This window comes from Ambystoma mexicanum, chromosome 6p (assembly GCF_040938575.1).
Source record: "Ambystoma mexicanum isolate Mex_15411 chromosome 6p, UKY_AmexF1_1, whole genome shotgun sequence".
Classification (NCBI taxonomy): domain Eukaryota; kingdom Metazoa; phylum Chordata; class Amphibia; order Caudata; family Ambystomatidae; genus Ambystoma; species Ambystoma mexicanum.
The window spans coordinates 285,684,639-285,756,727 of NC_090935.1; positions in this window are offsets into that span (position 1 = coordinate 285,684,639).

Genomic DNA, 72,089 nt, shown 5'->3' on the forward strand with positions numbered 1-72,089 from the left:
CAAACTACAATGGGAATGAGAAAAAATAAGCTGCATGTCCGTATTAAAAAAAAAAACTGCATATCAGAATCCAAAAAAATGTCGTCCAAAGTCAAATGTAAAAAAATCTCTATGCAATAAAGAACTATGTAAAAAACTACCAAGGGTCCATGAGCCCAACTGAACAAAGGAAACCTACTAAAAAACCTAACTAAAAATCAACTATATACAAAAAGTGGAGCAGTGTCCGTCGACTCTAAATCATAATAAGAAACAAAGGAAACCTAAAACTAAAGAACTATATACAAAGGCGGCGGGCAAGTCCAGCGGCTCACTCCGTGGTGTCCCGGGCCAGGGCATCATCGAACTCCTGTTCGATGTCCCGGAGGCGGTCCAGTTCAATGGCCCCGAGTGTCCGCAGGGACGACGCCGTGTCCTCCTCCAACCCCCTGCGGATTGCCTCGAGGCACTCGGCCCGCCTCAGGGCCCTCCGCATGGAGTTCTCCGCCCTGACCATTGTGAGCCGCGCCCCTTCCGCCCGCCGCCGCTCCGCACCTATGGCGTGGCCCAACCGCTGCCACACGGAAGACACTCTCTGTCCTGGGTCCCCCTGCCCTCCGGCCGATGCCTGTCCCTCCGATGTCGAAAGCCCCGAGCCTTCATGTCTCCCACCATGTTGCTGCTGCTGCTCTGCCTCTGCCCGTGCACTGCCTCCTGCTGCCTGCACATCCTCCGCCGGCTGGGGTGCAGTTGTTGATGTGGCCACCCCTGCTGGACCTCCGACTCCCGACTGTGGCAGGGATGCCTCCTCCACCAGCCTGGCCGCACCGTCAGAGGCAGCTCCACAGGGCACCCAGGTGACTGATGGGTGGGAAGATGGCACAGAGGACGACTGGTGCGTAGGGGGTCCAGTTGAGGAGGGGGTCGGAGCAAGCCCCATCAGACAGAGGAATCCGGCCTGAGTGACCTGTCCCAGCAGGCTGACGTGGTCAACGAGCCATTCGAGATGACGTGCAGTCTCTCCATGAAAAGACTGCAGGTCACCTCGCATGGCCCGTTGACGCAACGTCACACCAGCCAGGACAGGCTCAACTCGGACCTGGATGGCCACGTCCGCAGGCAGAGGAAGGCCAGTTGACGTCAGCTCATCCCCTGCCTGAAAACGGGTCTGGACATAGGCATCCCTGCTGGTGCAAGATGATGCAGGGACAGGATTGCACACAGGCACCTCCGCGGTGACCTGTGCTGCCTCCTGTCCCTGGTCCTGCACTGCACCACTAGCACCAGTGGGATCCCCTCCTCCAGACCCCGTCTCTGGTGCTTGCACGGCCTCCGCCTCCACCAAACCCCCCACCGACCTGGATGACTCCGTGCCATCTTCCCCTGTTGGGCCCTGTGGGGTCCCAGCTGCCCCTTCTGCTGCCGAGGAGTCCAACTGCAACCTCCGCCTCTTGGACCTCCCCCCGGCAGCTGCGGCCTGGGACGTGGCACCGGACTCCTCACTCCCCGACGAGATGACAACACGGGAGGGGAGCCGGGCCTTGCGTCTCCGGCTGGCGGTCGGATCCCTGCCGCTGTGCTCCACAGCACCTTCTCCGCCCTCTTCATCAGTTGACGCTGCAGACAGGGAGAAACAAAACACAGGCATCAGGGCACTGTACAATGGACACATACACACATGACAGTTGCACATGAGTGGCATTGGCAAACCTCAGACATGTCATCACAATCCCCAACACACATGTCATTGCAACTCGCACACATGAGCCATACCACAGCCATATCGCAACTGCCAGCACCATCCCTACACATACAACAGCATGAGCAGCCAAAGGGGAGCCAGACATCACATGCAACACAGGAAGTGCACCACACATGTACACACACCACCACACTTGCATGCATGTGTACACCTCTGCCAAGTGTCGCACTGTTCAGACGGGCATCCGTGTCACATCTGCCAATCAGGCTTCCACATACCGCTGTCACATGCATCCATGTTGCATCACTGTTGCACCCTTGTCAAATACACACACATGCACATGTACACAGTGCTCATACATGCAGCCGAAAACAACATACATGCGTGACATCACGGACATGTCTACTTACATACACATTCATCCAAACATGTGTGCACGCACAACTGCATTTGCCATGCAAGCCTACACACACAAGCACCATCCATGTCTCACACATTACAGCCCTCGCATTTGTCAGCCCCACGGCCCTGTACACCCCCACCCATACTCGACCCCATACAAACAGATGTGCAACCTGCACAATACCGAATAATCACCACACGCACTGCTCACAATCAGGATGCATGTACACTCACCGCTCGACTCCAGACGGGTCTGCTTCTCTAGGACCTGGACGTGGAGCGCTGGGGATATGCGTTCCAGGACCCCCATCTGTTCTTCCGACAAGTGGCCCCGGCGCCCCTTGGCATCCGCTGCCTTCAAGAGGCGCCGGGCCTTGTTCAGGGTCCAGGACCTGAAGTCCTCCCAGCGCTTCCTGACATGTTGTAAGTCCCGGACTGCCACTCCCTCCGCGTTGATGGCAGTCACGATGTCAGTCCAGATCTGAGTCCGTCCTTCCTTGTCGGCGCGGGAACTTCCGAAGAGGGCATCATACTGCCCCAGGACTTGCTCCACCAGGACACCAATTTCGGTGGCACTGAAGCTGGTGCCCCTCTGCCTCTCTGGCCGGGGGTTGTCAGTGGTCACAGATGGTGTTTGCCCCGACATGACAACCCCAGAGGCAGGAGTGGGTGGGCAACTGGGTCCTGGGGCTGGGCTGTGGAGCGATGGAATTCCAGTCGGGAGTCTTCGGTTCCAGCAGGGGTGGTCACAGCAACAGCACCCCTGGCTGATGTGCAGGCAGCAAATGGCAGTGCACGTGGGCAGCAGGCAGTCAGGCAGCAGCAGATGGCAGGTGGGAGTGTGCTCGGGGCTCTGGGGGGCAGTAGTTTGGCCTTCTGGGCAGGAGCGTGGTCTTCCGTGTGCTTACGCGTGGCCAGCTTGGTACGGAGTGATTTGGCACGTGAAAATCCTGCACGTCAGCGTGAAAATCGAGGAAAGGCCCTTAGCGCGTAAGCGCGTCAGCACGCATACGCGATTCTATTGGACCAAAGGCCCTCAGCGCGTAAGCGCGTCTGTGACGTGACCCGCACGGGTGTTTCCCACACAGCACGTGATGACAGAGCACACGTGGAAAGACTGCACGTCAGAGTGTCATCGTGTAATTGGACAGCACGTCAGAGTCTCATCGCGTGTGATTGGTGGAAATGGCCCTACACGCAGAAGTGACAAAGATGGCCCTAGCGAGTTCACGCCGCGTAAGTGACGCTGGACGTGTGGGCCTGTATAAAAGGTACGTGTAGAACACCATTTCCTTGTACGTGCTTTTCGTGGAGAGCGAGTGGGTGAATTCTGTACTTCTTGTCGTTTCACACGCGATTTACTTCACGGCGTTTCAAGTTCGTATTCCCTGTTACCTCTGACAGCTTTTTCTCTTTTTTCTCTTTTACTGGTTTACCTGGGCCTGTTCCCTCAAACAGTGTTCCCTTCTACTGTTGTCCTGTCTCCTCAGACAGCGTACAAATCTTCTTTTGGTGGGGGTGTTGCCAACCAAACGCGCTCCTTTTTCACGCTCTTTTACCTGGCAGACGGTGAGTCACGCACGTATCTAACATCTGTGCTTGCCCTGTGTGTAGCCTACCCCTTCAGAGGTCATTCTAGGCTGCGTGTGACACGCATACGTTCATTCTTGTGTTACTGGGTGCCACAGCGTAGTGCAGCTTTTTCTTTCTGCACACGTGGTCTAGGAGGGGTTGCGTGCACGTCATCTCCCTTTTTTGGGGCTCCTGTGCGTAGCGTGACCCATCATCTTTCCCCAGGGGTACAATCAGCCTTGCAAGAGCACTAGGGTACAATTACCATCTGGTACCCAACCCCTTTGACCCCCAATTGCCCAGGACAATAGTTTACAGCCACTCCCATACGCACATTTACATCAGTGCCATGGCTGGGAGGCGAGGATTCCGTAAGGGTGGCAAAGGTGGAAGAGCCACAAGTGGTGGCCGTGGTGGATCCGGTAGGGGACGTGGTCGTTACTTGCAGGTTGAGCCTGTCCCCCCATGTGTGGAGGACCAGGCAAGGGCACCCATAATCCCCCCCCCCTCCTGTTGAGGCTGATGTGGCTGACACCATCCATGCTCAGCCCTTGTTGGACCAGCCCATTGTGGCACCAGACCTGGCTGACTCCATGGCTGACTTCCAGGTCAGCAGGCCTATGACACGTGCGCTGGTGCACGTTGATGTCACCATGCCGCGTGCATCTGGGGCAGCAAGGTCATCTGCTGCCCCAAGTAGGCAGGGCGGAGAGGCTGCAGGGGCAGCTGCGGCTCCATCCACCCCAGCCCTCACACACCCAGCCAGGACAGTGTCGGTCCTAGTCCATGCTGCTGACATTCCCCCTGACACCATCACACTAGAGCCAATGCCTGCACCAACTCCCATGCTGAGTGTGCAATCCCACACTCCTGATACAGAGTCCACCAGGGCTCCTGCCCCTAGTGTCCAAAGCGGCGCAGGACACTCAGGATCACCACCACCTTCCAAGCGGAAGAGGAAGAGTGCTCGCCCGGCACAGGCTGATGCCCCAGACACGGCTACACCGACGGGCCCGTCCAGGAAGCCCAGCTTCACGGATGACGAACTGAATGCACTTGTCGAGTATGTGTCCGCACATGACAACGAGATGGTCATTGTTGCAGGATCCAAGACCACACCTGCACAACGCCAGGCACACTGGCAGACCGTTGCGGACATCGTAAGTGCCCTTGGAATCGTGAGGCGCACAGCCAATGATTGCTATAAGCGCTGGAATGACCTAAAGCGCAGGGCAAAGAGTAAACTGGCCTCAAGTCATGCCGCAACTCTAGTGACTGGAGGTTGGTCTCCAGTAGTAGACATGGAACTCACTCCACATGAGTCAGTCGCTGGGACCTACGTCACGGAGGAACAGATCCAAGGCGTGGGAGATCTGGCTGATTACGAGGCATTGTCCGGTGAGTGCACATGCATGTGTGTGTCATCCATGTGCATGGTGTGTGTGTGAGGGCTTCTGTTTGTGTGCCAGGTGAGAGTGTGTGCGCCTGAGTCGTATGGGTCAGCCATGTGCTTCATGCAATACTTCCTGCGCAGCTGCATTTGGCCATAGCAGTATCCCTTCTGCCAACAGTAGACATCTAGCCCAACTGCACACCAGTTGCCCTTGAAGTGTCACCTTGCCACAACATTGTTGCTTATTTTTCACTGTTCATTCAGTCAGATTGTTTGCATTCCACCACCTTTACTAGGCATGTCGCAGTCCACTAGTCACATGTCTGACATGGCTATGGTAAAGTGGAGTGACTTTGTTACCTGGATGTCATTTGTTCACACATGTCCCTGTGCAATTGGACCATTTCAGACTGGCAGCTCCAGGTGAAAAATCTGACCTGTTAGAATTAGAAAAGCTATTACATGCGGGAACTGGACTGAATGAATAGGTGCTGCCCTCCTCTCCATCTTCACTCAATAGCAATGGTACATGCCATCTGTGTGATGGCATGTGTGTTTCACCTGGCAATCACAGGCCAATGTGTGATGCCACTGCCAGGCAGCATGCAGAAAATGTGTTCATCTTCCATCTTGGTGTCATCAGTGTGTGCCATTTGCCTGCCCTTCATATGCAGTGAGGGTGCATGCATGGGAGGGTTTTAGTCATGTGGGACATGTGTCAATCAAGTACTGGTTCTCTTGCTTCTCAGCCCTCATTGTATGCCATAGTGCTAATGCCTGTTTCCATTTCTTTGTTTTTATGTCTTTGCAGGGGAAGACGCACCTGATACTGCTGGGGTTGTGGAGATGGTGCAGACCCAGGAGGGGTCCGAGGGCCGACCAACCACCAGTGAGGGACGTGGTGTGGTGGTGGGTGAGAACCCACAAGTGCTGCAGGTCGTGCTCTCATGGGGTGTCTCTGGCTGCACCTCCCCCGAGCTGTACTCAGGTGTTGATTCGGATGAGACCTACGTGCCGTCGCAGGTGAGTGTTCCAGGGAGGGATTCTGTTCTGTCCCACCCACCTGCACCAGGGTCAGAACCCTCAATGGGGATGTCAGTGTTGGCAGCTACGCCTTTGGTGATTACGGATGCAGGGTCACACTCCGCGACATCTGATCCTGTTCCTGGGCCAGCAGATCAGAGGGGGAATGCAGTCCTGCAGCCTCAGGCAGTGCCGGCACAGCAAGGCGCAGTTCTCCTTGCCCCAGACAGGTGTGGTGCCCGCCGACGTGGTGGCCGTACGCCACCTGGCAATACCGCATGGGAGCAATCCATTTACGGTATGGCAACACAACAGGCAGCATCATCCCAGATGATGGCTCAGGCCATGGATAGGGTGGCCACTTCCATTGTCCCCCCTGAAAGGCTGATGGAGCGACTAGAGCAGGCAACCGACTCAATCTGCCAGTCACACAGGGAGGACATGTTGGGGTCCAACAGGGACAGGCGGGCGGCACTGGCGACTCTGCAGGAGGCCATCTCCATAGAGTCCCAGGGCCACAGGGAAGCCCTGAGGCAGGAGCTCCTTCACCTCAGGACGACTCTTGTTGAGCTTGAGGCTTCAACACACCAAAGGACAGAACAGCAGCTGGAGCGTCTCACCCGTACGCTCTCAGCTGAGATGCAGGCAACGAGGGCAGAGGTCCGGGCATCCCGTGAGTTGTTGCATGGGGACCTCCGCCCACTCATCCTCCAGAACCAGACCTACCACACCCGCATGCTTGCAGCCATGGAGGAGCAGACTAGGGCCTTGTGTGGGCTGCCTCCCATAGTGCAACCACCTCCGGATGCAGCTGCACAGGGTGATAATAGCGACAGCAATGATACTCCCACAATAGGGTAGCCGTGTGGGCCATGAGCCCATGGAGGTGTTTTTTTTCCCCAGGACCCACACAGGTGGGTTTTGGTGTGCACCCTGTCCTCGGACCTCCTGGGTGGCCTCCCAAACCCCCCCGGGCCCATCAATGGCCATTTTTGATTTTTATTTTTATTTTTGATTTTTATTTTTGATTTTTATTTTTATTTTTATTTTTTATTTCTAAATAATTTTTCCCAAATTTTTTGGGACAATTTGTTGGCTTCCGTGGTTCCTGTGGGCATACGCAGCATTGTGGCTGGGCACATGCAGGCTTGTCATGTATTTGGTTCAGATGCTTGGTTTGAGTCACACACACCCCTCCTGCTTCCCGTTTCCATGGGCTTGCAAAGGGTGTGCCCAAGTGACATTGACGTACATGGTGACATTGGACTCCCACTACATGTGTGGGTAGTCTAGTCAATACTGTGTATACATTCCTAGTGCATATTGCTGTTGTGTTGTACACTGCATGTTGCATTGATGTGTAACTCATCATCTGTGTCTACCTCCCAATTTGCAGGTCCCTTCCTCATGTCTACACAAGGCCCTCTAGTCTGGAGATGGGGTCCATGTTGGCAGCAGTGCACCTACAACTCTACATGGCGCCAACACTGCACAGTTGGTAGTGGTGGGAGTGCATGCATTTCCAGGTGGTGAGACTACTAATATATAACATTTGTGATGTCATGTTAATGGTAGTACCTGCTCAAGTTTGTTGTTGGTCCTGCATTACTGTGAGCATTTCAGGTGTTGCAAGTTTCAATTAGGGACACTCTACATTGTGACACTAGTGTCATGTTGTGGGGATTACTTTGTTTACCTGCAAATAGCATGACATGGCACGGTGTGTCGTGTGGCGGTGCTGGGGATGGGTTGGCTGACATGGCACTGTCCTCTTGTTGCATTTTGCAAGTGGGTATTCATTTTAGCTGCTTGATAGTGTTACTTCACAAAACTGCATTGGTGGTGTCTGTGTGGGTAGGGATGCACACATTGTGACACTTCCAGGTGAACAATCTCAGGCTGATATGGTTTTCACGGTTCATTCTCCAGACATTCAGGATCAGTGTCAGGTTGAGTCATCATTGATTGTCAGATGGAATGTGCCAGGGCAGTGTGCACTCCACAGGGGTGTGATTCCTATGTGAAGTAATTAGCCACTAGCTGTGTACGGGCTGCCTCCCCCCGTGCCCTTTCCCCTCCCATGCGCAGCGGCTGTGCATGTGGTTGGGGATGTGGGGCCACCACCATGTCCACGGCCAGGCCTCGGCGTGTTGCAACGTTGTGCAGGACACATGCTGCCACTATGATCCTGCACACTACTGGGGGAGCGTACAACAGCTGCCCGCCAGAACGGTCAAGGGAGCGAAAGCGTGACTTCAGCACTCCGAATGTGCGCTCCACTATGCCCCGGGTTGTAATGTGGGCTGTGTTATATCTTACCTGGGGTGGCGTGGTGGGGTTCCGAATTGGCGTCATCATGTGGGGGCTGAGAGGGTAGGCACTGTCCCCTGTGGATTTGGTGATTGGTATCATTGGTGGGGTTGTGACCTTGCTCAGTATCTGACATGCATGCATGTGCAGTGGCATTCATACTCACCAAGCAGCCATGTATCGCCATGTCGCCCAGCTTCTAGGTCCTGGCTTAGGGAAGACATTCGGTAAATGAAGCTGTCGTGGGTTGACCCGGGATAGTTGGCATATACTGAGGTGATGATTCCCTTGGCATTACATACTACCTGCACGTTGATGGAATGCCAGTGCTTGCGGTTCCTATAGATGTGCTCAGATGCCCTGGGGGGACGTAGAGCCACATGGGTGCAGTCGATGGCACCTAGCACTTTGGGGAATCGTGCCACAGCGTAAAAATCCAGGGCGGCAGCATGCCTTTCTGCAGGTGTTCTGGGCAGGTATATGTGCCTGCGGACTGATGGGCGTGCAGTGATGATGTTCAAGACCTGGTGTAGGCAGCGTGACTGGGTGGCCTGTGATACACCACCCACAATGGCACTTGTCCGCTGAAATGATCCAGTGGCTAAGAAGTGCAGTACATTGAGGACCTTCTCCAGGGGGCTGAGTGCTTGGGAGCACAGGGTGGGTGATGTGAGGTCATCCTCCCACTCACTCACCAGGTCCAGTATAATGTGTGGTGGAAACCTGTACCTCCCATGCACCTGGTCATCAGGCATCCCGAAAAGGCTGGTTCTGGGTGTGAATATTCTGGCCCTGACTATCCTCCACCTCCTCCTTTGGTAGGCCACGCCCACTGCTGCTAGGAACGGTATGTTCATCCTGGGTCTGAGCTTGTTATTTTGTTAGCGCGCAAATTAATGCGTTGCGCGTGTTGTAGGCGAGCGTGTGACCCGCGCACCCCTGAAATCCAGTACCCGGTCCAATAGCGTGTGGCAATTCCCGCGCACCCCGGGATACAGGTGCGCTGACGTACTTGCGTGTGTAAGTGTCCGCGCACCCCTGATATACAAGTACATAGGCCAATCGCGTGTACGCGCACTTTTGTCCAATTACACGCGATGAGACTCTGACGTGCTGTCCAATTACACGCAATGACACTCTGACATGCAGTCTTTGCACGTGTGCTCTGTCATCACGTGCTGTGTGGGAAACACCCATGCGGGTCACGTCACAGACGCGCTTACGCGCTGAGGGTCTTTGGTCCAATAGAATCGCGTATGCGTGCTGACGCGCTTACGCGCTAAGGGCCTTTCCTCGATTTTCACGCTGATGTGCAGGATTTTCACGTGCCAAATCACTCCGTACCAAGCTGGCCACGCGTAAGCACACGGAAGACCACGCTCCTGCCCAGAAGGCCGAACTACTGCCCCCCAGAGCCCCGAGCACGCTCCCACCTGCCATCTGCTGCTGCCTGACTGCCTGCTGCCCACATGCACTGCCATTTGCTGCCTGCACATCAGGCAGGGGTGCTGTTGCTGTGACCACCCCTGCTGGAACCGAAGACTCCCGACTGGAATTCCATCGCTCCACAGCCCAGCCCCAGGACCCAGTTGCCCACCAACTCCTGCCTCTGGGGTTGTCATGTCGGGGCAAACACCATCTGTGACCACTGACAACCCCCGGCCAGAGAGGCAGAGGGGCACCAGCTTCAGTGCCACCGAAGTTGGTGTCCTGATGGAGCAAGTCCTGGGGCAGTATGATGCCCTCTTCGGAAGTTCCCGCGCCGACAAGGAAGGACGGACTCGGATCTGGACTGACATCGTGACTGCCATCAACGCGGAGGGGGTGGCAGTCCGGGACTTACAACATGTCAGGAAGCGCTGGGAGGACTGCAGGTCCAGGACCCTGAACAAGGCCCGGCTCCACTTGAAGGCAGCGGATGCCAAGGGGCGCCGGGGCCACTTGTCGGAAGAACAGATGGGGGTCCTGGAACGCATATCCCCAGCGCTCCACGTCCAGGTCCTAGAGAAGCAGACCCGTCTGGAATCGAGCGGTGAGTGTACATGCATACTGATTGTGAGCAGTGCGTGTGGTGATTATTCGGTGTTGTGCAGGTTGCACATCTGTTTGGATGGGTTCGAGTATGGGTGGCGGTGTACAGGGCCGTGGGGCTGACACATGCGAGGGCTGTAATGTGTGAGACATGGATGGTGCTTGTGTGTGTAGGCTTGCATGGCAAATGCAGTTGTGTGTGCACACATGTTTGGATGAATGTGTATGTAAGTAGACATGTCCGTGATGTCACGCATGTATGTTGTTTTCGGCTGCATGTATGAGCACTGTGTACATGTGCATGTGTGTGTATTTGACAAGGGTGCAACAGTGATGCAACATGGATGCATGTGACACCGGTATGTGGAAGCCTGATTGGCAGATGTGACATGGATGCCCGTCTGAACAGTGCGACTCTTGGCAGAGGTGTACACATGCATGCAAGTGTGGTGGTGTGTACATGTGTGGTGCACTTCCTGTGTTGCATGTGATGTCTGGCTCCCCTTTGGCTGCTCATGCTGTTGTATGTGTAGGGATGGTGCTGGCAGTTGCGATATGGCTGTGGTATGGCTCATGTGTGCGAGTTGCAATGACATGTGTGTTGGGGATTGTGATGACATGTCTGAGGTTTGCCAATGCCACTCATGTGCAACTGTCATGTGTGTATGTGTCCATTGTACAGTGCCCTGATGCCTGTGTTTTGTTTCTCCCTGTCTGCAGCGTCAACTGATGAAGAGGGCGGAGAAGGTGCTGTGGAGCACAGCGGCGGGGATCCGACCGCCAGCCGGAGACGCAAGGCCCGGCTCCCCTCCCGTGTTGTCATCTCGTCGGGGAGTGAGGAGTCCGGTGCCGCGTCCCAGGCCGCAGCTGCCGGGGGGAGGTCCAAGAGGCGGAGGTTGCAGTTGGACTCCTCGGCAGCAGAAGGGGCAGCTGGGACCCCACAGGGCCCAACAGGGGAAGATGGCACGGAGTCATCCAGGTTGGTGGGGGGTTTGGTGGAGGAGGAGGCCGTGCAAGCACCAGAGACGGGGTCTGGAGGTGGGGATCCCACTGGTGCTAGTGGTGCAGTGCAGGACCAGGGACAGGAGGCAGCACAGGCCGCCGCGGAGGTGCCTGTGTGCAATCCTGTCCCCGATCCTGTCCCTGCATCATCTTGCACCAGCAGGGATGCCTATGTCCAGACCCGTTTTCAGGCAGGGGATGAGCTGACGTCAACTGGCCTTCCTCTACCTGCGGACGTGGCCATCCAGGTCCGGGTTGAGCCTGTCCTGGCTGGTGTGGCGTTGCGTCAACGGGCCATGCGAGGTGACCTGCAGTCTTTTCATGGAGAGACTGCACGTCATCTTGAATGGCTCGTTGACCACGTCAGCCTGCTGGGACAGGTCACCCAGGCCGGATTCCTCCGTCTGATGGGGCTTGCTCCGACCCCCTCCTCAACTGGACCCCCTACGTGCCAGTCGTCCTCTGTGCCATCTTCCCACCCATCAGTCACCTGGGTGCCCTGTGGAGCTGCCTCTGACGGTGCGGCCAGGCTGGTGGAGGAGGCATCCCTGCCACAGTCGGGAGTCGGAGGTCCAGCAGGGGTGGCCACATCAACAACTGCACCCCAGCCGGCGGTGGATGTGCAGGCAGCAGGAGGCAGTGCACGGGCAGAGGCAGAGCAGCAGCAGCAACATGGTGGGAGACATGACCGCTCGGGGCTTTCGACATCGGAGGGGCAGGCATCGGCCGGAGGGCAGGGGGACCCAGGACAGAGAGTGTCTTCCGTGTGGCAGCGGTTGGGCCACGCCATAGGTGCAGGGCGGCGGCGGGCAGAAGAGGCGCGTCTCACAATGGTCAGGGCGGAGAACTCCATGCGGAGGGCCCTGAGGCGGGCCGAGTGCCTCGAGGCAATCCGCAGGGGGTTGGAGGAGGACACGGCGTCGTCCCTGCGGACCCTCGGGGCCATGGAACTGGACCGCCTCTGGGACATCGAACAGGAGTTCGATGATGCCCTGGCCCGGGACACCACGGAGTGAGCCGCTGGACTTGCCCGCCGCCTTTGTATATAGTTCTTTAGTTTTAGGTTTCCTTTGTTTCTTATTATGATTTGGAGTCGACGGACACTGCTCCACTTTTTGTATATAGTTGATTTTTAGTTAGGTTTTTTAGTAGGTTTCCTTTGTTCAGTTGGGCTCATGGACCCTTGGTAGTTTTTTACATAGTTCTTTATTGCATAGAGATTTTTTTACATTTGACTTTGGACGACATTTTTTTGGATTCTGATTTGCAGTTTTTTTTTTAATACGGACATGCAGCTTATTTTTTCTCATTCCCATTGTAGTTTGTTTCCTTTCTTTAGCATTCTTTATTTTTTTCAATACAATTTTGTTTTCATACTTCACTGTGTGGTATCATCTCATTGGTTTCATGCATGTCATGTTGGGTGTTTTCCCATTCAATTGCAACCATTGTGTGTGACGGACATGGGTTCATTAGCTTCATGAACATTGGGGGTGTAACATGTAATTTCCATTTCCATGTGGGTGAATGGGTTACTTGGTAGGGCTTTTTGGCTGTGGAGGCTGACCATTACGCACATGATTGGGGATTGTGAGGACCTGGTGGAGGGTGCCCCTGGTGGCTGGGGGGTGGGGGTGGTGGGAGACATGAGTGGGGGCCTGGTGGAGGCTGCCCCTGCACTGCTGGGGGGGTGGGGGTGGTGGTAGACATGAGTGGGGGCCTGGTGGAGGGTGCCCCTGGTGGCTGGGGGGTGGGGGGGTGGGAGACATGGGTGGGGGCCTGGTGGAGGCTGCCCATGGTGGCAGGGGGTTGGGGGTGGTGGGAGACATGAGTGGGGGCCTGGTGGAGGGTGCCCCTGCACTGCTGGGGGGTGGGGCCGGTGGGAGACATGGGTGGGGGCCTGGTGGAGGCTGCCCCTGCACTGCTGGGGGGTGGGGGTGGTGGTAGACATGAGTGGGGGCCTGGTGGAGGGTGCCCCTGCACTGCTGGAGGGTGGGGGTGGTGGTAGACATGAGTGGGGGCCTGGTGGAGGGTGCCCCTGCACTGCTGGGGGGTGGGGGTGGTGGGAGACATGGGTGGGGGCCTGGTGGAGGCTGCCCATGGTGGCAGGGGGGTGGGGGTGGTGGGAGACATGAGTGGGGGCCTGGTGGAGGATGCCCCTGGTGGCTGGGGGGTGGGGGTGGTGGGAGACATGGGTGGGGGCCTGGTGGAGGGTGACCCTGGATGCTGGGGGGTGGGGGTGCAGGGGGACATGATTGGGGGCCTGGTGGGGGCTGCCCATGGTGGCAGGGGGGTGGGGGTGGTGGGAGACATGAGTGGGGGCCTGGTGGAAGGTGCCCCTGCACTGCTGGGGGGTGGGGGTGGTGGGAGACATGGGTGGGGGCCTGGTGGAGGCTGCCCCTGCACTGCTGGGGGGTGGGGGTGGTGGGAGACATGAGTGGGGGCCTGGTGGAGGGTGACCCTGGATGCTGGGGGATGGGGGTGCAGGGGGACATGAGTGGGGGCCTGGTGGAGGGTGGCCATGGTGGCTGGGGGGTGGTGGTGGTGGGAGACATGAGTGGGGGCCTGGTGGAGGCTGACCCTGCACTGCTGGGGGGTGGGGGTGGTGGGAGACATGGGTGGGGGCCTGGTGGAGGGTGACCCTGGATGCTGGGGGGTGGGGTGCTGAAATCGCGTGTGGAACTTCACGCGCACTCCTGAAATACACGTACCCTGCTCGCACTGGGCCAATCGCGTGTGGAACTTCCCGCGCACCCCTGCAATACACGTACCCTGATGAAATTGCGTGTGGAACTTCCCGCGCACCCCTGAAATACACATACCCTGCTGAAATCGCGTGTGGAAATTCCCGCGCACCCCTGAAATACACGTATCCTGCTCGCACTGGGCCAATCGCGTGTGGAACTTCCCGCGCACCCCTGAAATACACGTACCCTGATGAAATCGCGTGTGGTACTTCCCGCGCACCCCTGAAATACACGTACCCTGATGAAATCGCGTGTGGAACTTCCCGCGCACCCCTGAAATACACGTACCCTGCTTGCACGGGGCCAATCGCGTGTGGAACTTCCCGCGCACCCCTGAAATACACGTACCCTGCTTGCACGGGGCCATTCGCGTGTGGAACTTCCCGCGCACCCCTGAAATACACGTACCCTGCTCGCACTGGGAAAATCGCGTGTGGAACTTCCCGCGCACCCCTGAAATACACGTACCCTGATGAAATCTCATGTGGAACTTCCCGCGCACCCATGAAATACACATACCCTGCTGAAATCGCGTGTGGAACTTCCCGCGCACACCTGAAATCCACGTACACGGCCAAATCGCGTGTGGAACTTCCCGCGCACCCCTGAAATCCACGTACCCGGCCAAATCGCTTGTGAGACTTCCCGCGCACCCCGGTATACACGCACACGTATTTTTTGTCACCGGGTGTCCGTGTTTGTGGGTACCCCTTTGCACGTCATTTGTCCTGGAGGGCCACAGTATAGGACATTCATCATGGCAGTATATAGGTGCTATTTGTTGGCGCACCTTTTGGCGCACATTTCTTACAGCCGCAGAGACGCTACCGCCTGCTTTCTTGTGGCGGTCGTGTTTGTGCCTGTGCGCTGGTTTGAGCGTGCGCTTTTTTCCCCTATTCTATTCCATGAATACGTGTTGTAGGCGAGCGTGTGGGCGTTAGGGCACTTGTGCCCTGTACTTCCCCCGTGACGCCCACGTTTTGGCAAGTTGTTCCCCATTCCGGGTGTTACGCCCGTGTTCCGCCTACTTTTGTTGCGTGCGCCGCGCTATGTGCGATTTTCGCTGTGGCCTGTGCGATTTTCGCTGTGACCTGGCGCACGCAGTTAGATGGCCTGTGCGCCAACGTGCGCCGCACACATTTTTATCGCACATCCGCTGGTTTTCTCGCGCACGGCCTTCCATGAATCGATGTGCGCTGCTTTTCGTGCGATTTTCGCACTTGCACTGCGATTTTCGCTATTCCACTGCGATTCGCACGTTTTTGCCCACTTGCGCCGCGCTAATTATTCCATGAATCGGCCTGTAAATGTCTTACATTGGAATGATGTACTGATATTCTTTTGATATCATGGAAGGTACTTGCAAATAGGCCCAGAAATGCAGGCTAATGAATGTCCTTTTAGTCCTGTGTCTTTCCGCACTGCACAAATATCCATATTTTGCAGCACTTTCATTTTACTTTTGTCTTTACCTTTTACATATTGATTGAGAAACTGACGTAAAGATTTGAAAGCTTTGTTTGGAATGGAACACATTGATGTGCACGGCCATTTGTATACTGGACGGTGTAGTTCTACTGAATCGAGAGGTAATTCTGAGTTTTCAGGAGATAGTTTTGTAAGCAGTGTTTCTAGTTCCATGATGGTAGTATTGATTTTCTCATACCCTCGTCCACTGCTATGGATGGCAATTGTGTTTGTTTGATTTTGTTTGTATGCTTCTTCGTTAAAATATGGCTCTGTGGTTGTTGTATGATGCCATTCACCACCACAAACATGCAAGAAATTATTTTTGTTCACATTCCGTTTATTGCTGAGTTTCTTTTGTAGTTTGGTACTTAGTTCTGTTAGTGCTTTCATTCTATTTAACACTAATATGAACAACTTCCTTTTGAGAAGGATTGCACTGTCCACGAGAGCTTGTAGGATTAGCTTTCTACGGTAGGTTTTAAGGGGTGAGGATGATTTTGGTCCTCTTCTTAGTAGATTTTGAAGGACTCTGTGACAAAACATTTTTGCTAAAATACTTTTTTTACTATGTGTTCTTCTTACACTATCAGGATTATTAGGAACATTGTTAGCTGTACTGGCAGCCGTTTTTTTTTACAACATTTCTGTGTTTTGTGACACTTTTTGATAGAGGAGATACAGTTTCGGTAGTTGAGACTTCCTTTATTATGTTACCCAACTGCATTAGCTGGTTTGTACCAAGATGCCCCTTTATTTTTGTTTGCTCTAATTCTGCGTTCCTTTCTACGTAGATGCTTTTTGATAGGCATTCTTTGGAGTCTGTTGAGACAAAAAAGGATACTTTGGTCTGTTGTCCAATGTATGTGTGCAGTGTGCATGTGTGCATAAGTCTGATGAGGAAGCTCTTTGTCATGGTGTGTCACCGTACAGTGAACTCTTAATAATCATTTGGTAAGGCTACTTTACTGTTTGTATACTACTACAATGTGCTTCAGATGAGAGTACAAAGTGGCCTACTTGTGACGAGAACCATTATTAATAACCGAAATGCCAAAAACTTGCAACTTTGATGCTTGGAGACATTTTTGTCCAAGGCTTACAACACTATGCTGAGAGTAGGCATGTGGCACACCATTTCGATGTGCGAGGAGTGGAGGTGGTGTGGAGCGCTGACACTGAAGCCAATGCTGCAGCAATTCTGCAAGTTTGCAGAGACATGCGTAGAATGACCACTCCTCATGTGGTAATTTTGCACTACGGCGCTTGCCATTTGGGATACCTGACTTCACGTACTTTGTTGGCAGATTTGGCACAGTTAGTTGGAGCACTCATGACCATCTTCCCAACAACGAAAGTCATTTTTTCTGCTTTACTTCCGAGAGTACAATGGAACAATACTTCTGTTTTCTGTCCAGATCAAAGCATCGGGAGGTGTATCATCAATCACGGCATGCGTGCATTCATGCTACAAGTTCGTATGTTTTTTTGCAGCCATGAAAACATTGATCCAAACAATGCGCATTACTTTGAAGGAGATGGTGTTGCGCTATCTTCTTTGAGAAATGCAATGTTCTTTTGGAACGTGAAGCTTGCTTTAGAGAAGGTTCTGTAATGTTTGCAAGAGAAAAGGAAGGACAAAAAAATACATAAAATACCAGATGTCTGTATGGAATCTGGCCAAAAATAAAAAAAACGGCTCTTTTCAGAGCCTTCCATAAGGGGGAAAAAGGGGAATAGTACTTTAATGTACCATCGTCACGCTCTGATCCTGTACATGTCCATGAACATGGCGGTAGTTAGCAGCCAGCACATATCACCACTGGGGATTCATGGGGGAGCCGCATGTAAATGAGAATGAGCAGCGCTAGGGATTGGTCCATAAAGTTCAGTAGGTGTGTTCTGACTGACGTACTTTAATAAGACCGTCTTCTATCTCACAGGAGACCACACAGCCATGGCTTTCCATGCTCGAAAACAGATTATATGGATTTTGGGAGACTCATGGATACATTGGTTGAAGGTGCATGCAGAAAGCTGCAGTTTATCTACAAATCTCGGATTTCCACATGCAGAAGTGCACTGGCATGGCGTGCATGGCATGAGATGGCTGGACTTGGTACCTCTTTGTGTTACTTTACTGACGGAGCGTCCTCCAGATATAATGATCATTCATTGTGGAGGAAACAGTTTAGGCCATGTATCTGGAATTTCTTTGCAAATTGTCAAATACTTTATTCCCGTATTGCCCAAAGACAAATATGGCTGCATTCTTCTGCGTTTGGTCCGCAAATGGAGAAAGCGAGACGCAATGTGAATAAGGTTGTGTGTGCATTTTTAAGAGATGTTCAACAATGAAAACGCACCCGCGCAAATGAGCGTGGGTGCGGTCACATGATGACGTCCTCAACTCATCCGCGCCAGTACTGAAAGGCTCCTGGACAGCAAATACAGAGAATCAAACGTGTGCATGCGCCCAAGTGTCCTACGGACAGTCTTCGGGTCCTCAAAGTAATTCAAAGGGAGACACAAGTGGGACGGACAGTTAGGAACAGGCGCAATGTTCACTATATGTACATTTGTACTGCGCATGTGCACGGATGCTATGTTCACTGTACGGACAGTTCCAGTGTCCTTAGGACAACTCCATTTTGTTTGCCTACGAACTTGCCAGCCACTGCGCGTGTTCTACAGACGGCACCATTTTGGCTGCGCCCGATACGGACAGCTATACTGTCCTTCACATACTCCCATTTTGCTCATTTACACCCATTCCAGACATCTGGTGTGTTCTACGACCATGTGTATCACATCGTTTTCCAAGCGGTTCTCTGAGGTACAATATATAATTGGTGGCAATTGAAATAGAATATTCATTGCTACATTTGCATAGCAACTTACCCCACTTTCATTTGTAAATTTGAATGGGCCAGCAAGTTCTGTATCTGAGTGCATTTTTTGGTTTTTCTGTTGCTCCTTTGCCGACGTGCCTGGTTTACATTCCCTAATAGGTTCTTCTATGTTTGCGGCAATTGATGAAACTTCAGCTTCTTTTCTTTTCTTTGCGGAATTTGCTGTTGCATTCTGTTGCATTTCTGTTTCATTTACTTTACTTTTACCATGTTTCACTTTATCTGGAACAGGGTATTGTTTCAGATGAGGGGTGTACAGTGAATGCAATCTATTGTATTCTAGAATGCAAGGAATATCAGCTTTGACTTTACTTGAATCAAAGTTTATTAGCAATAGACCGTCAAGTGTACGTAAGCGTGATAATGCTACGTAGCTCATGCCTTCCTTAAACACCTGTCTTCCCTATATCTATCAATGCTTTCTCTAGGTTAAGACCTTGGGATTTATGAATGGTAACTGCATATGCAAGAGTTAGAGAAAATTGCTCTCTACGTACATACATGTCTTTGAAGAGAAGGAATCGAGCAATTGAGCGCCCTATCCTTTTCACTTCTGAAACTTTATCAAAGCGAATATTTATAAACTGATGTTGCTATCACATGGTTATGATTGAAAGCCAACAACTGTGCCCAGTGCTCCATTAACTAGCCCTTGCTCTACGTCAAGGTTACGTTTAAGCATTACTCTACAATTTAATGATAATTTCAATATTTTTTCCAACCCAGCTGCGTTGGAGATTGAATTTTCTAAACTATTTAGTCTTGTTGTGGCTTGCTCACACATGGGTACTGTCATACAATGTACGTCTAGTTTTTCTGTGGCGCTAATTTCTATTATTGCTTGCATTTCTTTCTTTAACATTGTTTCATTGAATTTGAAACAGCTGGCAAGAGTTGGCATTAAGGCCATACAATTGACATTTTTGTGCACTATGTGTTCCATAACATCAGTTGCACATGCATTATTGCCATAAAATGCATGTATATGCTGGTTTTTCAATACAGCTTGTGCTTCTTGCGATAATACACCAACTCTAATACTTTTTAAGATGTTGGCATAAGTGAGATCTGCAGATTGTCGCCTGTTCTCAGTTAATTCTCTTTATTGGAAATGTTGCCAAAGGTTAACATTACCTATGCTACCAACAGTTTCCTGGCAGAGTTTGTGGCCTAAGGTTTTAAAAATCGGTTCACCTTTCACTGGTGTCAATTGTAGAAGATCTCTGAAAACGATAATGTGTTTCCCTGCAAAGAGTTCTTTGTTATTACTTTTAAGTACTTCTTGCAATCTGAGATGAATCAAAGCCAACATTAGGTTGGAGACCATGCTCACTTTTTCATTTGTTTCAATACTCTACGTAATTCCATTGCAGCTTCTGCAGAAAGTTTGTAGTAGTCTCATTTATTTTGATGCTCTACTGGAAGCAGTAGTAATCTGTGTAAAGTCACACCACCTATGTTGTAGGCAGCTAAACCTGTGGGGGCTGTTACAACACTGACAGTTTGTTGTTTGTCAATTGTTGAAGAAACTTGCTGATAATTGCGATTAAGAATGTTTTCCCTGATCCAGCTTCACCACTGACGTACAGCAGTATAGGTTTGTAATTTTGGCAGGTACATTCTTTATTTTCGTGTTGTACGCCATGTACAATTTGTTTTGTTACGTCTTCAAAAATGGTGCGCTGATCGTTGTTAAGTTTTGCTTGTTGTACAGTTAAGTCTTCTGTATCTTCTTTATACTGATACATGTTATTTTCTACTTCTGCCATAGCAACTTCAGCCTCATTTGCTATTAGTGGTTGTCCTAATGGTTCTTGACTTCCTGTTACAGAAGGTTGACTACTGTCGGAAGAGTCTTTATCTAGTTGGGCCTGAATTTCTTCAATGTTACACAATGAGCAGCTGCTCATTGTTTTGTACTGCGTAAAGTTCACATCGGTGATAGTGCTTTCATTTGCTTTGAAAGCATCTTCATAGCACTCATAATTATCTAGTATGTCTTCCTCTTTTCTCCATGGTTTGAAAAGTTGTAACAGAGACATATAATATAGTTCTTTCTGTTGAAGAGTTTTTAATGACAATTTCACATGATTAATTAAGCTTCGTTTTTTAAGTTTCACTAAGCTCCCTTCACAATCAGTCACTCTATATCTACGTTTGCTTTCATCGGGTTTTACATTATTTTTGTATGCAACGTTTTGGGCTATGTGGTATAGACACATGCTTTCCAGAATGGTACTCCTGTTCGGATAGTATGTGTCCAGTAAATTGTTTTTTTAGAATGTCTTGGCTGTTGGGATCATTTCTGGCAATTCTTTCTATGTCCTCATATGACTTTAGCACTCTTTTTCTAGATTTTGCAGGACCAACACTGAGCCATACTATGTTGGTTGATTTCCCATACAAAGCAGTGCCGGTTAAACGATCTGCTGCTCCATAGGCCCCACATTCTCTATGAGAGAGCATTTTTATGCCTAGGCTGTACAATTTCTGTGATAATGTTTTGTCTGATGCAAGGTCATCCCAGAGGTCTTGAAGCTCTGTTTTTTCTGCTTTTTTTAAGTAGGATATAACATATCGTGCAACAGCCTGCAATGTACTGCACATCTATGTTTGCATTCCATAATAGGGCTGTGATTGCATTGTAATCATTGATATATTTTGATTCTTCCCTTCTTTTTATGTAATACATGTTTGTAGGTGATTTACCTTTGACACTATGTTGAACTGAAGACATGAAGTTGTTTACTTCATCTATTTCTGTAATTGGTCTAGGGAAACCAAAGCGGCATTTGGTGTAGTATTTATCTTTGTTTTTGTTTTTGTATTTACGGCGACAATATTTGCCACATTTGTGTCTTTGAAATTGTAAAATCTGCCCATGCAGTTCACTATGTGTCTGTTGTGAAGGGATTTCACATGTGACATCTTTTTGGATCAACTTCAAAACAGTGATATCACTGTCATGCCCAAATTTCGGTGCACCTTTGATCCATAACAGCATGCGAATATGTGGTGCTCCTCTCGCTTGATATTCTTTTCTCCAAAAGAAGTGTTGCACTTCTCCAAGGGGAGGAACAGTTTTATTGCAAATAAAGTGTAGCATTGCTATGAAACAATGATGGAAATATCTTGAGACATTAACCTGATCTAGAGAGCAAAGTTCTCCATGTGTTAATATATCTATGTTGTTTTTGTTGCTGTTTGCTATGCATAGGAACTCATGTAAATCTTCCCATGCATATTCTGCACAACTTAGCATAACAAACCAAGTTGGTGGTCCAAGGTTTCTGATCATGCAACGCACTTCTCCGTGCCGTCTGAACCAGTATTCCTTTGTACCACGCATGTTTGCAAACAAATTTGTTATACTTGATTGTAAAACCTCATCTTTTTCTTGTACTTTTTATATTAACTGCATAGCTGACATATTTTGAAAGTGCGCTCCAGATTTAAGAATGTGTGCAACTCCATAACATAGTGTTGCTAATTCATTTTTATAGAGTAGGTGGAATATGTATTCCACATTTTGTCTAAATCTGGGATCTTGTGAATACATTCGCAATGAGCGGTATTCTGATGCCCCAATCTGAGTGGGCCTATCATCGTAACTCCCACCTTTGCCAGTAGGAAATAGCAGTGGAAAAGCATGTGCTTCTATACTTTTTTCCCAAATACTCATTGGTGACCCTTGGGTTTGTCGCATTTGGTAAGTTTCTAGTGCATCATCTATGCTTTCATTGGAATGCAATGGATGAATTGTGTAATGGTCCAAAAGAGTGGATACTGTAGCTGGATCCAGAAGTTCAAATTGTCCAGTTTCTGATGGCTCTTGAATTATTTCAGTTGTTTGCCTTAAGCTTTCATCAATATTTATTTCCGTGTAGTACTCATTATTGTCTTTTAGATATTGCAATGCTTGTATAACTTTGTGTAAATCCACTAATTGTTGGCATTTTTTTTGTCCTTTGTTGGTACTCCAATTACCAAGACTATGAAAGAATGCTCTATTGAACGTTCCACCCCTAGAGTGTGTACATTTTCCGTTAGATCTAATGACAAGTAATCTACTTTGCGACAAATGCCTTTCACCAGTTCAGAGGAAGGTAATTTTGCTGTTTTTAGATGAAGGCGTATAATTGCTTGAAATCGATGAACTGTTTGAATTATTATGCTCTCATGCAAATTGAGCTGTCGCAGGATTTTTGGTAATGGAAACTATTCCAAATTATTTGTAATAGCAGGTGAAGGAGTGTGGGTGTTGTCTTATTTTGCAGTACAGTAACTGCAACATTTTAGGCGTTCAGTTATTTCATATTTGTTTTCCGCTAAATGGTACAAAGCTAATTCAAACCATTTAGAGTCTTCATTGTTTTCTATTTTGTATGCTATGCCTACATTTTTTGTTGCTTTTGTAAAACGTTCTGCGGCAACACACACATGGTTTGGTACTTCAACTGATGACCTTTTAAATTTTACTATTTCTTTTCTGTATGTGTGTAGTAGAAGGTTGCTATGTGCAGAATTTTCCCTACTATGTTCTAAAACTGTTGCATTTTCTACGTGGCTCTCACTTCCAAAATACTTATTCTGAATACGGTTCATTTCTTCTTGTAAGTATTTGGGTGTACCATGCAGAAGAGTGGTATTTAAATTGCCTGATTCTGAAGCTGGACTTTTTGCACAGTATATTTTATACACTAAATTTGTTACATTGGAATGATCTACTGATATTCTTTTGATATCATGGAAGGTACTTTTGCAAATTGGCCCAGAAATGCAGGCTAAAGAATGTCCTTTTAGTCCTGTGTCTTTCCGCACTGCACAAATATCCATATTTTCAGCACTTTCATTTTACTTTTGTCTTTACCTTTTACATATTGATTGAGAAACTGACGTAAAGATTTGAAAGCTTTGTTTGGAATGGTACACATTGATGTGCACGGCCATTTGTATACTGGACGGTGTGGTTCTACTGAATCGAGAGGTAATTCTGAGTTTTCAGGAGATAGTTTTGTAAGCAGTGTTTCTTGTTCCATGATGGTAGTATTGATTTTCTCATAGCCTCGTCCACTGCTATCGGTGGCAATTGTGTTTGTTTGATTTTGTTTGTATCTTCTTCATTAAAATATGGCTCTTTGGTTGCTGTGTGACGCCATTCACCACCACAAACATGCAAGAAATTATTTTTGTTCACATTCCGTTAATTGCTGAGTTTCTTTTGTTGTTTGGTACTTAGTTTTGTTAGTGCTTTCATTCTATTTAACACTAATATGAACAACTTCCTTTTGAGAATGATTGCACAGTGCACGAGATCTTGTAGGATTACATTTCTACGGTAGGTTTTAAGGGGTGAGGATGATTTTGGTCCTCTTCTTAGTAGATTTTGAAGGACTCTGACGAAACATTTTTGCTAAAATACTTTTTTTTACTATGGGTTCTTCTTACACTATAAGGATTATTAGGAACATTGTTGGCTGTACTGGCAGCTGTTTTATTTTACAACATTTCTGTGTTTTGTGACACTTTTTGATGGAGGAGATACAGTTTCGGTAGTTCAGACTTCCTTTATTATGTTACCGAACTGCATTAGCTGGTTTGTACCAAGATGCACCTTTATTTTTCTTTGTTCTAATTCTGCGTTCCTTTCCACAGAGTTGCTTTTTGGTAGGCATTCTTTGGTGTCTGTTGAGAAAAAAAAGTATACTTTGGTCTGTTGTCCAATGTATGTGTGCAGTGTGCATGTGTGCATAAGTCTGATGGGGAAGCTCTTTGTCATGGTGTGTCACCGTACAGTGAACTCTAACAATCATTTGGTAATGCTACTTTACTGTTTGTATACTACTACAGTGTGCTTCAGATGAGAGTACAAAGTGCCTAGTTGTGACGAGAACCATTATTAATAACCGAAATGCCAAAAACGTGCTGCAGTAACTTCTTTTCTCGATCTAACCTTCTGAGAATTACCTATGTTATTTCAGTACCAAACACACAGGGATTTGTCAGCCATTTTGCCTGTTATTCTTTGTTCAATAAATGGATATTTGTAGGTAGAATGGTTTACAAATCAATGCTTGCTTTGGTGCCCAAAATAAACAAATAACCCACGCAGCCTCTCTAGCGAGTAGTTACAATATAAAGGTTGTACTGTACTTACTTTTTTGTGGAAGATGACCAGGTTTCTTCAGATATGTCGTCTGCAGTGTAGATGCTGTTGATTCTCAGGAGAGTAGTCTTCACTGCAAATTAAAAAAACAAAATCAATTACTTTGTGTGTTTGCAGCAGTGATGATACTGCAGACATTATTTGTGCTTCATTCGTCAGAGGATTGAACTTTCATATTTCAACTCAGTGCACGTGCACATTTAACTTTACTCTGTGAAGTCTTGGCATAGTACTTGCAATATGGTACTTGTAAGTCCTTCAAAATAACTAAATCTTTTAAGGGTATGGAAATGCCTTGTTCTTTACAAAGTGTACTATGCATAGGAGAGTGGTTTGTAAGCGATAGGGCAAAGTACTAGATGGGGAAACCTTTTCTACTAGTTAATGAAAAGCACGATGTCGAAAAATCGGGAGATCCTCAGAAGGAAATGTCAGCACTACAATCGGGAGCGCTTACTATTCTCATACGATCACATTGCAAGTAGCATTACTGTAGGCCGTACAGAGTACAGAACTCCGACATTTTCACATACAAAATTGAGGTCTGCCCTAAATAGGCATGCTTGCAACGTATGTATAGGTTATGCGGAAGCCAGTAATCAGTCGTGCGATTTGTGCATGACAAATCGGCAATCTTGCACTTTAAAGGGGGAGCATTGTTATGTGTTCCCTATGGACATTTAGCAGCATTATTTTGTCTAATTTAAATCATAAGGCTTCCACATGTTCTCTGATTAAAATATACATACCTGTACTACTGATGCATGTGGACATGTATGGAGCTATACGTTCGCAATCCTTGCACAGTAGCTTGTGAAGTTGGTGCTTTGCAATGGAATGCGACTTGTATTCAGAATCATCGTCAGTAATTTTGAAGTGCGCAATGTTGATGACGGAGTTAAAATCAGTGATGTTCTATGTGATTGGTGGATGATTGTGCGACCGCTTAGTTGTTTCCAATGATGGACTCGCTTTGGTGCCGCTGTAGAAAGGGTGAGGACTGGGTAAGAGTTACGTGCCGCACGAAGGCAACGCTTGTCCGTTGGTAAGGCGTTTCACATACGGGTTTCTACAGCAAACCCTGCATGGAAAGGCGACTGTAGGCCTCAGCCAATCAGATGTTCACATTACTCTTTTGTGTGCAAAGACGGTGCGCACACTGAAGATGGCAGAGGTGGAGGGGGTCAGGGTTTTGATGCTTGGAGACATTTTTGTCCAATGCTTACAACACTATGCCGATAGTAGGCATGTGGCACACCATTTCGATGTGCGAGGAGTGGAGGTGGTGTGGAGCGCTGACACTGATGCCAATGCTGCGGCAATTCTGCAAGTTTGCAGAGACATGCGTAGAATGACCAATCCTCATGTGGTAATTTTGCACTACGGTGCTTGCCATTTGGGATTTCACCTACTTTGTTGGCAGATTTGGCACAGTTAGTTGAAGCACTCATGACCATCTTCCCAACAACGAAAGTACATTTTTCTGCTTTACTTCCGAGAGTACAATGGAACAACACTTCTATTTTCTGTCCAGATCAAAGCATCGGGAGGTGTATCATCAATCGCGGCATGCGTGCATTCATGCTACAAGTTGGTATGTTTTGTTGCAGCCACGAAAACATTGCTCCAAGCAATGCGCATTACTTTGAAGGAGATGGTGTTGCGCTATCTTCTTTGGGAAATGTGATGTTCTTTTGGAACGTAAGGCTTGCTTTACAGAAGGTTCTGTAATGTTTGCAAGAGTAAAGGAAGGACAAAAAATTCAAAAAAATACATAAAATACTAGATGTCTGTACGGTATCTGGCCAAAAATAAAAAAAATGGCTATTTTCAGGGCCTACCTTAAGGGGGAAAAAGGGGAATAGTACTTTAATGTACCATCATCATGCTCTGATCCTGTACATGTCCGCGAGCATGGCGGTAGTTAGCAGCCAGCACATATCACCTCCGGGGATTCAAGGGTGGAGCCGCATGTAAATGAGAATGAGCGGCGCTAGGGATTGGTCCATAAAGTTCAGTAGGTGTGTTCTGACTGACGTACTTTAAAAGACCATCTTCTACCTAACAGGAGACCACACAGTCATGGCTTTCCATGCTCGAAAACAGATTATACGGATTTTGGGAGACTCATGGATACATTGGTTGAAGGTGTATGCAGAAAGCTGCAGTTTATCTACACATCTCGGATTTCCACATGCGGAAGTGCACTGGTATGGCGTGCGTGGCATGAGATGGCTGGACTTGGTACCTCTTTGTGTTACTTTACTGACGGAGCGTCCTTCAGATATAATGATCATTGATTGTGGAGGAAACAGTTTAGACCATGTATCTGGAATTTCTTTGCAATTTGCAATGAAGGAAGGACTCGCGAAGCTCATGGACTTGTTTCCAAATTGTCAAATACTTTTTTCCCGTATTGCCCAAAGACAAATATGGCTGCGTTCTTCTGCGTTTGGTCCACAAATGGAGAAAGCGAGACGCAATGTGAATAAGGCTTTGTGTGCATTTTTAAGAGATGTTGGCATGTCTTCTTTCAACAATGAAAACATTTTGTTTCGCAGCACTTTTATTTTCCGCAGAGATGGGGTCCACCTCACATATGCTGGCAATCAGATTTTCTTCGCAATGTACAAAATGCTTTGCGGCCTCTTTTGCAATCACACTAACCTATCTGACAATCCGTTTTCCTCAATCCACTGTTTTTGACCCACACAACACACCACCAAAAGGCTCTTTTCAGAGCCGCCACTTACTCTAAACGTACACTTAATTGCGTTAGCTCCACATCCACCCTACCTTTTTCCTCTACGACTGTTCGTGAACTTTTTCAGAACTCGCAGGGGTCTACGGCCATCACTTCATAGTTCTATTGTTATACTGAGAAAGGCGGCTCCGAAAAGAGCCTTATCTGTAATTTTTGTTGTTTTTACGTTCATTGCTTAACAGTACATGACACGCTAGGAGAAGAGGCGAAAGGAGGGTAAGGAACGGACACCAGCCACGGGGATAAAAAAGGGCAACTGAACAGAGAAAGATTTAGGGTGAGCTTTATTTAGGTAAGGAGCAGATCCTCTGGTGCTCGGTGACTGCAGCCTCAAATGCACTTCGAAAACTCTCCCCCCTGCAGAGTACTGCGTCACAATACGTGCACACTACTGTCATCTTTGAAAGGTAAGGGTCAACAGCTTTGCGAATGGCTTGTAAGGCAGCTGGAGGAAGGGGCTCCCCCACAGGAGTGTCTCTTGTAGTGGGAGGATTGAATACCAAGGATGCTGTGGAGGAACTCAAACGACTACGCTCCTCATATGGCACCACCTTGCGAATGTCCGCAGTGTGGAACGAAGTGAGGTGTCGCTTCATGGTTGTCGTACCAAAACTGTACGCTCCAAATCTCCCGCGACTCAACACCACCTCGCACTGGTTACACTTCACTAGGTTCGCACATGCTTTTGGTACATTCCCATAAACGGAAAACCACCGCCACTCCCACGACTCCCGCCGAGGGCTCCTAGTTCGGAATTCCTCCACTTCATTCTCTTCCTCCTCTTCTTCCTCGATCTCTACATCCTCACCCATATATTTCTCTGCAGGCCGTTGGTGAGGTGATGGTGGTGGCGGGTTTGGGGGTGGTGCGAGCCTAATGACCCAACAACAGCCATGGAAGCCATACCGATTACTGTCCTTTTTTCACTACAGCAGTAAAGGCAACACACCTCAGTCAGTGATGTCAACAATTATATTTGTGATGTCATCTTTGATGTCCTGGGTGTTAGTCTTAGCAACGCACGTAGATGGTGCAAGTTATGGTTGCTTATCTTACCATAATGGTGGAATGTGCAGTGGCTTTTGGCTGCACTGTGAAGTATGACATTCCTTTAGTGACAATTTTTTTACTGAATGTACATATATATGTATGGCTGGGAAGGAAAAGAAAGGGGCTAAACAAGTGATGTCGTCATTGATGTCATCATTGACATTTGAGGTGACATCTTTCATGGTCTGGGTATTAGTGTTAGCAGTGCACATGGGTGGTTGCAGGGTTGGGGGCTTAGTTTACCATACTGTCGAATTTCAGGGGTTTTTTGGTTTTAATTTGAAGCATAAATGGGAGGTGGAAAGTATTTAAGTATTTTTTTAGTGACGTGTACAGGTTTTTGTTAGGGCAATTTAACCATAACGTCCCCTCAACAAAGTTTTTGTGTATATATATATATATATATATATATATATATATATATATATATATATATATATATATATATATATATATATATATATATATTCTCCCTCTCTCTCTCTCTCTCTCTCTCTCTCTCTCTCTCTCTCTTTGCTTTTTCTTCCTCTCTATCACCAGGTCCAAGAAGGCATATTCCCCTTGCAGTTCTCTCAGCTTCCGCAAGTTGAAATATGCAGCCAACTTTCCAAGAAAGTGCAACTTGGCAGCACAAAAAAGCCAAGTCCCCTTGCTGTCTTTCGCTCTGCATTATCCAACTGCAGACCCCATAGCCACAATTGCCAGCAAGACACTGACCACAGCTTCTTGTCATGTCTGGCAGAGACTGACTCGCAAATCAAGGTGGTCTACGGTCTAACTGTAAGAAGGACAACGGGAGGTGATGAGGTGCAAGGAATGGGATTGGTGTGATGTGGAATTAAAGGGAGTCAGTTGCAAGGAATTGGTGACTGAGCAATATGGGCAACGGAAGGAGGTGCTTATAAGGTAAGGGAATCAGATTGAATTCATATTTAAAGGATGGAGCAAAAGGGGAATGGAGGTCTGAAAGTTAATTGTAAGAAACAGGAGTGAATTGAGAATGTCTTGCAAGGGAAGGATACCGCAATCTATTCACTATAAAGCTAGCCTCAAGAATACTGTGTCTGCTTGCATTTCCTTGCATATGTGCATTTGTAAAACAGCTAGATATCTTCATCCATTCTGTAGCATAAGTTTCTTCATCTTGATTCCAAGATGTCACTTAACTTTGATACTTTCTTGATGCCTTATAGAATATCTGCATTTGCTAGTCTCTGCATCTCTTCTATGTAAGTCAGCTTACGATTGGGCGATTCATCGACTACTCTCCCATTATGCTTCACATCTAGACATCCTTGTCTGAAGAAATGCTCCTTTGGGGTCCATATCTTTATGACTCCCTTCAGGCATCCAGATGATTTCACATGCTCATCCTTGTTCCAAGTCATGAGCATGCACTGTCCACTTGGACTGCAATAGAGCCATCTTCCTACATACTTCTTATGGTTCTTTAGATACAGGAACTTCGTCCCCCCAGGTGCCTGGATACTAGCCTTCACAAAGTCTCTGATTTCTTCATCTGTCAAGTCTCTGGCCTTCCATCCTGACTCAACAACAATCATTATTTTCATCCCTATGGATTTCTTTGCTGTCTTCTTGCAGCGTGACAGTATTATCCTGATCACACTGAATCCGAGTAACACCAGTACTATCAGGGCTCCAAGTAAGTTGAATATGTCTGCCATCCATTGTGGAACCAAAGAAAGAGTGACCCAAACCAGCTGTCATCAGCAATGTCTTCTACTTCATCTATCATCTGGCCGTGTAGTTTTCTTAGCATCTCTATGGCCACTGGCCACTGTCAAGGTGCCATTCTCGTCATTGTGAGAAGCTATGAACGTGCAACATGATTCTCTGATTTTTGCACATACATCCTTAGCTGCGATCATGTCCAGGACATATCTATTCTGAAGAGTCATCAGTCATATGGCTCACATCTCGTCTCTTGAATCCATTTATGATTGTGTTCATTGTCTGTGCAGTTCCCATATGGGAATCTGCAGCCATTTGGTATTTTTTCCAATCTGGATTCTTGGCATGAAGATCAACGTGAAAACCAACAAAGTCTGGCTGAACAGTCTGTGCTCATACGGGATGGAATCAAAAGCTTCTATTGACTTGGTAGAGAAATAGTTCTCCCTCTTCATTCGATTAATCAGCTCCACGGATCTCTTCTTCCTCAGGTGATCATCTGCTTTCGGGAAAATGTCAAGGTTCAAATCACTTTTAGGACTCACCAACGCTGGAACATGAAAATTCACCAGTGAGCATATTCCTCCCCAATCTTTGGGTAACATCATATAAGCTTTTGATCCACATGCCCAATAGTGATCCATGATCACTGCTGTCCCAATGTTCATTCCTGATGCATCAAAGATACGACCACAGTTCATATTCTCTCCAATTTTTCTTGTGCCATTTTTTCTGATACACAGCTCTGCACTCTGCAAAGGCACTATTTGCAAGGGTCCTCTTCTGTCTTCGACCGAGGTCAATAGTTTAGCAAGTTTTGACCATAATGTCTGGCACAGCATTTGTGCATTCCAAATAGTTGATTCAGGTCGATAAACTACCATCCATGCTCTGCAGATAACCACTCCTTCTTCCCAGCCATCCGGTGATAACACTGATCCCCAAATCTGCATCTGGCCTCTGTTCTTCTAAATTTGAATGTCGTCTGCAGATTTTTCTGGACTCTCAAGCCTTCTGTTTACTTCCCATCTGATTCCAGCTCCTTTAACTCCAGGCTTTTCATATTTGATCATGTGATTCTTAGTATGCGCCTTATTTCTTGTCTTTGTATCTTGGACATAATCATCTTCATCTGTATCTTTCCATTCAGTTGCCCATTTGAGATAGGCATCTCGGCACATGAACTGGCCTCTTGTATGACAGAATGCTTTGTCTGAAAGACAGTGTGCTATCTGGACGTCTATTTCAATAGCTATGAAGATCTTGGACTTCCCCATGCTATAAGGCAGGAGTGCACATACAAAGCATTCCTCCTTTAAGGTCCTCCTTACCACTTCTTTCATATGTTGATACCATATGTTATTCCCCAAGTGTGTTGTATTGTCCAGTAATCATTTAGCTCATGATCATCCTCCCTAGCACTTCTCTTAGATCTTGTTCTTTTCTTATGAGCCTCTATAATCATCTCATGAAGTATGTCAGCATAATTTCTTCTTACTGGACCAATCATAGGAACATTTGTCAGTGGACTGGGTGTTTTTACATGTGTTATCTATGTAGGTTCACTCCTAGTCAATCTCTTCCTTTGTCTCTCCTTTCAAGCCCGTTTCTGGTGCTCAAGAACAATCTCCACAACACTTTTTTTCTAACGAAATCTGTCTAGTGACAGTTGTCATAGACCCAGGCAATTTTACATCGTCTACTGGAATAGGAATTACTACATAGGGTCTTGGCTGTCTTGTAGTTGCCACATCTGTACCCTTCTCTTGTATAGGAGGATACACAGGCGACTTTGCTCCACTTGCATCTACATAGTAAGCAGTGTGTACTGTAAATGAGAGCAGTATCACTATGAACAAAATGCAAGTGTAAATTACACACCGATAAGACCATTTGCAGCAATAGTTTTTTGCACATGATGGATGCCTCTCATGATCTGCCATAATAAAGTTGCTATTGATGCTGCCCATTTTACTTTTAAGGAAGGAAAAACAGACTTTTAATCGGGCAACATCATGCACTACTTCTGGAAGCTGCTGAGTTCGCTCCACAAGTTCCTTGATCAGCTTCAGCTGGTTTATACGATGATGAACAAACGTTCCCAGTGAAGACCACAAATTGACCTTTACCAGACGACATGAAGATTCTCCTTCAGCATGAAACAAAGGTCCTCAATCAGTAGACTTTTGGATCTTCTCCCTCGATTGTCTTATTCAGTTCTCATTGATCTCTCAGAGTACAGGGTCAATTGTATTATGATGTCTCTAAGTATTTCATTAAGTGCTGCATTGTTCCTCGGGTCTCTCATGAACGTTCTGACATCGGTTTGTCTCCCAACAAGATGCAGGCATTTCTCAATCTGAAGAAGCTGAAGAATTTGTTCAATAATAGCTGCAAGCAATCTCCTCACAATTGGACCATTCTTAGGATCTTGCCAGAACAGTTGAATGCTTGTAGTTCTCCCTACAAGCGCAGGGTAAGCACGCAAAATGAACAGAATAACAGCAAGAATGATCCATGAAATGTTGTCATTGGGCACCACCATAGGCACCTCCAAAAGAAATTAACTGAGAACGGAATCTGGGAACTATAACCTCTTCCAGTCATCGAAAAGTAACTCTCAGGCCAATGTCAACAAACTACTGTGGGTCAAGAACAAATAGCTTCCCTTAACCCCTTTTTAGTGACTGAGTGTTCCGAAATAAGCCACATTCCAATATATTCTTTATGTTTATTTGACAGCTTCTGCGTCCTTCTTCCTCGTCATAGACCTAATCTGCACGTACTGTGGTTCTTCCCTGATGCTTAACTCCGATGGGGATGGGGGTGATGCGGGTTCTCCAGCATAGATCTCCATGTCTCTGAGAAATATCCAAGTGCATCTGCCTTGCACCTTGACTGCAGACGGTGTTACATCCTCCACTATGAAGGGGCCGTTGAAAAGCAGCTTGTGCCACCTTCTATTGAAGCAGATTAGGATGCATCTCCGGAGAAAAGTTTGGGAAGACATAGCTCTTTAACTCTGTTTGCTGTAACATCTCCTTCTGTGTTCCGAGTTTCCCCATACCCTTTCCGCTTGAGCTGATCTGAAATGACAGAGATACATGAAGTCATGCATGTAAGATAATCATGTAGTTCCTTTCCTTACAATTCTGCTGTCGGCTGGGCATCACTTCTAGTTCTAAATGGAAGTGTGAGATGTGTCCTCATTCTCTTCCCTGTCACTATCTCGTGGGGCGTAAGATGGTGGTCTGAACCTGGCTGATTTCTCATTGCATACAATGCCACTGGTAGACAATGCAACCATCCTTCATTCGGGGTAAGCTTCAATTTGGCTATTCTCTCTTTAAGCAAGACGTTGAGTCTCTCACAGACACCGTTCGCTTGCCAATGAAAACGTCTGCTTTATGCTAAGCAACAAGCTTATTTGTTCAAATACTTCATTAACAAAATGAGGGCCATTATCTGATCTCAATACTTCACATATTCTCCATCTAGGAAATACTTCTCGTACTAAAAATGTGGCTGCACAGGTGGAGTCTGGTTGTATACATGGTCCAGCTTCAATCCACCTCAAAAAGGGACATACTACCACTATCATATATCTGTATCCATTACATACTTGCAGCATGTCGACATAGTCGATATGCAAATGCTGAAAGCGTCCATTAGGTCTTGGAATAACTCCTCTAATTGTGTGCAATGTGTGCCCAGCAGTAAACATTTGATCTATGATACAATTTACTGCATAAACTGCAACATGTTCTACCATATTTGGAACAAACCAATCCTCTGAAATTGTTGCGGCGAGGCACTCTCTAGTAATGTGTGCAGAGTAGTATAGCTGTTCCAACGCTGCCCTTAATAAGGCTACAAGCATTACTGGTTTACCAGTGCTGTCTTGTTGCCACAGTGCTTCAGAGGGGTTTAAAGAACACCCTCTCCACATCCACAAGTCTTTTTAGTCTTTTTCGCTTACCGTCTCGCAGCCTCAGCCAGCACGGCATCTTCATAACTCCTTCCGCACCTAAGAGAGAAGGAAAGACAGCAACAGGGACAATTGCAATTAAGGACAAACTGTCAAAACAGCAGACTTAAATGAGGAACTGAATCACAGCAGGACTGGACTCACAGGGCCCGCACGAGTGAAGCAACTCGGTTGCGTCGCGCCCACCCAAGACGCACCCCTGCACAGAACAGCAGGACGGAGAGCGCACCATATCGAAAACCAAGGTGAGGAAAACACTAAGGGTCGTTGTGTCCACAAGGGAGGTGGGCTCAGGGAAAAAGAGACTATAAGCTAAAATCAAAACTCCTGTATTCCAGACTAGGTCCTCGGCAGAACAAGAACCTGAGGGAGTGAGTCCAGGTCGGAAGCAGTCCAGCCAGTTTGGGTGGCGTCCCTGTGGATACCAGGTGAGCGTTACACTTTACTTTTCAAAGTCTTATTGGCCCATACTGTTTGTAGTAAAGCAAGCAGTTACAGATGTGATACTATACAAAACAGGAACTAAGAGGTTGAGATGAATATGACATAATATTTTGCTGATCTCTAGCTGTTTAAATATGTATATGGGCACACCAAAAAGATATGCTTTTTGCCTGTCTTGTTGTTTATAGTTGACTGTATACTTACTGCCTACTGTTTGCATATTGTCACTATCTTTAATGTTTGTTACACAACAAAAATCATGTTGGTTTTAACACTGTTGAAAAAAATGAATGAAAAGCTACATATTTAGCCAAAATAATAAAAAGGCGTATGTAGACCAATCTCAGTAGTTGGTTGATTCTTCCACCGGAAACACGCATTACCCAACCGCTGTTCTGGGTGATTAGGAAGGTGTAAGTTATCGCTGCAAGAAGTTATTGCAACCTTTAATTTGTGAGGACAGGACCACTCCCTGTTTACAGGGAGTAAACAGGGACGGTCCGATAGCACAGCAAGTTGAGCACTCGCTTTGAAATCCGTGCAGAGCCTGCTGATGCAGTTTCGAATCCCGGCAGGGCCAAACTCAGCCTTTCATCCTTCCGAGGTCGATAAATGAGCACCACACACCGTGGGAAATAAGCAGCGCTCAGATACCTGAGGGTTCGTAGCGCTATATAAATGCACAAACAAACAAACAAACAAACAAACAAACAAACAAACATATCTATTCTCCAGCCCACAATGTCCTGTACGATCTAGGGCTGTCCCTTATGTTACTAGGGGAACATCTGTCATAACAGTGCCATTTGTGTGCAAAAATAAAAAGAATTCCTCAGCAAAATTGGGAATTCCTAAAACTGGAGCTGTGCAAATTGCCTTTTTCAACTTCCATCTACTCATTCCAAACAAGCTTTTCCTAATTTACCTGTGCTTTCTTCAGAGCTTGCAACAAGGGTCTTATGTATGAACTTTAATCAAAGACCCATGCTCTCACATAGTTACACACTCCCAAAAATCTATCCATGTGCTTTATCGTGAGTGCCTTTACTGTTTTTAAAACAGCCTCAGCCCTCTCAGGAGTAACTTTCTTTCCTTCATTCGAAATTAACTGGCCTCAGTACAGCACTTCCTCTTGACAATACTGCAGTAGCTCCTTGTCTACTTTATGTACTTTGTCTGCAAAAATAATCATTAGCTGAACTGAATCACGCCTTCACTCTTCCTCTGAGTGGCTACAGACCAATATGTCATCCACATACTGCAACACAACACTTTCTAAATCAATATTGCTTAAGTCCATCTGTAGGACTCTATTGAAAATTGATGGCAACTCACAGTACTCCTGGGGTAAACAAGTGCTTTTCAGGCGAGTTTGTCTGAACATAAATTACGTCAGATCTTGCGAGTCTTTATGCAATGGGAGTGAGAAAAACACATTTTTCAAGTCAATCACAGTGAAATATCGTACCTTAATAGGTATATTACATAATATTGTCGCCGGATTAGGAACTAGAGGGAACTCGTACTCTAAAATCATGTTAATTGGTCTCAAATCTTAAATTAAATGCCACAACCCTCCTTTCTGTTTTTAATCAGATAAATCACGTTATTACATGATGACTCTGACGTCACTAGGATGACTTGTTCCATTGTAGCAGATATCGTCTTAAAAATACCTGCATCAGCCTCTCGAGACATGGGATACTGTCGTGCTTAAGGTAAAATTGCTCCTTGTTTCAATTTAATCTTCACTTCTCCAGCCCCCTTCAATAGGCCTACGTCATAGGGGCCTTTTCTCCATAATGAAACTGGCGCTTTTGCCATGTCTTCATCACAATACTCGGTGCGTTTCTGTGCTAACATCATTTTCTGAGGAACCTCACATTTAAATGCTCTCACCCAATACGTAATACACATCTTGAATATCACTTCCTCATCTGATGGATAATCTCTAAACATATCCTCATCAATGATATCAATCTATAACCCTCTCCAATGGCAATCACTTTGATCCATCGTCTGCCTTCAAGATCATTCCCATCAAGCAAAGCCATTTCTCCTCGCAGTATGGCTGCTTGCAACTCTAAAGGAAAGACTCGTCCTTCGTTTTCATTCATAGGTATCTTTGGCCTAAACAAAAATTCATCAGGTATTCTCATAGTCCTGCCCATTAAGCATGGCAGCCATGTTAACAGAATGCATACCCCATAGTGAAACACTTCTGGTTCTAATGGCACCCCTCGTATGGCCACCTTTCCTGCAAATGCTATAATAAATTCACTCACGTTTAAATTATGCATTCCTGGTGTTGAGCACACTATGCCTTCATCAGTGAATGAAATTGTAATGTTCATTTTGGTCATTAAATCTCTACCCAATATATTGACAGGTGTCTGCCTCAAATACAATAATGACACAGACATGTCACGCTCTCCTATAGAGACTGGTAATGTGTCAGTTAAAGGAACTCTTCTTGTAGCTCCTATGAACCCTTGAGTATTCATGGCATTTCCAGACATCAAAAAGTCTCCCAGCGAGCTGTCCTATTGTGGATACATTGTCATCGCTGTACCTGTGAAAGGATACCCTCCATCAACAGTAACACCCCCTATTCTAGGAGTCATTAACTGACCTGTGCGTGTGCTCTGCTGTATCTGCATACGACTGCCTTTGTGGTGGATTCATTGTTGCCTGCTGTGTTTGAAAATCTTGCTGCACTCTCGGCGCTTGTGTCTGTTGCGCTGTCTGATTCTGAGCAAACCCATCTCCATTCTGTTGCGAATATGCAGGCGGGTTTGCATTTCCCCCTCTTGAGAATTGCCCATTCTGTACGACTCCTTGACTTCTACATGTGCGAGCAAAGTGCCCTGTCATACCACATGTCCAACATATAGGTGGAGGTCTTCTAATTTGCCCCTCCTGCATGCCTTGATTATCGTCTGCATGTTTTGAAACCCATTTTGATTGTTATGGAAATTTCCCTGATTATTCTGGAAGCATCCCTGTTTAGTCTGGAAGCCCCTACCTCGAAAGCCTCCCCTTCCCCGCAGTGCAAATCCACTATTATCTTGATCAAACTGCCTTTGGTTATTCACCTGCGGCATGTTTGGTGTTTGCTGCGAACCAGATCCGTCTCCAAAAGTCAACATTGCCCCTTCGATGGCATACTTGGATAGTTTTTTTCTGTACCAACTTTGCCGCCTCACCTTTCCTAACATTGTCTTTCTTTCGATTAATTTCTTGCAAAAGCCTGTAATAATGCTGTATTTCTGACCACGGCTTTGCTTCAATGCCCACCAATTTCTTGAGCTGCTTCTGGCAGGCTTTGGCATAATATATGATAAAATACAGGTATAGATTTCCCCCAGGCCTCCCGTGTCTCCAAGGCCCACTGCACTTGCAAATGTTGAATGTAAACAAGCGGATCGTCCCCTTTCTACATCTTTTTCGCCATTATAGCTCCCATATCTGATGTGAATCGATACAATACTCTAATCGCTTTCCAGACTGCCACCCTACAGTTATTGAAATGTGCTCCATCATGGCCAGTGTTCAGCGTGGTAACACTAGAATGCCCTGCTCTTGACCAAACGTCATCAGCCCTCTCCCCAAGGATAGCAATCAGGAGACCTTTAATATCCCCTTTAGCTAACGTGTTTCCTCCTGTCATTTTCTCTAATTCATGTATCCATTTTCCAGTGCAGGAAGTTAAACTCTGAAGTTTGCTCCTTAAATTGTCCTTATCCATTTGTGGCCAAGGTATATACTGTGACCTCGCTCCTCCCTTCCCTAACAAAGGAAACTGTGAAATCCCAAACTCACATTCGTCTCTCATCATATGTCTATCCATAGCAAGGACAATGGTTCTGCACCGCCTTCTACCTTGCAGCAATCTTAACCTGCTCACATACGGTGGTGAGTCCCCAAGGTTTTTAAGCACGGACCCGGGGATCGAACCTGTGTTTCTCCATGTCGTCTTGCTTCCAAGGCAAGCACGTTGCCCCTGAGCTATCCTCCCGAGATGGGAGGACAGCTCAGAGGCAACGTCAGGAACATTGTCGCGGCTCTACCCGCGTCAATGATCCTGATGCCCGAGATTTGGGTAGGTCTAGATCCGACCATCTTACTTCCTTATCCATTGAAAAACACCCTTCAAGGCCACATGCGTTTTCTTCCTCCCCATGCAAGGTCTCTATATCCTTGTCTGACATATCCTGTCCCCAACTCGTGTGACTTCTCTCCTCTTCGTCTCTGTGCAGAGTCAGTCTATCTAAAGACTGTTCCTTTGGCTCAAAACTGCATGAGGCTCCCTACAACTGTGTACTCTCGAGTCGATCATTTGTACCCTTAGCTGCAGTACTTTTTTAGTCCTCATATCATGATAGAATTTATCGATTGCGTCCCCGATACTTCTAGAATCAAACTCATCTTCCAGATTTGCTCTAGACAGACCTGCTATTGGCTCATGTGCTGGGAAGAACTCTTCTAAATCCTCCCACACGACTACTGGATTAGGATCCATTACTGTTACGCTCCCCTGATTACCCGGGGGCGTCTGGAAGGCTCTGAGATCTGGAACCCTGGATGCGTAGTTGCCCAGTGCTGAATAATGAATCTTAGTTATTTGTAGGGTGAGCTATTTGTCCTGCGTTTCTTGTGCAGGGGTGATTGACGTTTGTTGGCGAGCTGCCCGAGTTGCTTCACCGGTGCAGTACGCCTTCCTTGGGCCAAGGCCTGCTGTGACCCCGAATCTGCTGGTAGGCAGGTAGGTTTGTTAATTGTAAGTCTTTGTGCTGTTTATAGTGGGAATTCGTTAATGTCTTTATCTCCTTCTTTTCAGGTGCGAAGGTCTTTATGCTGGCGTGCCGGATGGAGAGGCACGTTTTCTAGGTAAGAGAAAGCGCAAAGCGCAGCGCCTGTGTTGTCTTTTAAAGCTAAACTGTGTTTTCTTCTTCTTCTCCCCATGGGCCGCTCTGGTGCTGCGAGTGGATGAGAGCATGATGAAAAACAGGCCCTCGGAATCCGTTAAGGTAAGTACAGTGCTGTCCGGTTGTTTAATATTGAAAGCGAACCTGAATATGTCTCTTTTCCTCTGGAGATGTTGCTGTGGTGCTCCGGATGGAAGCGTGGTGTAGCGCGATGGAATTCAGGTAAGACTGATGGAATTCGATGTTTTGGAAGCGCGCGTTCTAATATTTTTTCCCTTTCTCATTATTGCAGGCCGCAATGTTCGAACAGCAACTGTGGTAGCGTTTTGCCAGAAGTCCTTAAGCTAGTACTCACAGGTGAGTGATGTTTCTTCTTCTCTCGGTTTCCACAGATTGCAGCCCAGTTGAGATGCTGAGTGCTGGATGGTGTTTTCTCAGGTAAAACAGAAAAATCTTGTTCTTGTTCTTGCAGGATTACAGGAAGGTGCTGAAGACCAGGAGCTGGACACGGTGAGCGTCACGCTACGAGTTGCAGAATAACGTGAAGCGTGTTCTGCAGTCAGGGTGTGGTTTATATAGCCCAGGTAAAGTAGTACCAGGGAAAGTAGTTCCAGGCCTGCCACACCCAAAACACTAGACCGCATGGCTTGGTTCTTTGAACTAGACTGTGTGGGTGCTTCCATGTTGGATTTAAAGGCCTATGTACATAAATGGGACCTAGTTTGAACAGCCATTCCTTCCTACATATGAGCCTGGTACCAAATGGACCAGGACTGGCTCCAGGTGCCCTTTTGCAGTGGTTTTAAGGCCCTCAGGGTTCTGGTGGGAGCCTGCTTGTGGCACAACTTGTGCTCCCTTACAGTGGTCATGACAATTACTTCCTTTTCCATACAATTAATGTTGCATGCTCTCTGCCTTCTCTTTCGTTCTAAGTCATCATCAAATTCTCTTCACTTTCTTTATTCCTCTCTTACCCTTTCTTCCTTTTATCTCTCCATGTTTCTTCTCTCATTTGCCCTTTGTATCTCTTCATCTCTATTTATTTGTATTCTTTTATCTCTTAATTTACGTGCTTCTTCCTCTGTTCTTTTCCTTTGTATTCTTTCTTGCTCTTTGATTGCCCTCTGTCTGTTATCATATTTTCTCGGATACTCTGCTCTTTCCTGTTTTTTCAATTGCTCATCTTGATACAATTGTTCACGTCTTTGTCTATCCTTTCTTTTCATACCATCTTCTATCAATCTTCCCTCTCTTTCTCTATCATTTTTAACTTGCTTGTCATGATCTTCCCTTTGCCTTACGTCCGCGATGCTCTTACCATCGAGTTTGAGCAAAATTTGACCACCCATCCATTCGTTCTGTATAAGCGCTAACTCATCAGTCTTACCTCTTTCTCCTTTCCATCTCTTAATTTCCCGTCCTATATCTAAGGATGTACTTGGTCAATTCCTCCCTCAATGGGTACAGCCTGTCATCTATCTTACTATCGCCATCTGCTTCAGACGCTGCGGGTGGAGCAGAAGGCTCCTCACCCCCCCTCTTTGCATACATTGAGTATCCAATCTATAGGAGGAGGCTCTTCTCTCTCCTCCTGTTACATCTTCCAGAGCTCTAAGCCCGCTAATCGCTTGTCTAGCTTTTCCCGTATATGCAGCAATCAAATATGCTGTCATATGCTGCAAAACTGCCTTCAATAGTGCTCCCCCTTGTGGCCATGGCATGAACATTTTGTCTGCTGTGCCCTTAACCCACCCTGCACTGTACTGTCTAAGCTTCGATGCATGCTTTGGTAGCTGATTACAGAGGTGTATAAGCAGAGTAATATCCTCCATTTTGACTCATCACACTTGACTGTCAATACTTACCTTTACACTTTGCAGATTTAAAAAGTATGTTTCAGAAAAACACAACAATATGAGCGTGCACTAATCGTTGCATTCTCCAAACCCTCTATATCACGTTTTTTACTTTTTAATCTATATTTTCACTAAACACCATCAGTTCAATACCAACAAATAAATAATTAATTATCAAATCACATTTTTTCTTTTCATGTCTATCAATTCTTCTATTGTTGTTTCAACATATATTGTCACATAAAACAAACAGACAAACAGACATACTCGACTGGCCACATATATCTCAGTCTTCTCTCTAAGACCTGTCCTACCCCTAAAAATATCCCGATTTTGGATGTGAATTGACCTTTTCCAACTCATCTTTAACCCAGTTTGTCGTCTACGTCACCCGTAAATAGGGCTCTAGGTATGATTCCTTCTGTTCCGTTCTTATTGGGGCCTCTTATCGATACCTCTTAATTGCTTAGCCTCTCCTAAAGTCAATTACTTAATATTCAGTATTCATCGTTCCTCAAGTTCCTTTACCGCAGCTTCCCGCCATTACTTGTTTTTACCTTGTCACCTTCTTCACCCACTGCCCATTCACTCTTTTGCCACCTCACTCAGTTTTACTCACCATTCGGTTTTGAACTTCCGACTCACTGGATCGTATGCCTCCTTAGTATCCTCTTCAACTTTCCGTCCGTTCAGCTTCCTGTAGACACCGGGGGGGGGGTGTCTGCCTGAAAACAAGGGACCTGTCTATCCTGTCTTGCAAGACTTGCTTTAAACTAACATCCGCAATCTACAGGGAGCTTCACGTTCTTTCAGCTGAATGGCAGAGGTCGTGTGATATTTCCCAGACCCCAAAGCCTACTTATCTCGATGGATATCCATCATATCTGTGTTACCACGTGAACTGGAGTCTTCCAGCCCTTTAAGATGAGGTAGAAATACCCTTGAGATGGATGGGGATGCAGAAATTATTCAAACATTAATGATCAAAACGACTCAGGTAGTTGGCAAAAGGATAACTGTTTTAATATAATATATCTAAAACAGGGAGTATAGCAGACATCCACAGACGGCTCATAGTAAAGTCTCTCAATGAATTTAGAAAAAAACATTCTATTATAGCAAAAAACATCATAGGTGACGTCAACCTACGTATTACTAACGTCACCCTACGTGGCAAAATACAGAAACCTAGTGGCAATTGTGATAGGATCTAAGGAAATATCTAAGAATATGATCCATACTAGTCTAAGGCAGTGAAAGAAAGTTATTTGTTTCTTAACATCAGATGGGGCAACAAAGCCCTTCTCTTAAACAGGTCACTATGAACGTCACTAAATACATGATGTCACATTGCTATACAAACTATAGGACCCTTAATCACGCAGTCCCCTACCATTGGTTGGCACTATAGCTTCCCACCAATGAGCATAATCATCCATCATCAAGTGATCTGCTGTCAATTAGGGCTTTGAACTTGTCCTTGGGAGTGTTCTTTGCTCTGGAGAATTCAGGGGAGTGAAGGCATGCTCTGCCCTCATGCATAGTTGTGGTCGTCATGTTCATCCAACTTCATCCTTCCACGTGACTCAAGAACACAAAATCGAGCTTCTGGTGTATTAAAATACTATTTTCTAATCGACCTCTGACGTCTTCCTTGTTTTTTTCATGCCTTCTGAACAGGAGTTTCATTCTTTGACACAATTTGTATCCAATGTCTACTCACTCCAGCCTGGTATGGCCTTGGCTTCTTGGCTCATCCAGCTTCGCCTTTCGGAGATTCACTTTGTAATTCACTTGTTTTCTAACTGCAACACACTGGAAAATAGGCCTTCCTTCCTTAGCCCAGCTCTGCTATAATACTAGTGGAAACATCCATTCTTTACTCACTGTAATATATATGTACATGTTGGCACATGCTGCAATCTATTCACTATAAAGCTAGCCTCAAGAATACTTTGTCTGCTTGCATTTCTTTACACGTGTAAAACAGCTTGATATCTTCATTCATTCTGTAGCATACGTTTCTTCATCTTGATCCCAAGATGTCAGTTATCTTTGATACTTTCTTGATGCCTTATAGAATATCTGCATTCGCTAGTCTCTGCATCTCTTCTATGTACGTCAGCGCAGCTCTGTGTGATGTCACCATTCATCTTGGCCATTCATTTGCTCTGCTCCTTCCGGGATGTCATTCAAATGGCCATCAGACTGTCTCATAGGCAGGTATGGTTTTCTCAATAGGAACCTTGCCTCTAGGATTCTTCTTGGTATCAGTATTTTCACTGGTACCACACGTGTCTCACACTCTGGTTCCCAACATATAGGCAAGATGGGTGAGGTGATTGAGGTGGGGGTACTTAGCTCCTTATCTACAGTAGTGAATAGACTGCAGGCGGTGCTGCCATTATATATATGTGTATATACTCTGGATGTTCCACAACACATTTTGGCAAACTAGGAACCCATGAACAGAAGGGGGTAAAGTGTGGCACAGTAGAAGAAAATAGTTGACAACGATGGAAGATTTGAAAAAGGTTGTCTGACGCATTGTCAAGGGTTGGGGCAGCCACGAAACTGGATATTTATTCGAGAAGATACCATGAACGTGAGAAGCAAGGCAAGCTCCTGTCACATGGTCAAAATTAAAATAGACTTTGGGCAAGCTACACCAAGACCTGAAGATAAAACCATGCTCACACTCCTTTATATTCTCATGCGTGGTGATACTTGCAAGGCTGAGTTCAAAGACTAATTGAATGGCAGACAGCAGGAGTGATGAAGGATTTTGGGCTAATTGCGAGGGGAGGCATGGTCAAGTCCAACTTTCCAGCACCTGTGGTACCAGCTTACGTGCTGCTAACGAGTGGAATATTCCAGAAGGGTACAAGCGTGCCAACCAATCATAGAGGGCCTCGTAGTAAAGAGCCCTATAGTTTGAAAGCCAATGAAACTTTGTGTAGTTCATGACAACGAAGATGACTTGCACTAGGGGTGGGCATAGCTGTCCACCTGACCTTAGAGATCCAATCACAATGATATCCCCCATAGAAAGTATACATAGATGTCCCCCTTAAGCCTATCAGAACCCTAAGTAGGTTTTCTTATTTTGCCACTTGAATGACGTCACGTGTGATGAATATTTGCTATAAAAGGAATGTTTTTTATGAAATGCGTTGAGACTTATGCTGTGGCCTGTTCCTTTGACGCCCATTGTGCTCCCTGTTTTCGACAATTGCAATTAAAAACAGTTATGTTTTGCCAACTTCCTGAGTTGGTCTTTTTATTGGTGTAAGAGTAAGATCTGCTTCCCCATCCATCCCATAGAGCGATACCATGCTAAAAGGGTCTACGGGTTCACATGTGATACATTAGGACTTTTCTACCATCAGCGAACCACTGAGGGCCCTCACCAAGCAGCACACCCCATTCAAATGGTCATCAGAGTTCCAACAGGAATTCGTGTCCACCCAAAATAGCATAGCACAGGCAGAAAACATGGCGTATTTCGACACAGACAGGAAGTGGGAGCTGACCGTGGATGTGTGCCCGGTAGGATTAGGAGTGAGTTTGGCACAGAAAGACAAAAACAACTCCACCCAGAGGCATATCATCTCATATGCCAGCAGGAGCATGACCCAGACCCAACAGGCTTATTCGCAGGCCGAGAAGGAGAGCTTGCAAACACTTCCACTTGTTTCTTTACGGGAAGCCATTCACGATCATAACCGACCAGCAAGCTCTATTCTTCCTGGCAAAGCACAGGCAGAAAAGCCACCCTGCATCGCCCAGTGGGGCCTGAGACTACAGGACTATTCGTTCAATATCATTCACTGGCCGGGGAAGGAAGAAAACCCAGCAGACTTCCTATAAAGGCACCCAGGATTGTATGACCTGGACCAAGTTCCTTCACTGGTCCCTTGCACGTGGTAGTCCAGTCCTGCTGCGACTAAGCCACTATATTTCAGTTTAAGTGTTCCCGTTTGCCTTTGTCTTTCCTCGTCTGTTTTTGTTTTATTGTAAAGTTTGTTGTCTTGTATTGATGTCCGTTCTACTTTTGATGTTTGCTCTTTTGCTTTCTTCCCTTGAAGGTGATGTTGCAGGCCAGGCAGAAGCTGCGGAGCTTGAGGCGTCAGCCGGAGGGAATGAGGAACGAAGCTGCAGCGGGAGAGTAGCTGGTAAATTGTTAACTAACAGGGTTCAAATGCGGCGTGGCCCTAGGACGGATGTTCTAACCTTGTCTTTCTTCATCTTCACAGGGTCTGAGTTTGTGAATGTAGAGTGCGGTGTTGCGGCGTCGGGATCAAGATCACTGGATGTCAGGATATGAGTCTGCAGATGAAGCAATGAAGCACTGGTTTCCTGGAGGTGAGTTTGCAGATGGCCTGGTTTCAAAGGTAAGTAAACTGGTCCAAGCGGCGGTGAGCGTCAAGTTGCACGCGAGTGCACAGTAACGCGAAGCACCGGCCTTAAGGATGGAGCAGCTTATATAGCTGAGCTTCTGAAGCCACGCCCACCAGGTTCAGCCTGCCTGCCACACCCTGTCACACCCGATGAGTCAGCACATGCAGACCAGGCCTAGGAAGCCACACCTGATGAGTCAGCACATGGGGATGTTCTCTGGAATAAAGGCTTTCAGCTCTTGGAAAGTTCTTGTAAAATAAAAGCACTCCTGCACTGAATTAAAGTAAAAGCACTCCTGCACTGAAATAAAAGTGTTCCTGCTGACATCTCTATATGAGCCTGGCGCCAAAGGTGCCAGGACTGAGTCCAGCCAGGGCCCCTGTGTTTATAGGTCCCAAAGGGACATAAGTGAGTCAAGTGACCCATTGCCCCCATCACTAGATGATGTGGTTTTTGTGTTCTGGGGCCTGTAGCCATGACAATTTGGGCATTGCAATTTGTCAACTTGGCGGGGGCTCACCTGTTATTCAACATCGCTGTCGCTGGAGGAGGCCTCAGAAATGGAGTTGTCCACAGAGATGTCCTCAGGAGCACCCTTCTTTTTGAACAGGCAAGTTCTGTTCCGAGAGCTCGCCACATTTGCTGGACTGACAAAACAGTACCAACAAGAATGACGTCCTCCCTGCGCAGCCCAGAAAGGGAAAAAAGCCCAAAGGCACAAAAAACCCCTGGTCAGTGTTCCGGTGAGTTGGAATACTCAAAGAGGTGATTAGAGTGTCCGAGATGAATGGCAATGAGACCGGTATGAAGGAAGTGCAGCGAACTGAAGATTGGCAAGTGGAATACGTAAGGATGAAGAGCAGTCCAGATGTCTAGCAGGGGAAGACGTAGAATGGCAAAAGTAGAGCTGATATCAAAAGAGAACCTGGAAGGAGGCCGGGTTGGCAGCAACAGGTAACAAGGGAGAGACCAGAGGCAAAAAGAAAGAAAGGTGAAGTCCCCAGAGAAGAAGCCTAAAAAAAAGGTAAGTGAAAGACCAGAAAACAGTTAAACAACATAAAGACTGCAGAGATCTACAGATAGAGAGAGAACCAGCGAGAGTCCAATGAAACAGCGATCCGAAGGGAATGTAATACGAACCCGCTGTCACTGAACCCTGCAGCCAGAGCGAATACGGAAGACACAGACACAGGGAGAGAGAAAGAGAGAGAGAAAGAGAGAGAGAGGGAGAGAGGGAGAGAGAGAGGGAGAGAGAGAGAGAGAGAGAGAGAGAGAGAGAGAGAAAGATATCCGGCCCGTGCGAAAAGCAGAAGGGGAGAGCACTGAAACCAAACAAGAGAGAGAGAGAGCCGGTTAGAGGAGGAAAGCGAGGCGCGACTCACAGCCTGCAATGTAAGGAGAACACAGCTGTACGAAACAGACAGGAGAGGAAATGAAATTCAGAAGTCTGCAGGCAGCCGGCAAAGGAAGAGTCCAAAGCGCCCGGGAAGGAAATGCACAAGAGGAAGGAGAAACAGGGACAGAGTACAGGAGTACTGCGGCGGAGTGACAACACAACTAAAGATGCAACGCAACGGTGTGCGGGGATGGGTGGTATTTATGGGAAGTGGCCAAAAAGGATAGAAAGCTGCAGAGAAACGTGGCGGAACATCAATGGTGGATCCTCCAGGTTCCGGGCATTGTTCCTCCCGACAAAATGGCAGCTTTATGTTTATCATGTTAGCGTGACGTTATGTCATAGCGTGTCCGGTGAAAACATTTGTTTGCATGGGTATCGCTGATGTTTATCATCAAGTAAATTAAAATATTGAAGTCTACATAAACTTCAATAATTATCCAAATGTGAATTTATATAAAATCCAGTGTGGAAAAAAGGTTATGTCCAGTTAGTTTTTGTTAAACTTGACAAACCTCACATGATTGAGATTGCTATATAACTCTATTTCCAGGTTAGATAATATTTTGAGATAAACAGCCATGTAACAAGGAGTGCAAAGACCCCATTTTATAGAATCTAGTTTGTTTAGAGTGTCAGATGATTCTGTCATTGTACCTGTCAGGATGGGTCCACAAGGCCCATCCTTTACAATCTGGTTTATTTATATCATTCATAATTCTGTCATTATGCATGTCTTTATCTACATTAATGCATGTATTCACATTCATTACAGTTTTTTTCTTGTGCCTATCAAAAATAATTTAAAGTGTCCAAATTAGTCAATGCATTATATGACCCCAGTTTTACCCTGTGGAAAAAAGACATTATATCTTGTAAATCTCTATTAGTAGTACAATTCGGTATTTTTAGGACTGCATTGTGGCCATGATTCTCCATGTTAGCTATGTATGCATTGTGGAAGGCAAGGGTATAAATCAAAATTCACAAAGTACATGATCATCATCTACATTCAGAGTGACATCCCAGAAGCAAGTCCATTGTATAACATATAAACATGACAATTGTATCCTGTTCCTTCTCATGGTACTACTATGCTAACAAACACATCCTATTCTTATCTGTTCAACCTCATTGTCAATTGAATTTCTATGCTGGAATTTATTTATATCACAGCATATATAGAGGAATGGAGCTAAGGAGAACTCTTCATTCATCCTTGTTGGTTCTAAAGCATCCATTTTGTGGATTCAAAACATCTCTCTTCTTCCGATTAAATCATTGTGTTTGCCACCTCTCGGTGGTCTGTGTATAGATTCAACAACCACAAATCTTAACTGGGCCACTTCATGCCTCATTTCAACAAAATGTCTTGCTACCAGTGATTTCAAATTCTTAGTCCGAATATTTGACTTGCGTTCATTAATTCGTTTTTTGATTGTTCTCGTAGTCTGTCCTACATAGAATTTTTCACATGGGCAGATCAATCCATATATCACATTCCTTAAATCACATGTACTGAAATGTTTGACTCTGATCTTATATCCTGTACTGGAATGTCTTTCATATTCACCTTTGTGGATTTTATTGCAGTCACTGCAATTCAGACCTGGAAACATGCCTATTTTTTGTTTTGTCTAAAAGGTTTGTCTTTTGTGGGGTACATTTACCAGCCCAGCAGAACTCCCTTGCACCACCTGAACTGCAATTTCAGCAGTTACAAGAAGAATAGCTGCGCTGGCTCCTCTGAGCACCTATTCCCTTCCATCAAAACTGCATTTTTAGCAGTTACCAAAAATAATAGCTGTGCTGGCTCTGCGGAGCATGTATGGGGCGAGATGGGACATAGAACACCCTGAGAATGGCTGCAGTTATTTTCTTCATTTGCACCAAAAAGAAGAATTCAAAGACAGCCTGGCGCAGCACTGCTATGCTGCCAGCTCAAGACTTCAAACTGCCAAAGAAAATGTGCTATGTAAAATGACTTTGCACTTGTACTATCTGCATTTTTCAACATCACCCAGCTTGGGTGTTAGTAAAACACAGCCATGTTCATCCATATTCAGGTTGTACACCAGCAAATGGGGGCATTCCTCACTGAGTGGTATGTTGCGTCAAACAAAATCTGTGACTAGCAGAGGAAATTCGTTTCAGGCCATACAGCAAGTGTTTACTCTTGCAACAAAGTAACTTAGGCAAAATTCCTCACAAGAAGCTCTCTCTCTCCTTTTGCTCATGTCAGTGTCAAATAAACCCTGTTTTGAACAGATGCCTGTGTATTAGAAATTGACCAGAGCTATGGAAATGTTCAGAATAAATATGCGAGAAAAATCGCATTTGGAAATGATCAGGGAAAGTAAATTGAACCTGTGTGGCACTGCCCTGCAAAGCAGTGAATGGACATGGTACAAGCTCAATGGAAATAATACTGTAACATGCGCTGGAACAAAACTATATATGTTGGGAAGAAAAGCTGCCAAAATATATGTAAATTGTACTATGTGTAGTGTATTTTCTCCCACAAAAAGAACTTCAACATCATGGCTAGGCCCAGTAATTGCTGTCAAACCAGTCTTCGCAAAGGCAGGCACTCCTAATGTGCCAGCCCTATGGGGAAGGAAGTTCCTTTTCCACATGAAAGATCCAGAGATGGGGGAATTCGTGATATTGTCATACTTCCTGGCATTTCTCCAGCAAGGGACAATGGATCAGGGGAACTGGCCTTGTCACAGGCAAGTGTACATTTCTTGTGACACCTCGTCAGCAGCATCTGCCAGAATGAAAGGGTGCTATGGTAGCCCTGTTGCCCAGAACTGACACAGCGGGTGTAGGATGACTGGGGACATCTTCAGGACCGCCTTCCAGTGACAGAGGCCATCCATTTGATTTAAAAGACTTTTTATATCAAAGTATTTATTTCAGGAACCTAAAGACACAGTAATGGGAAATTAGGATGGTTTTAATGCAATTGTTGCACCATTAAAGTAAGAGGATGTGTGTTATGCTAGCATGTGGGGGACGTGAACGACATCAAAGTGACATTTCTGGGGGAAGCGTACATACTACAGTAAGGAAACTTAAATGCAAATATGCCCGACATTGTTAGGCTCATGTTTATGTATTTGTAGGATGTTTGATAAAATAGTTTCCATAGAAATTGCAAAACAATGCCAGGAGAACAAAGCAATACTGCCAAATTTGGCGTTTGGACAGAAATGTTCCTTGTGCAATATGGTATTCTCATTTTTATAAGGGTGACGTTTATAAAAAAATTTGATTTTGTGTCATAACTGATTTTGGCAAAAGTAACTGTGGTATAACAAAGCATCTCATAAAAACACACACACTAAAACTGAGTCACTACCTTCAGTACAATCTGCTTAAAGGGAGGCAGCAACATCCATAGACTGAGTACTATTTGGAATAAATTAATTAATTCCCATATAAAGAGGCACACAGCGTGAATGGGTTAAAATTGCAAAATAACCTTTTTGCAGGCAGTGTTTTTATTTAATAATCTTGCCACTAAAAATAGTCCTAGTAGAACCTGTCATTTTGCCACGTGTGATTCTTGCTGCACTGTGTTTCCTTCCATAGTCGTAGCCCATTGTTCAGCACATTACCTTGTAGCTTGCTAGTTTTCATGCCGCGTTAGTACAGCCACACATATTCTTGAATTTTTCATTCAACTACACATGTAAAATCACCATTCAGTAACTCCGAGTGCCATTTTGCTCATTTTTCAAGGGAGCTTAATCCGATTTTGGCCTCCCATTCAAGGGTGGTAGGGCAGATTTTCATGCAGATTATTGCCTAGTATACCTACCTGACTTCTTCTCTTCACCCACACAAAACTTGGTTAACAAGTGTTTGAAGTAGTGTTACGGGGGAATGCTTAACTGTGGTGCCATTTAAAAGCACTACCTAAAAGTAATCTTGCTTTCTTTCAATTGTGCAGTGTGTATCATATGGTAGAAGCTTAAACTAAGTGTATCCTATCATTTTATTGTGTAATTATCACCACACTGGTGATTGCTGCCCTATATTGAATGTATTTGATTTTACTCAAAATTAAAAATAAATAAATATTTCATTATTACACACCGCCTGGTTCATAGTCCATTGTGACAGGGGGTGTACGTTAAGTGGGGGGTGAGATGGGGTGGCTGCCTTCTAAAAAAATGGAATCTGAGTGAAATAAACATAAAAGTCTTTTATTGTGTGCCACGTCCCTGGCCAGTAGCAAGAGTCCTGGACTGGAGTGTGACGCCTCTTTAAAATCCTTAACACAGTGGGGGCTCGTCCGAGATTGAGACAGTCTTTCCATCTGTGACAGCTTAACACAGCAGGCTAACCGTAAAGGTAGAAATACTTTGTGGTTAGAAAAATGTGTAACGCTGTAAAAGCTCCTTTCCAAAACTTAGACCCTAAGTATCAGGCCTGTGTGCAGAAATAAAGTAAAATCAACCCTGAACTAGACAAAAAGCAACAGAATACAGGTTTACCCTCATATAAATAATTCAATAAAGGAAGAACACTCTTCAATAATGACCACTGTGCAGATAAACAAGGCTAGGCAGTGCCTCTGCACAAATTATTTGTCAGAGGGGAATGGGCAGAGCAAGATGAGGAGGCCTGGCTAGTAGAAATGATGCAACAGGTCACCGCCATGAACATGGATGTGTGGCAAGACAGTGGCCTTTTACATCAAGCCTTGAGCGAGTTCTATATGACTCCGAAAATTAAAGAGGAGCAGATTAAAATGATAAGATTCACAGCCTACGTATATCTCCACATGGGAGTTTGGAGGAAAAATATGAAGAAAATAGAACCTGTTCGCAAAACCAGTCTGAGCTTTTAACCCAAATCCAGACTGAACTAAAAGGCTCTACCACAACAAAACAATTCAGAGCAAGGGGCCCAATTAGATGCATTAAAAGTGGAGTGTTAGGAAAAGTTTGACTCTCTGGAAGAGAATCAATGGAAACTGAATCAATAACTGAAATATAACAGAACCTGCTCAGAACAAATAACCATATTACAAAATCAGATCAAAAAGTTGGAAGAGGAGAATAATCAATTAATCCTTAAGGAACTCCACTTTCAAACAGAATTTGACCAAGAAAGCCAGACATTAAGGGCTATCAAACAACAGCGGGATGGGCGGTCTGAACAGAGGGGCACCCTGTATCAATAAAAAGATGCCCTCTGTCAGGAAGCGAGCAACCTAAAAACAGACCTACAGAAAAGAGAGTTAGACCTCCAGGAACTGAACAAATTAAAAGTAGAACATGAAAAGTTATTGGGGCACACAAGACGAGCAGAAGGTGCTCTAGAAGAAAACACCCAAGCTAACAATTCGCAAAATCAGGAGATGAATCTCCTGCAACAAAAACTGTTGCAGTGTTCCCAGGCCATACAGGCAGCACAAAAAGACTGTGGGCCTCATTACAAAGTTGACGGTCCGGATACAAGAGTACTGGTAACCTTACCAGTACTGTTGTATCCAGACAGGCAAACTCTGAGTTGTGCTCGCGGGTTCCTTTCATTCCACCAGATCTGCCCTGGCAGAATGAAAGGCACCTGTGAGCACAGCAAGCCTGTAGCACCCGCACCGTTATAAACGGTGCCGGTGCTACAGGCATCCCCATTCCCATTAGCCCTATGGGGCTCAAATGGGAATGGGGATATACCGGCACCCGCGAAAGGGCAATTACCGGTTCTGGCAGGGCCGGAATATCCCGTTAATTGCCCATTCACGGGTGCCAGATTTTCTTACCAGTATGGAGGTAGCCTTGCCAATAAAACTGGCAAGGCTACCTCCAACATCGTAATGAGGCCCTCTGTGATGAGAACAGGGGCCTTCAGAACCAGGTGGCAGCTGAAGAGAAGGTAATAGAGGAAAGTTACGCACTGATAGTATAGCAAAAGGCTCAGGCCTTAGCCTATTGTCAGGAAATAGGGAATGAGAGGGAGAAACTTGAGCTGGTAGAAAAAGAGTATGCTAGGCTGAATCCCAACTTGAGGGACCCTGAACAAGAAGAGAGGGAAAGGGCCACCCCTGATTACAATGTGATGCCCTCTGTACTAGGGACCTCCAAGCCATTTACTGCCTTGTATACACAGGGTACTGCTAACTTCATGTTCACTTGTTCACAACCGGGAATCCTGGGGCAGCCAGACTTTAGTAGGTCCAACATGATTGAACAGGCAGGCCGCCGCCCATCAGAGATTGATGGACGGGCGTCCCTGTACAGATTCCAAAATGTTATGGCCAATATAGTTGGTCAAGAAGACTCATATCAGGAGAAACTCAGGGAGATAGACCTGCAGAAGCATCATCTACAAAGGGACCATTTGGTTTGCTTTACAGAACAAAAAGAGCGTGAATTGAGGCCCCAGAAGAGCATTCTAAAAACCTGCCCCAATCAGGTCAGTGGGGGGGATTCTCCACCAACCCTGGAAGCAGAGAAGAGTCAGAAGACCACTCTTCTGTGCGAAAAAGGGAGTCCAGGGTGAGTGACCCAGAGATCCTAAGGTACAACAGGGGAGAAGGAACAAGGCCCCATCATTCTGAGAGCAACTCACAAGCTCAAAGAATCAAGGAGCGCCTAGAAGCTAACGAGGAAACCTCAAACTGTAGCAGCTCTGATTCTTAGGGTGAATGGATTCAGGTGAAGCGGCAAAAGTCCAATAAACAAAAGCGAGCTCTAGTGAAAGACCCCGTTAGGCAGATTAAGGCTATTAGGAATTTCATGACCATATATCACAAAAAGGCAAAATATTCTGTCTGGGAGCATCTGAAGCTATATGAACAGATGATGGACTCTTTTAACATCAAAAATAGCCAGAATTGCATAGACTATGCCAAAGGGACATTCTATCCGGAGTAATCCAGCTTCTTTGCGAGACCAGAACCATTCAAGGTGGTCCACCTATAAGGCGGCCACCTTGAAGCACTTTTCCACCCACCGAAATCCCCAGGAGGTTCACAAAGTGGCCTACAATCTGCAGTGCGGAGAGGATAAGACCCCAAGAGAATTTGTGCAGGAGCTAAAACGCGCATTTGCGCAAACTACCAGGCGGGTGCGCACGAATAGTAGAGAATTTATAACCACCTATTTTCATGCGCTCCCAAAATATATAACGACCCAACTGGTAAGGGATTTTCATGACAACAGAACCCTGGACCGGGTAATAGTGCAGGCCACCCAGATTTATGAGGTCCAAAAATCTGCAGAAAGCAAAAAACAAACAAAAAACTCCAAACCAACCAACCGACACTCCCGCTGCTGCTAAGGAGCTTGTCATGATCTCTGCTTCCAAAAGGTCAGGGTTTTCCCAACTCCCTTGGAAGCAGATCCATAACCCAGGTTCCGAGTGCCAACCAGTCCCAATTGGGACCTTTTGGACCCAGTCCTCGCGCCAGTGGCACCAGGCTCATAAATATGCCCAGTCCCAGCGCTGGAAGCGCCGGGCTCATAATGCTTGGGTGGACTTACCTGCAGCAGACCATGCTGCTTACTTGCCTGCCAGTTGAGCCTCTGATCCTCTTCTGTTTGGAACTACTTTTCCTGTTGGGTGGGGCAGGAGCCACTCCCTAGATTCAGAACACTGGAACTCTTCTGGAAAGCAGGAACTCTTTTCTTACCTAGGCGTGGCTGTGGAAGGAGACACCTAAGCACTACAGGAGGCTATTTAAACCACACCCGATGGATGAATCTTGCGTTGCGTTATTCTGCATCCTCTGCAGCAGAACGCTCATCGTGTCTTCTGCATCTGATCCTGGGCCTAAGGAAAAAGGCTTACCATCCTGAATCCAGTCTTCAGCAACACCTATAAAGACAAGAAAGAACAGGTTAGCATTACGGTCTTCAGTGACAGCTCTTCACTTACCTGGTCCATCGGCTGTCACCAACGCCTCGCGCTGCATTCCGGCATCTGAAAGACAAAGGCTTACCTACTCTTCGTGCGCTCCGGAGGTCTTCACACTGCATTCCGGCATCTGAAAGACAAAAGCTTACCAACTCTTCGCACGCTCCGGAGGCCTTCGGCGCTGCATCCCACATCTGAAAGACAAAACAAGGTGCGTTTAAAGACATTGGGGAACTTTAATACTCACGTGCCATTACTCCTTTCCACATCTAACCCAGTGGGTATTCCGGCACCCTGCAGCCGCTCCGAACTTGTACCTGCAAAATAAAAAGACAGTTAGAGCACATCGTGAAGCAGGCAACTAGCGCTTACTTACGTGCTTCCAGGCGCTTCTATTCATCACACGGGCTCCATCTTCAACTCACTTCAGCCCGTCATCCGCCATCGCCGGAACCCTGCAAAACAAGAAACATCATTACTAAAGACTTTAAAGACATTAGAATTACTCGAAACTTACCGTTCGTGCAGTAAACGACGGACAGCAGTCCTCTGAAGTCAAGAGGCCTGCTCCCCTTATCCAGTGAAGAAACTGGTTACAGCACCCTGCCCCGAGGCAGATGGAGAGCACGGCGTTCACTTACCTAAGGTGAGGGCGTTAACCTTTGGGGTTCTACAGGAGAAGAGAAAGGGAAGAAGAGAGAGACATTCAATAACCCAGTTCCTTAATCCCATATTTTCTATCTGCAGACATCTTACCCTTCGAGTCAAACATACTGTGCACAGAGGTCCAGCCCAAAGAGCCAGTCGTGTGTTACACATCACCTTTGAAGATACGGTATACGCCCAGTCAAGACCGGCGCCTCTACGGGAATCAGGTGAGCGTTACAGAACGCAAAGCCTACCACAAAACTCCCGTCCAGGCGCTATGGAAACCTTGGATACCGACCAGCTAGCCCAGTTACTTGGGGAACTAAGGGCAGAAGTGCATGCAGCCCGTCAGGAAACGAACGCTCTAAGAAGGGAACTGATTATTTCCAAGGAGCGAACAGATGATCTCGCTAGACAATTGCTACAGTCACAAGCCGGACAGACCCCGTTACCCGCATCTGGGGGAAATCTTCCTTCTACATCCTCTATGAATCCAGTGCAGATCAACCTACCTGGGAATGTACCTCTGGCTCCGCCCGAACGATTTTCTGGTGACCCAAAGAGGTTTGCAGTATTTATCAATCAGTGCCGGTTGCATTTCTTATGCCGGCCAGCAGCCTTTCCAACTGATCAAGCTAAAGTAGCTTTTGTGCTTTCGTACCTTAGTGGCAATGCGGCAGACTGGTCGATCCCTCTAGTAAATCAAGATGATCCGGTCCTCCATGATTTTCAAGCTTTTCAGCTCAGTATGGAAAAACTGTTCGAAAGACATTCACAGGGGCAGGCCTTGGAAATGAGCTTCTTTCGTTGCGACAAGGTAATCAAGACCTTTTGGCTTATATTGCGTCTTTCAACAGACTGATAGTGGAAACTCAATGGCCTGAGGACAAAAGGATTACGCTGTTTTATAGAGGTCTACGTGGAGAGCTCAAAGATGTGTTAGCCCAAGTAGTGAATCCCCCACAAGATTGTTCGGACTATATAGACTTAGTCGTTCAAATAGATCACAGACTGCAGAACAGGAAGGCTGATCGTTCCAAGTTTGATGCTCGAGTATTTTCCAAACCGCCAACTCCTTCCAAAGGAGTAGACTCCGGGGAACCCATGCAAATAGGGGGTCTGAAAGGTCCTCTAACACAAAAGGAGCGGGAAAGGAGAAAACAGTTGCAATTATGCCTCTATTGCGGAAACTCAGGGCACTTTCTTCGAGACTGTCCGGTCAAACCTGCCAAGAAGGCAGTAGGAGCTGCAGTTACCAAAGTTACAAACTCTGATCAGGGAAACGACCTCGCCCGACAAGAATAGAGGTCCTCTTGCCGAGCGTGAAAACCAGTTCCGTGACCTCGCATTTCGTGATACCTATGGTCCTCATTAGCCCTGATAATCCGGATCGATTACATGCAATTGAAGCTTACGTCGACAGCGGTGCCATCGGCAATTATGTGGATCATGAAATGGTTTTGAGGATGAATCTAACTCTTTGTCCCAAGGCTGTAAAGGACGTCATTACTACGGTGGATGGTACGGAGATAGCCTCCGGGCCAGTAACGCATACCACTCAAGAGGTGACGCTAGTAAGTCAAGATGGACACCATGAGAAGATCGTGTTCGATGTGATCAAGGCCCCTCAGTTTCAGATTATTCTAGGAATACCTTGGTTAGAGAAACACAATCCTCTGATCGATTGGCGAGCAAGAACGGTCCAGTTTCCAGAATGTGTCTCTACTTGTCACCCTCCACCTGGTGTTGCACTGGCAGCAATTTCTTCAGAGACTCCCCAGTTACCTCCCGAATACCTAGAATACCAAGATGTTTTCCGGAAGGATCAGGCTAACTCTCTACCTCCTCATAGGTCTTATGACTGCCAGATAGACCTGATACCTGGATCTACTGCTCCTTGTAGTAGAATTTATGCCCTCACCGAGCCTGAGAACCTTCACCTTCGACAATACCTGGATCAATACCTGGCAAATGGGTTTATTCGTCCTTCCAAGTCCCCTGCTTCTTCAGCTTTGTTCTTCATTCCAAAAAAGGAAGGAGACCTTAGAACTTGTATAGATTATCGCTCCCTGAACCAGATCACCGTTAAGAATAGATATCCGTTACCTTTGATCCCTGAACTCCTGGACCAAGTCAGAAAAGCATGCATATAAACAAAGCTGGATCTTAGAGGAGCTTACCACTTGGTATGAGTAAAAGAGGGCGATGAATGGAAGACGGCCTTCCGCGCCAAGTATGGGCTATTTGAATATCAGGTCATGCCCTTCGGACTTTGCAATGCCCCGGCCGCCTTTCAATATTTTATGAACAATGTCCTCAGAGAGCTCATAGATGTGTGTGTTGTTGTTTACATTGACGACATTCTCGTTTATTCTTCATCGGAATCTGAACATCGGAAACACGTGAAAATGGTCCTCGAAAGATTGCGTCAACACAAACTTTTCGCTAAGTTGGAAAAATGTGTTTTCAACGTGACTGAAGTTGAATTCTTGGGATTCATATTATCACCTGGCGGAGTGCGTATGGATTCAAAGAAGGTCGATGCAGTTCTCAAATGGCCATCACCATCCTCTGTAAAAGGTGTGCAAAGCATGTTAGGCTTCGCTAACTTTTACCGCAGGTTTATCCCCGAATTCTCTCGAATAGTCCAGCTCATCACTGCCTTGTTAAAGAAAAACAAACGTTTTGAATGGTCTACCGAGGCGGAACAAGCTTTCCAGGATTTGAAGACTAAATTTATCTCTGCACCAATCTTAAAACACCCTCGCCCCGAACTCCCCTACATCGTTGAAACTGATGCTTCAAGCCTTGCCGTGGGGGGCAGTTCTATCACAAAAGGACCCGGTAACCAATCAGTTGCATCCCGTGGCATTTTGGTCCCGCAAATTCTCGCCTCCTGAAATCAATTACACGATTACTGACAAGGAAGTTCTGGCTATCAAGTCTGCCTTTAAGGCTTGGCGGCATTATCTGCTGGGGGCCCGACACACCGTTACTGTGATTACGGATCACCGAAACCTGCAATATTTGAAAACCGCAAAAGCCCAATCCTCTAGACAACTCCGTTGGGCATTATTCTTTGCCGAGTTTGACTTCATAATTACCTATCGACCTGGTACAAAGAACGGTAAAGCTGATGCCCTTTCTCGGATGGGAGTGGAAGAACACTTGATCAACCCTACACCTGTACCAATCATTCCCGAACAAAGAATTCTGGGTGTAATCGCCACAGAATCCATAGAGGAAGTTAAGGATAAAGCCAGGCAACTTGTAACTCCAGCAGACATACAGAATTGGCATCTGCAGGGAAAGGACTTTGCAGTAAAGGACAACTTATTGTATTTCCAAGAACGATTATACCTACCCAGCACAGATTTACATAAAAAAGTAATCTCTTGTTATCACGATTCTTTAATGGAAGGACATCCCGGTATGGCCAAGACCTCAGAAAAGATCAAGCGCTACTTCTGGTGGCCGTCTTGGAAAAAAGATATCAGAGACTTTATAATGTCCTGTGGAGTATGCGCCCAAAACAAGAGTCAAAAGGAAAGACCAGCAGGCCTCTTACGCCCTATTGACATCCCACCTCGCCCTTGGCATACGCTTTCTATGGACTTCATCACCGATCTACCTCCATGCTCCGGATACAATACGATTCTATTAATCGTGGACTTATTCTCCAAGATGGCGCATTTCATTCCGCTCAAAGGCTTGCCAACAGCAGCAACTCTGGCCCGAGAATTTCTCGAAAACATCGTCCGACGGTTTTCCTTCGGTTCTAATTTCGGATCGAGGTAGTCAATTTATTTCTCATTTTTGGCGAAGTTGCTGTCGGTCGGCTCAAATTGATGTGAGACTATCGACCAGTCACCACCCTCAGACCGACGGACAAACCGAGAGGACCAATCAAACTCTGGAACAGTATTTACACTGCATGCTGCAACAAACTGAAAAAACTTGGAAAGACATCCTTTGGATAGCAGAATATGCCTACAATAACTCTGTCCATTCGGGAACTGGGAAAACCCTGTTTTTTCTTTTGTACGGCAGTCACCCTCGAACCTCGGAGTTGGATTCCCTCCAAGATCTTGAAACACCAGCAGTAGACTACCTGCATTCTACAATCACCCAAGCCTTTAAGGAAGCTGTCTCTCACCTTCAAAGGGCTAAAGAACAATACAAGAAAGGAGCAGATCAACATCGGAAGGAAGCCCCTCAATATCAAGTAGGGGATCAAGTCTGGTTATCCACCAAATATCTACCTCTAAAAGGGCCACGCACATTCAACCCAAGATACCTTGGTCCCTATTCCATCACTACCATAGTAAACCCAGTAGCGGTCAAGTTGGACTTGCCCCCGCACATGAAGATACATCCGGTCTTCCACGTCTCTCTATTAAAACCGTGGCAACCTCAAACCCGACTAACTAAATCTCCAAAACCTATCCTAGTTGATGGAGAACTCGAGTTTGAAGTCAAAAGCATTCTGGACTCCAAGATCTCCAAATCTAAACTATTTTACCTAATTGACTGGGAAGGCTACGGCCCCCAAGAGAGATCCTGGGAACCTGCTGAATATGTCCACGCTCCTCGCCTAATCAAAAGATTTCACCGAACATTTCCTGACAAGCCAAAACCCCCGGAGAAGCCCGGTTTGGGAGGGGCCATGAGGGGGGGTACTGTCATGATCTCTGCTTCCAAAAGGTCAGGGTTTTCCCAACTCCCTTGGAAGCAGATCCATAACCCAGGTTCCGAGTGCCAACCAGTCCCAATTGGGACCTTTTGGACCCAGTCCTGGCGCCAGTGGCACCAGGCTCATAAATATGCCCAGTCCCAGCGCTGGAAGCGCCGGGCTCATAATGCTTGGGTGGACTTACCTGCAGCAGACCATGCTGCTTACTTGCCTGCCAGTTGAGCCTCTGATCCTCTTCTGTTTGGAACTACTTTTCCTGTTGGGTGGGGCAGGAGCCACTCCCTAGATTCAGAACACTGGAACTCTTCTGGAAAGCTTTTCTTACCTAGGCGTGGCTGTGGAAGGAGACACCTAAGCACTACAGGAGGCTATTTAAACCACACCCGATGGATGAATCTTGCTTTGCGTTGTTCTGCATCCTCTGCAGCAGAACGCTCATCGTGTCTTCTGCATCTGATCCTGGGCCTAAGGAAAAAGGCTTACCATCCTGAATCCAGTCTTCAGCAACACCTATAAAGACAAGAAAGAACAGGTTAGCATTACGGTCTTCAGTGACAGCTCTTCACTTACCTGGTCCATCGGCTGTCACCAACGCCTCGCGCTGCATTTCGGCATCTGAAAGCCAAAGGCTTACCTACTCTTCGTGCGCTCCGGAGGTCTTCACACTGCATTCCGGCATCTGAAAGACAAAAGCTTACCAACTCTTCGCACGCTCCGGAGGCCTTTGGCGCTGCATCCCACATCTGAAAGACAAAACAAGGTGCGTTTAAAGACATTGGGGAACTTTAATACTCACGTGCCATTACTCCTTTCCACATCTAACCCAGTGGGTATTCTGGCACCCTGCAGCCGCTCCGAACTTGTACCTGCAAAATAAAAAGACAGTTAGAGCGCATCGTGAAGCAGGCAACTAGCGCTTACTTACGTGCTTCCAGGCGCTTCTATTCATCACACGGGCTCCATCTTCAACTCACTTCAGCCCGTCATCCGCCATCGCCGGAACCCTGCAAAACAAGAAACATCATTACTAAAGACTTTAAAGACATTAGAATTACTCGAAACTTACCGTTCGTGCAGTAAACGACGGACAGCAGTCCTCTGAAGTCAAGAGGCCTGCTCCCCTTATCCAGTGAAGAAACTGGTTACAGCACCCTGCCCTGAGGCAGATGGAGAGCACGGCGTTCACCTACCTAAGGTGAGAGCGTTAACCTTTGGGGTTCTACAGGAGAAGAGAAAAGGAAGAAGAGAGAGACATTCAATAACCCAGTTCCTTAATCCCATATTTTCTATCTGCAGACATCTTACCCTTTGAGTCAAACATACTGTGCACAGAGGTCCAGCCCAAAGAGCCAGCCGTGTGTTACACATCACCTTTGAAGATACAGTATACGCCCAGTCAAGACCGGCGCCTCTACGGGAATCAGGTGAGCGTTACAGTGCTAGAGGTGAAGGTTGCCCCCATTTTGGACCTAGAAATGGGGGGGGCTAAACACACGCCTTCCCAAAGCCAGCCCAGTCAGAGGCAAAGAAGGCCCTCTGATCAATCAGCAGCAGGTGGTAGTCCGGGAGGTAACCCCACCAATGTGTCCTCTAACTCTGCAAATTATATCAATCCTAGGTATAATGGAAATAGACCTATCTTGGGGAACGTGTGGACTCTCCCAGCCCAACAGGGGGGACCAACCAGGTGAGCCCTGCCCTGAGCACTGCCCTGGGAAACTTCCCTCCTAACTTCCCCCAGGAAGGAGGTAATCCTCCAAATCCTGGGTTAAGATTCTTCCCCGGTACCTTCCCAACCCCAACCTGCAGGACAACCTTCCTTTCTCTCCCCGTTTTCAGGAGGCCAGACCAGCCAATCCGGGAAAGGAGAGGCCAAGGGTGGAGGGTTACCAAGGGAATCCCTTGTACCCAGGGTACTCCAGGATAGGGGATAGTTACCCTTCCCGAGAACAACTTAGGTTTCAGCAAAGATCCCGGTACCAGCCAGAGCGGGTGTCCCAACTGGAGCGCCAGGTCCAGAACCTCACTCGGGATCTGAGTCGCATGTTGAGGGCTCAGCAGAACCCTCAGATGAACATGGCGGTTCAGAACCTCTCAAACCAAAGGTCTGGCACCCTGGAACAATGACGAGGAGACAAACCCAACAACCCACTGGTTCCAGAGGAGGCGACACCCCGGAAACAGAACTAAAATCTCTTGCCACCGAAAATCTGCAACCCAGGGAACAGAAAGTGGGTAGGAGAAACAAAGAAATCAAAAAGACCCATTTTGTGGTGGAAGTCAGTGTCCTCCAGTTTGAAGGGGAAGAATCCTTGGAGGATTCTGGGAAGAAAATCTTCTCCTTCAGGGACAGGGGAATTCGTCCCAAAGAGAAATGGGTTCCAAGAGACCAGAATTTAGACTGGGTAGGTGTGGGGACTGAATCAGAATCACCCATCCTTGAACCCCAGAAATGTCATCCAGAAAACAAAATATTAATGGCGGGTTCCTCCCTACAAACTGGTTCTAGTGACTGCCACCAGGTAAGAGGGGGCAGCACAGAGCTAAGGGAAAAAGGGGATTTCGAAATCCCACCTATTTCAGGATGCCACATTTTTGTTGCAGATTGCCAGACTCCGGCACAGAAAACTGTCCAAAACCCCACAGTGTCGGAGTCCAAAATAATGAAATTGACCGCCCAGCTTGCCCAAAATGCCCATTACCTTTGCCCCTTGGAGGAGAAAGAAGGTAGATTCTACGCCCCATCCAAGTGCTAGGGCAATGTGCATTTTCTGCACTGGTGGCCACTGGATCCCAAGCCACTCTTCTGCCAAAAAAGGCCTTTGCGCAGCTAAATTCAGGAAGGGGGGAGAGACACCAGATCCCTCTCAACCCTCTTCCTGGGCAACTCCAGAACTTCAATGGGAATGAAATTCCCATTGAGGGGACTGCGGATTTGGAAATTAAAATTGGGCGACATAAGGTGAAGCACCCGGCCATAGTCCTGACTCCCTCCCCTGTCTATTAGGTAATGACCTCCTCCGGAGGTTGCCTACCCTGATAGACTGTGTAATACAATTAAAACAAAGTGTCAACCATGTTAGTTTGGATGGCACATGCCACATGGTTGAACAAAAATCTGAACAAATTGAGTTTCATTTCCAAAATAATCAGATACCTGACATTACAGTAATTGCTGTAGGACAACAAACTGGTGATGGGAATTCCTCTCCATTCCTGAAAATTAACCTTCCTTCCAGTTTCAAGTGGCATTCCACGCTGGAAGGAAATACTTAGAAATTTTATATCAATTCCCAATCTGAAAATACAAATCCTATAGTCATAAGTGATGAGAAACCAGCTCAAAGTTTAGGTGACATTCAGCAAATAAGAGAACAGCTGTTCTTCCCTATTCAGTTAAATGAGGGGAAGGAGCCTGTTCTCGCCAGAGTGTGCTTCAACAATGGAAAGAGCTTCATCAGCGAAGCCGTGTTCAGGAAACTCCCAAAAGAGCCAACCATTGCCACATTTAAATTGATTGATAAGTGGGAAATGGGCCTAGAAACTCCCAATTCCAAACATCTCCTGCCTAGCAGGTGTATGCTCAAAATGTCCATAGTTTACAAAAGCATAGAGCATAATTGTTGGGTCGTGCCAGATGTCCCTGCTGCATTCTATTTAGGCAGTGACATTCTCAATTGGTTTGCAATTCATTTGGACCTTATAAATTACAATGCCTGGTCACGACTGGGGGGAAATCCCATGGGCTTTGTGCATGAAATCCCAAAAGTTGAAACAGGTTTTCTTAAATTTCCATGATATCTTTGCTGTGGACTCGTACGACTGTGGTCGTACTGAGAGACATACTACCTCAATTCCCACGGACCCTGGAATAACTCCTGTGTTTGTGAAACAATGTCGCTTGCCTCTCGCATCTATGGAATCCCTGATGGAAATAATCAAAAACCTAGAGTCCCGTGGGATAATTTGTCCAGTCCACAGCACCTTTAAAATTCCGGTGCTGGGGATTTTAAAGCCAAATGGCCAAAAGAGATTTTTTGCAGACCTTAGGGAGCTGAACAAACGGTTCCACATGTCCTGATGGCCTCTTCTCTACATTGACCAGGGGCTGACCCAGATCCAGGAGTCAAAGGTGTACACCTCCATTGACCTGACCAACGGACACTGGACCGTGCCTGTCAGTAGGGAGGACAAGTTCAAGCTGGCCTTTACCTTCAGGGGGCAGCAGTACACATGGACCCGGACTCACTTCAGATACATAAACTCTGGCAAAAAATTCAATATCCTCCTATACAAGGCCATGCCCTACTTGGGGGAAAGGGGTAACCTGGCCTATGTGGAAGATGTCTTGATTAAAAGCTCAACTGTGGAGGAACACATAGCAGAAATCTATTATGTTCTGACCCAGTTGAGGGCTGCCGGAGCAAAACTGTCCTTCCAGAAGTCACAGTGGTGCAGGACCCGTGTCAACTTCTTGGGACATGAAATAACCCCTGACGGTCTCTGTCCCCAGGCGAAGAAAGTGGAAGCACTACTAAAACTGAAACGCCCCACAATGTTGTGTGGGCTAAGAAGCCTCCTTGGGCTGACTAATTACAGTAGGAAGTTCTTTGAGGATTACGCAGAGGTCGCAAGACCCCTGGTCCATCTGTTGAAGAGAGGTTCAAGTGGGAATGGGGTCCAGAACAAGCCGAGGCAGTAAAACAACTCAAAAGAAGTCTCCCACAAGCGCCTTGCCTAGCTTACCCTGTCAAAAACAAGGGATTCTTCTTGGAGACAGGGTTCTCGAATACATGCTTGACAGCAGTATTATACCAAAAGCATGACAAGGTCACTAATGTCATCTCCTATGCAAGCAACACTTTATCCTCTGGGGAGGAAAAATTCAACGATTGTGATAAGGCGCTCCTGGCAACGGTGTGGGCATTGAAAAATTACCAACATCATCCAGGGGGAGCACATCATAGTGGACACTCCACACCAGCCTTTGCAATACCTCCAAAGTGACAGAATACATGCAGGAAATGTAAGTAATTCCAGAATTACCTCCTGGATTCTGTCCATGCAAGGCTTTCCTGTAGAGGTCAGATATGGCCAAAACAAGAAGAATCCAATCGCTCAAGGTCTGGCTGACAGGCATGATTGTGCCAGAGAAAACTGTCTCGAGGACGAAGGTCTCAAAACCCAGGAAAACATGGACGCATACCTGAATTCCCCGCACAAAGTCTATGGAGAAGACACGTGCCAGGGGATGCCCACAGTTTATGTGGACGGGTGCTCCTACCATGTTGACAACAACGGGGGAAAAGGAACTGGTGGGGGGCATTGGGAATGCCTGGGTTAATGATGCCCTGGAAGCCTCTGCTAGGTATAAAATCGGTCCCTGCACTAGACAAGTGGCAGAGTTGATGGCAGTTCACCAGGCCATCCTCACTGCCGTGTAACTCAGACTCCACAAACTGGTCATAATCATCAATTCAGATTATGTTCGGAATGGGTTCGTGGAGCACCGGAACAACTGGAGAACCAGAGGCATTCTGTGTACTAATAACAAACCACTTAAACATGGCAAGCTCATACAAAATATTGATGATCTGGTCACCTCTAATGGGATGACCACCTATTGGAAAAAGATTAAGGGTCATTCCAAAATAGAGGGGCCAGACAAAACTGGAAATGACCTGGCTGATCAGTTGGCCAAAACCATAGCCATCCAATGGGATTTCCTTGAGATTGAGTCCCTTTTGGGGGAATTCCAGGTCACTGCTATCACCAGGTCCCAGACAAATGCTCACAATGAACCATCAATTGCCCAGTTGAGTAAGGAGACCCCAGATGCTGATTTAATCATGGCACAAACAGGGGATCCGATTATTGGGAAATTTTACCCACACATTGAGGACCCTGAGAACTTTCCTCTGACGGAAACCGATTGCATAGTGAAAGAGGACCTCAGGGTGTTGATGAAGTGTTCCAAAATGTTCTGAATCCAAGACGGTTTGTTGGTAAGGAGATCCATCTCTGGATGTGACCAGTGGGTGGTACTTACCTCATTCTGAACCCTAATGCTAAGTCACGTCCATGACGCGGCCACAGCTGGTCATCAGGGGTTTCATAATACTCTAGAAATCTTGAGGGAGGTTGCATACTGGCCACACATGGGGCAGGACCTCAACCAATATTTGAAGAGGTGTCTTGTGTGTGCACAGTTTCAGCCACGTTAACTCACACACCGAGCTCCCCTCCAGAAGAGGGAGATGCCACTGCCTTGGTCAGATTTACAAGTAGATTTCATCGGGCCCGTGATCCGCTCCACTAGGGGGAACCATTACATGTTAACAGTAACATGCTTGCTCACCAAATGGGTGGAATGTCTCCAGGCCCCAAATTGCAAGGTAGAAACAGCAGCTTCCCTGATGATCAACCACATCTTCTCGCGTTTTGGTCTACCCCAAAGCATTGAGTCAGACCTAGGAAGTCACTTCACCAGCAAAGTGATGACAAAGATGTGGGAGATACTTGGGGTAAAAAGGAAACGTCATATTGCATACCACCCATCCTCTAGTGTGGGAGTTCAGAGGTACAATGAAACAATTGTGAGCATTTAAAAAAAGTTTGTGTCAGATTCTGGGCCAAGTTGGGACAGCCGATTACTGCTTGTCATGATGGCTATTAGATCTACACCATCTTCTGCGACCAAAATGTCTCCATTTGAGCTAATGACTGGACAAAGGATGGTGCTAACTCAGCATCTGCTCTACAGAACCCAAGAGCAGACACTGATAAACACCTCGACAACACATAAATATGTTGAGAATCTGAGAAAACACCTTGAGCATGCTTTTGCGTACGCTCAGCGGAATCTGGTTAAAATCTGCAGAGGGGATGAAAACTCAACATGATTTAAAAACAACCAAAAAGGAATATCAAGTAGGAGACAGGGTCTACTTGTACAATTTTCAGAGGAACCAGACTAAGGAGAGAACATTTCTCCCCTCCTGACACAGTCTATTTGAAATTGTAGACAACATTTTACCTGTCGCCTACAGAATCTGCATCCCCAAAGAAGAGCTGTCAGTAGAGAAATGGGTCCACATTAATCAGTTAAAAAGTTGTCACCCCAGACACACTTTGCAGCTGATTGAGGAGCCAACGAAAAATTAAATAGAGGAGACATCTGGAGAATGAGAAAAAAGAAAAGGAAAAGCAGAAGGGAATAGGTAGATTCATAGTTATATCTCTCTAACAGGGAGTACTTTTCTTCAGTGTTATTGCAAAAATATGTAATGAGACTATGGTGTAAAAGGCAATCATATATTTGCATTGTTAAGTTTTCTTCTGAAATTGTTCAAAGATCTCTGATAAGTACACATGTATGCCATGTTTCACTGATGTCAACCTTCAGGGAAGACAGTCAGTGAAAGATTCTAAAACCTGTTTCTATCTATCTCCTAGTAGAGTACTAATTACATTCCCTCTTAGACCAATGAGGACCTCCCCGGCGACCCAGAAAGGGAAGGAAGGAAAGGGGGTGTCGCTCCACACTCTCCAACGAAAGATGAAGAGAGGATCGTGGTATACCGCTCCCTGATGAAAGGAGAGCTCCACCCGATGAACCCCACTTTGCCCTACTCTCCCTCAACAAGAAGTCCCGGGAAAGCAGGGGGGGATTCTGTGGGGCTACATTTACCAGCCTAGCAGAACTCCCCTGCACCACTGAACTGTAATTTCAGCAGTTACCAAAAATGATAGCTGCGCTTGCTCTGCGGAGTACATTTGGGGCGAGATGGAACATAGAATACCCTGAGAATGGCTGCAGTTATTTTCTTCATGTGCACCAAAAAGAAGAATTCAAGGGCAGCCTGGTGCAGTGCTGCTTTACTGCTAGCTCAAGACTTCAAACTGCTAATGAAAATGTGCTATGTAAAACGACTTTGCACTGCTACTATCTGTATTTTTTAACATCACCCAAGTAAAACACAGCCATGTTCATCTATATTCAGGTTGTACACCAGCAAATGGGGGCATTCCTCACTGAATGGCATGTTGTGTCAAGCAAAATCTGTGATGAGCAGAGAAAATTTGTTTCAGGCCATGCGACAAGCGTTTACTCTTGCAACAAAGTAACACAGGCAAAATTCCTCACAAGAAACTCTCTCCCTTTGCTTATGTCAGTGTCAAAGAACTCTTGTTTTGAACAGATGCCTGTGTATTAGAAATTGACCAGAGCTATGGAAATGTTCAGAATAAAGATGCAAGGAAAATCGCATTTGGAAATGACCAGGGAAAGTAAATTTAACCTGTGTTGCACTGCCCTGCAAAGCAGTGAGTGGATATGGTACAAACTCAATGGAAATAATACTGTAACATGCCCTGGAACAAAACTATATATTTTGGGAAGAAAAGCTGCCAAAATATAAGTAAATTGTACTATGTGTAGTGCATTTTTCCCCACAAAAAGAACTTCAACATCATGGTTAGGCCCAGAAATTGCTGTCAAACCAGTCTTTGCAAAGGCAGGCACTTCTAAAGTGCCAGCCCCATGGGAAAGGGATTTTCTTTTCCACATGAAAGGCCCAGAGGTGGGGGAATTTGCGACTTTGTCAGACTTCCTGGCATTTCTCCAGAAAGGGACAATGGATCAGGGGAACTGGCCTTGTCGCAGCCAAGTGTGAATTCCTTTTGACACCTCTCTTCAGCTACATTTGCCAGAATGAAAGGGTGCTATGGTAACCCTGTTGCCCAGAACTGACACGGTGGGGGTAGGATGACTGAGGAAATCTTCAGGAACACCATTCAATGACAGATGCCATCCATTTGATTTAAAATACTTTTTATATCAAAGTATTTATTTCAATAACCTAAAGACGGAGTAATAGGAAATTAGGATGGTTTTAATGTAATTGTTGCACCATTAAAATGAGAGGATGTGTGTTATCCTAGCATGTGGGGGATGCGGACAACATCAAAGTGACATTTCTGGGGGAAGCATACATGCTACAGTTATGAAACTTAAATGCAAATACGCCCGACACTGTTAGGCTCATGTTTATGTATTTGTAGGATGTTTGATAAAATAGTTTCCATAGAAATTGTGAAAGAATGCCAGGAGAACAAAGCAATATCGCACAAACTTGGCGTTTGGACAGAAATGTTCATTGTGAAATATGGTATTTTCCTATCTCATTTTTATAAGGGTGACGTTTATAAAAATTTGATTTTGTGTCATAACTGATTTTGGCAAAAGTAACTGCGGTATAACAAAACACCTCATAAAAACACACACACTAAAACTGAGTCACTTCCTTCAGTCCAATCTGCTTACATGGAGGCGGCAACATCCACAGACTGACCTATCCCTTCTTAGAGGTAGGTCTATCTTCGTTCATTTCAGGACATTCAAAAAAATCAAAGATTCAAAAATCCAACTCAACATCCAGAGATCCAGACATTCAACAATCACCCTGCAAGATTCCATATTCCAGTGCCAGGCCAGAGATAGCAGATCCAGGCAGAACCTCTTATCCAGGCTGAACCTCTTATCCAGAACTAAACCCTACAATAATCCCAATTATTCAGGGAGAAAGGGGCTAAGGCTGCTGAACCCTTTTGAGATTATCCAGCAACCAGACCTGCTTTGCTCAGCTATGAGCTTTGCCCAGCTGATGCACCCCACTGTCCACTGAGACCAGACCCCAGTTGCCTCGCTGTGTCCCTAGAGGAGAGCCCAGCTGTTGCCCACGTGACCAGATCCTTGTTCCGCTGTCCAAAAACTCAGCTGGCTTTCCAAACTACCCCATTCAAGTGCTTTTTGTAGGTATTACCCCTCCCCAGTAACTAAAAATCTGCATCCCTTCCTTTATTACCTTGCAGTTTGTCCAACCCCATCAGAAACCCTATAAAAAATCCTATAAGTATCCTAGTAACTTCTTAAAATTGTCAGAATCCTCTGAGTATCCTGTCCTTAGAAAATTCATATTAATCTCCATGTGTTAGAGCCATTCTTTCCAAAATATTTCAGTCAGTTGAATAAGTCCTTAGTACTATTTGGAAGAAATTAATGAATTCCCATATAAATTGGCACACGGCGTGAATGTGTTAAAATTACAAATGAACATTTTCGCGGACAGTGTTTATCTTTAATAATCTAGCCACTAAAAATAGTCTCAGTAGAATCTGTCATTTTCCTCTTAAAACCGATTCCGCCCGTGTGATTGCTTTCATTAGAAAATATTTTATTTATTTTCCATTAAGAATACCATACTGTCACCATTAAGAGTCACCATATCACCTTCCTTTCATACCTGTTCTGTGCCGTTGTACCTTAGCATTAAAACCGACTTCCGATTGTGATTATTTAGCTCATTTTTCAAGCTGTTTTCTATTTTAAACTTGTGAAACAAAACTATTGCAATTTTTTAAAAAATGTATTTATTTATTTGCATACAGTATTTAAACTTTTAAAAATACATGTATCACAATAAAACAGAACAGCATGAAACATACTAAATACAACTTTCAACATACATTTATACTGAATACTGCATCAAAATACACATTAAAAAATAAAATATTTAACATTTTCTTTTAAAATTTCTTTTAAAATTTAGACCACGATAATTCAAGTAATGTCTACTTTCTAAATTGCACAAGAGACATTGGCCTTAACTTCAAGAGTTCCATAACTCCATAAAATATGGTTCCAATTATTAAAAGTCAAGACAACTAAACATCAGATCCTATCCCAGAGAGGGGTATAAAGCTCTCACTCTACATCATACCAAAAGAGTAGGAAGGAGTAGGGAGGGTAGGAGTGGAGGGGGGAAGAAGCACGGGAGCAGGGGCTGGTGGAGGGGGAAGGAGGCGGGAATACCCTTGTCCCTCTATTCATTACTGTAAGAGCATTACAAATCCCAAACCTCAGACAATAATTCAAGTAATGTCTACTTTCTAAATTGAACAAGAGACATTGGCCTTAACTTCAAGAGTTCCATAACTCCATAAAATATGGTTCCAATTAATAAAAGTCAAGACAACTAAACATCAGATCCTATCCCAGAGAGGGGTATAAAGCTTTCACCCTACATCATACCAAAAGAGTAGGAAGGAGTAGGGAGGGTAGGAGTGGAGGGGGGAAGAAGCACGGGAGCAGGGGCTGGTGGAGGGGGAACGAGGGGGGAATACCCTTGTCCCTCTATTCATTACTGTAAGAGCATTACAAATCCCAAACCTCACACAATACATTATTTTAATATAATAAATAGTTAAAACAGCAGAAAATCTGCGTAATAAAAAACACAAACCTATACTTTTTTGAGATAATACGGAATACCAAGGGCAAGCGTCCCCATAAACACCTTCAACCCTTTCCCCCCCCAATCCAATCACCCCGAGACTATCTTGCATTGACAAACCCCTAGAATCCGACAGAAGTACCCTGAGCACCAGTAGGGCTGACGCTGGACACAGAGGTCTACCCGCGAGACCCAGAGAAACTGAGGCAACTACTCCGACCAACCCTTACCATCCCCCACCGCCTGTACAGCCGCAACTAGGTACCACGGGGCTGTGGAACGGACAAGATACCACCAATCACCACAGAATCGGAAGTATGGACACTAGCAGCCGCGCTAGTCATGTGGAGGGGG